This window comes from Benincasa hispida, chromosome 1, assembly GCF_027475165.1.
Source record: "Benincasa hispida cultivar pf3 chromosome 1, pf3_genome.v1.1, whole genome shotgun sequence".
Taxonomy (NCBI): domain Eukaryota; kingdom Viridiplantae; phylum Streptophyta; class Magnoliopsida; order Cucurbitales; family Cucurbitaceae; genus Benincasa; species Benincasa hispida.
The window spans coordinates 63,156,032-63,228,120 of record NC_143478.1 but is presented as its reverse complement, the minus strand read 5'-3'; the positions used below and the strand labels follow the sequence as shown (position 1 = coordinate 63,228,120).

General features: G+C 32.9%; 1 protein-coding gene and 1 pseudogene across 1 annotated transcript; both read right to left on the bottom strand.

Moving 5' to 3' along the window:
- Positions 1 to 12,552: 12,552 nt before the first annotated feature.
- Positions 12,553 to 22,255, bottom strand: LOC150038614 (uncharacterized; annotated as a pseudogene).
- Positions 22,256 to 35,643: 13,388 nt separating this feature from the next.
- LOC120069179 (GATA transcription factor 5-like) lies at positions 35,644 to 37,316 on the bottom strand. The gene is made up of 3 exons (XM_039020854.2): positions 37,102 to 37,316; positions 36,731 to 37,004; positions 35,644 to 36,615 (listed from the first exon to the last, which is right to left on the bottom strand). Exons 1-3 carry the CDS (start codon positions 37,245 to 37,247, stop codon positions 35,941 to 35,943), a joined length of 1,095 nt encoding a protein of 364 aa, XP_038876782.1. The 5' UTR covers positions 37,248 to 37,316; the 3' UTR covers positions 35,644 to 35,940.
- Between the last annotated feature and the right edge of the window lie 34,773 nt (positions 37,317 to 72,089).

The window sequence follows — 72,089 nt, the reverse complement described above, 5'->3', positions numbered from 1 at the left end:
CCTATCAGGTTGATCTACAAGATCTCACACTGAGTTGAAGTACATCGACTCCATCTTGAGATCCATGGCTTTGATCCATTCGTCCTGGTCAACATCCTTCTAATAAGACAACAGATCCTCAACGTCGCCATCGGCTACCATTGTTGGGATTGGTGTCCTAATTCTCCCGGAGTCTCGTTCTTTGTACTTATACACATTGTTTTATGAATAAATAACTGTTATTTCATTCTGACATTTACTCATATCCAATAAACAAAACTCCATGGTTATCTTATGTAAACTTAAGCATGTATATGTGATATACAAGTGGATCATGCCTTAAGTGATAACCTAAATAGGTCTGTAGTATAAGGATTAAGGTGGGATACCTGATCTTGGTGACATTATGGATACGGCCCACTTTGTAGAGGTTTGTAAGTGCTGTAAACTATTACAGATGGTAGATCCTGACCATTCATATGGAGACATGCGCACGGGGGTGTCCTATACAAAGAGTTTGTATAAGACCGGACCACGAGATGACTAGACTCTATATATAACACCGTTGATACTGGAGACTTACATCTCACCTAAACGACCATAGGTGACACGACCTCAATCCTGAGTGTTTTGGTAACTCCTACCTTTGAGGGCGATCCTTTGATTAGTATGGGTGAGAGTGGCCAGATTTCCAACTCAACATGCCTACCTTTTTGTGGACTTGTCTGATTTGGGAGCTGGGAGCTCAATACACAAGATGAAATTCACTCCTTCCCCAAAGCAGGGTAAGTAGATAGATTGATCCCTTAAGGGCTGATTCCAGGGCTTGAACATAGTGGCCATAGCTTCTCTTTAGAAGAGAGAACTCAGTTATAGTAGGACTATGACTTATGTTCATTAGAGGGATCAATGGTACTTAAGAAGTTAGATGTAACTATAGGAGCATAACGGTTATTGACAGAGTTGTACTTACGAGCGATCTGTGAAGGGTTGTCGCACTGTTGATTGGTTAAGATGGACACATAATATATCTGTAGTAAGGAGAGTTCAGTTATCGGTCTTTAGTGGAGTGTCTGGTAGTTAATGGATGGTGGATCCCGTGACTAAAGAGTTTAGTCAGTTATTCATGTACGGTTAGAGATTCGAGCTATAGGTCCATAAGGTCCCCTTGGTAGCTCAATGGATTCCTGAAGATCAATTCTTGGTGTTGATTTGAAATGTTCAAATTGACAAGAGGTAATTCGATTATATATGATATGATCGGTATGATGTAGGAGATACATCAAGTGGAGGATTAATGTAAATTAGATTTACATAAATTGCCATGGAATAGAAAAAGAGCTATGATTTATATGTTTCATGAGATGAAATATTAAAACTATAGGTATAAATATATTATGGTAACTTAGTTATCATTTATATTAATTATTGAATAATTATCTCTTTTTCTCTAATAACCAATTGAGTGGGATGTTATTGGTGGTTTCATGATAACCATGAGATAAAAGGAAAAAAAATTCCTAATTTTAGTAAGAAAAGGATTTGCGTAATGTTGATTTTGAGTTTTCCACTCTCGAAAAATTCTCACGGAGAAGTTGTCAAGTAAATCAGATTTACTAAACGACAGCTTTGAGTTAGTTAAATGATCGTGGAGTGTTCTTACACGTTAGACACTCAGCTAGATAATGAGCTAAACGATCGCATAGCTTTTGCTATACGATCGAATAGCTCTTCCTAAACAATTGAGCATTGACCTATACGATAGGTTGTTTCATCTCCCACTTGCCCAATCATTTACACAATTGTGGTTCCTCCAATTTTTGCCTCTAACCAAGTCCACACAGAGCCCACCCTCTGGATTCTCACACCGAGAATATCAAGGTAACCTTCTTGGTGGTGTCAAACTCAACTCGAAACTATCGAGGTTCTGTGGAGGTCGTTCGTGGTGTTCAAAGTGTTCGTGACCTTAGCGATTGCTTAGTTCGAGTGCGCAGTAATCTTGCAGTGAAGTGGTCGTGTTAGACGAGCGTTCTTTTGTTGTTGTGTTGCTGTGATTGAGCGTTCGTGATCAAGGAACTTGAAGATCAGTCTGCAAAGGTTTGTTGATTCTTCCCTTGATTTGTAGGAAACCATGCTGTAATTTCTATTTTATGCATAACTGTTTGTTTCCGTTTGTGATTGTAATTGTAAAGTTCATATACAATTGAAATTTGGAAAGATCTTTCCACTACTCATGGAAATCCTCGTTTTCAATTTCCTTCAACCATAGCCAAGATTTCTGTGAAACCCATATAGCGAACAGGTGGGTTCGTAATCGTCCACCAAATTGTCTACCCACGAACGGACTTCTCACGAACTCGGCAGCAAGGAAGACACCACCACTTGGAACTCTCAATATTCTCATAGTGAGAATCCAGGAGGTGTGGGCTCTATTGGATTTGGTAGAGGGAAGGTGGAAAAGACGATCGTTTACCACGACCAAGCAAGTGGGAGATATCGGGTGTCTATCATATAGACGATGCTTGATGGTTTAGGTAAAGGTACACAATCGTGTAGTAAAAGGGGCGAGATCGTATAGACGATTGTTTAGTAGACGCTCAGGCGCGCGATAATGTAGGAAAAAGCTAGACGATCGTTTAGTATAACCTATGCAATCATTTAATAAACTGCGCGCGGGTATACAATCGTTTAGTAACGTTGAGCTGTCGTGTATGCTCTCGGTTTGCTATGCGATAGGCAATATACACTCGGTGAGCGAATCTCTAATTCTTTGCAAAATGAAAAATCAAATCATTTTATCCTTCAGTTACGAAAACTGAATGCAACCTCCCACTAACTCATACGGTTATGGAGAAAAAGCCACCAAAATTATCCCATAATTGTGAAATTAAAAAAATAAATATAATCATACTATATTTATAACCTATAGTTTAATATCACATCAAATGCAACATATAAACCATAGTCTTTTTCTCCTCTACTAGATATAAATCATATTTACATCATTTTCCTCTAATTAATGTAACTCATACATGATGTCAACTATATCATATATAATTGACCAGTTTAATCATATCATATATAATTGAACTACCTCTAGTCAATTTGAACACTTCAAACTGACCCAAAAATTGATTATCAACTTGAACCCATTGAGCTACCAAGGGGACCTTATGGACCTATGGATCGAAGTTGCAATGGTACGTGAATAGTTGATTAAACTCTTTAGCCACGAGATCCACCATCCGTTAACTGCCAGACATTCCATTAAAGACCGACAGCTGAACTCTTCTCACTACAGATATATTTTTGTGGCCATCAGATATAACCAGTCAACAGTATGATAACCCTTCACAGATTCTCATAAGTACAGTTGTGCCAATTTACCGTTTGTCCCTGTAGTTACATCTAACTTCTTAAGTACCACTGATCCCTCTAATGAACAATACAACATAGTCCTACTATGTGTGGACACCTCTTGGAAAATGAGAAGGTGTGTGGCGCCACCTCGTTCAAGCCCCGGAATCAGCCCTTTAGGGAGCGATCTATCTACTTACCCATGCTTCGGGGAAGGAATGAATTCCATCTTATGTAGCTTAGTTCCCAACTCCCAAATCAGACGAAACCCCAAAGTGGTAGGTTTGAGTTGGCGATCTGGTCACTCGCACCCATCCAAATCAAAGGTTCGCCCTCAAAGGCAAGAGTTCCTAACTCACTCAGGATTGAGGTTGTGTTACCTGTGGTCATCCTAGTGAAGTGAAGTCTCTACCATGAATGGCGTTATATAACGAGACTATAACACTTCGTGGTCCGGTCTTATACAAGCTCCTTTGTATAGGACGCCCCCGCTCACATGTCTCCACATGAATGATCAGGATCAGACCATCTGTAGCAAGTCACAACACTTGTAACCATTCTACAACGCGGGCCGCATCCGTAGCATTGCTAGGATAAGGTTTCCATCCTATATCCATATACTACAAACCATTTTGGTTATCACTTAAGACATGATCCACCTGTATGTCTCCACATACATGGTTAAGTTATAAACGACAACTAGGGATCTTAGTTTATTGGTTTGTAGTAAAACAAATAATACATCCAATGTTCCATAGACAAAAATGGAGAAAAATATTATATATTCTTACATCACAAGCGTTTGTTCAAAACTGTGTTTACAAACTACAGGACCCAACGAGAGTTTAGGGCATCATCCCCAACAAGGTTCACCATGGATAGTTATTTTCATTTGTGCTTGAAATAGCAATTGAAGTCCTTCTAAGAAGGAGACAACTTTTCAATCACATCAGCAACTTGAAATGACTTACTGATGTCCAATCCTTCACTTTGTAAAGACTTATAATTATTTGCAATTCTTCCATTTGATTGACTACCAACTTGGTATCAATCATCTTGTAATCTAAGAATCTTCCCATGAGAAATTTCTTAGTACCAACATCTTCCAGTTTGTATTTCTTGTCTAATTCTTCCCACAATACTTTTGATGTATTGTAGGCATTGTAATAGATATATACAAAGTGTCCACAAAACCACTAAGTATGTAATTACGGCACAGGAAGTCTAAATGCATCTATGCTTATTTCGCAGCTTCCGTTTCAAGAATTACAGCTTCTGGTAAGGTAATTGGATAATATTCCTTCATATGAGTAAGACACAATGTGGTGAGGTAGAAGATAATTTTCTGTTGTCATCTCTTGAAGTTGTCTCATTTTAACTTCTCTGGTTTTTTAGCATGGGGTTTGACAATGGGCAATCCCATCATGCATGGCAGAAGTGGAAACATTGGTGGAGGAGTTTTCAGCCATTAGTTCAGATACATAATTATATTCAGATTGTTAGGGAAAATGGTATATGAGAACTGAATACACTAGCAAACTGATTAGACCCCAACTAGAAATGGTAGACTCAATATATAATATTCAAACTCAAACGTAAACCGGATGGTGTAACAAGGCTTATATATGGAAGTAACCAAAGACTTTAAAAAACCACAAAATCTTTAGAGATTCAATACATAGTCGAGGCACACTTCTAATAAGTGTTGTTCTGAAGACAATAATTTAGCACAGGTCGACAAGTAGACTACAATGACTAACTCCAGTAGAACTGCAACCTTGAACTACTCAGATCTAGCAGAACTCTTGGATACTTGCTTTCAATCTAAATCAAGATGTAACGAGAAAAAGAAATTAGAGAACTCTTCAATTTAAAATGGCATACCACAAATACAAGTTACTATTTAAAAGCTAATAACTTAGTAACTCTCCAAAATATAAAATCAAATCAAATAAATACAAAACTTGAAACATTTTTCAAATTTAACTCAATTGAGTTGTTTCTTGATCAAAATCAATTGAAGAAACTACAAATTTTAACTTTCATAATGTTAAATTTATACATGAAACATCATCTTAATTTGAAGTTTCAATCAAATTTGAAAGTTTCTAAAATGAATTTAATCTATACAATTAAATTCATTTTTATGTTTCAAATATTCACCAAAGTTTCACTTTCTTTCACTATAAATATTCAACATTATATACTATTTAATTTGCTAGTAGTTGAAACTATGTGCATTGCATGTATTTCATAATGTTAAAAAATAAAATATACATATATAAGTTGAAATAAAAGTATTCTACTTAATAATCATTTTTTCTTTAAATTTTAAATAAAATTCATATCACGCAACATATTTGAATTAATATATATATATATATATATTAGTTTTCAAATTGAATTTTTTTATCCCTTGGTTCAAATCTTTGATAATAAGAGAAAAATAAACAAATAATATTTGTATTTATAATAAGAAAACTTTTAAATAAAAGTTCATCACTTTTATTAGAAATAAAAATGTGTTTCTATATTTCAAAATTATACATAGATGAATTGTTGTATATTTACAACAAATTTGAAAACAGAAAAAAAAAAAAAAAAAAAAAAAAAGTACAAAAGTATGTAAAACTAATAAATTATTTTAAAGCCACTCATTAGTGTGCATTTACAAAAATGAAAAAAATGAAAAAAGAAACTATAAAAGTATAAAATAATCAATAACTCTCTTTTTGGTCACTTTACCATACCCTAAATTGTTTGAACTTTAACAAATTTCATGAACCTCAAAAGTAAGGTCTTTTTTTCCACCTCTTCGATATGTGAGGAAGAATATGTGAATATGTGTGCATAGAATAAAAAAAGCTACAAAAGTTCAATAATTATAATAATAATAAATCATCATTGAAGAAGATAACATATGCAAAAAAAAAAAAAAAAAAAAAAAAAAAAGGACATCTCCATCTGGACCTAGAAGAAAAATACTTTTTTGTAGACAAATGACATACAAACCAAAAGACCAACTACTCCCTACAAGGGTCATTTACAACGGTCATTAACAATGAGAGGAGCAAACTATCTGAAAAAATATCTTTCCAAATCAAAGAGCACCCAAAAAAAAAAAAAAAATCAAATATGCAATAGCATGGGCGACTTTATTATAGAAGAGAAGTTCTTGAAGTAAAAAATCTTGAGATAATGTATACTTCTAAAAAAAAAGCTTAAAGAAGAACAAAATTGTTGGAAAAGATGTTGCTATTAACGAAATTTGAAGAGAAAAAAACACCACAATGCTACAATTAAATTCCTACAAAAATCAAAGAAAAATAATTAAAGAGAGCGAGTCCAAAAAATTAAATTAAAAAAGAAAAGAAGAAAATTGAGAGAAGTTATTTGATCGAAAGAGGTTTGCTTTAGCCATTTTCCTAAAATCATAATTAGATTTTATATTCATTCAAACAAATATTTAACAAATTATAAACTATTGGAAACGATTTTTTTTTTTAGATAAAATGATATCAAATTTTTTTTAGAAAAAAATTCTTTAACGTCAATTATTATTATTATTAGAAAACATAAGATTATAGATGAAATCTAAACCTAAATTTTTTATTAAAAAAATATTTTTTAATGTGAATTATTCTTAGATAAAATCAATTTCTTTTTTTAAAAAAAAAACTATTATCACTTCAACATGAATGAAAAAAAAAAGAGAGAAAATTTTATTTAATGATTTAATGTGAAATTACTCCCGATGCGAGATATATATATATATATATATATATGCATAGTTTCTTTTGGATTTTAGATTAGATTTAGGTGGTAAATATATTTTTTATTTTTTTAGAGTGACTTATGTTATTTTTTTTCCTTTTAAGGTGATTTGGAATTTTATTATGTTTTTTTAAATTTTTTCCATATCCCCTTAGATTAGATGTAAATGGTATAGAGATCTTTTTCTGTTTTATTTATTTTATTGAAAATTTCTTTAATGTGTATTTTTATCATTATTAGATACAATGAGATTTTCTTCCCTAATTTTTTATTAAAAAGTTATTTTAACGTGATTTTTCATAGTATATAGATGGATACTTTTTTCATTGTCCTTTTTAGAAATTTAGAAGATTAGATTTAGATAGTAAATAAATTTTTTATTTTATTTTTTTTAACGTCATTGATGTGGGTTTTTTTTTTCTTTCTTTTAACATGATTTAGAGTTTTATTGTATTTTTGATAAATTTTTTATATCCTTTCTCAGATTTTAGATTTAGATAATATATAGATTTTTATTTTTTTATGTTTATTTTCTTAAAATGATTTTTGTGATATTTTTAGTTTTTTTTTTCCTTTTTAACCTGATTTAAATTTTTTCTTAATTTTTTACCCTTTAACGTAATTTAGAGTTTTATCATATTTAAAAAAAAAAAAAAATCATATCCTCTTTTATATTTTAGGTTTAGAAATTATGTAGATTTTTTTTTTTTTTGAAAACTTATTTAACGTAAATTATTATTATTTTTAGATAAAATGAGATTTTTATTCATGATTTTTTAGACATCATGAGATTTTAGATAAAATATAAATTTATATTTTTATAAATAAATAAATATATATAATATAAATAAATATATTTATATATATAATATAAATAAATATATTTATATTTATATTTATATTTATATTTATATATATATATATTAAATATAAATTATGAAAAAAAAATGTATGCAAATTTTTATAGAAGCCTACGTAGTCATTTTTGTTAATCACAAGCATTTCATATTATTTACCAAAACGCTATAACCTATTTTTTGCAAGGTTAAAGCTGAAATTTATCAAATATTATTTTATTTTATTTTATAATTTATTTTTTTAAAAGCACAATTATCACCAATTATTTTAAAAACTACAACAACCCTCTAACTAAGCTTTAGTGTACTAAGCTTGAAGTATTTTAAACTGGGATGATTTAGACCAAAGCTATAAAGTACTCTATTAGGTTTGAATAGTTGGTAATATTTGTTTAAGTTGTGATGTGGTGCTACTACTATAGATGTTAAACAAAATATCTTAACACTTATGGTTTCTGACAGACTATTGCTTTCTGTTGTAAATGGAAACTCTCTGATGATGAATAGGACAGCAGCGACCAGCCAGGAATCGACAGTCGGACAAAGAACGAAACCTGCAAAACAAAAGCTCGTTACAGGCTGAGTCGCAAATCTCACTCTCTTTAAGATGTTTCGCGGCTCTGCCCAAGTGTGTATGCAGATCAAAAATACTATCACGTCGTCCCCGAGATAAAACAGTCCAAAAAAGAAAACTCGATCGGAGATGCACCATTACCGACCGAAACACACACCTTCAAACTAAATTGCTCGGAAAACAGAAAAAGCAGAAGAGAGAGAGTGATTGAAAACGGGATTAAGAGCGTTGGGAGAATGAAAAAAAATTATCTAATCTTAAATGCTTAAAAGGTTGCACCTTTTATAAGGCTCGAAACCCAACTGCCAAAGAGGGAAGTGTGGCTAGTCACCGAATGTGCACGTGGAATGACGCGACAATAGATGAAGACCAACTCTATTTGAGAATGTTTGATAAATAACTATTATAAAAATAAAAATATATTTTTTTATTAAAACCATACACATGCGTGTGCCCGTCCATTCGGTAGCGAACGTGTGGGATTTCCAATGCACCCACATTGGTCTATCTCCTCACTCCCTCTAAAACATGGGTACCCTTTAAGGCATAAACCCAAGTTCCAACTTAGGAGTATAAAAAGGAGAATGCATTCCTCAACTTAACCGATGTGGGATTCTCAAATGCCAATTTTCTTTTAAAACATAACTTCACCAACAATCTCCCACTTGAAAATTTAAAACCATAAGAAAAAAAAAACATTTTCCATCAAGCAGTTTCAGTCTATACAATATTGTGCGTAGGTAAAAGTGTCTTACGACTTGAACCGTTACGTCATGTAGATTATTCAGAACATACTAGAGTAACCCTTGGTTTTAAACTCTATCTCTAACAACATCTCACGCACAGTGTCATTAGGGTGTACCTTGAAAGGCCGTGCTTTAAGATCTAGCACGTGTATCCTGGTTTAGTGAACGCTCTAGAGAGTTTGCCTAAAATAAAACTCCATAGGAAGCGGCTCTCACTTCCACATTCACATAGGTGAATCTATCTAGAGTACTTCTGTAGCTAGGTGCCCCACTTGACATCAAGTATAGATTTCATTAAGAATTGAGTTCAACCTTTCTTATGCTTCAGGATATCATGCTCTGACTCTTAGTCATAGGAATGGAACTCTGTGAGTGTTTTAGCATGATTCACTATATATCACTTGTGATCTGTTATTATCCATTAAACCTGTTTCTTGGGATCTTCGGTCTACAAGTTAGGTTTTTCTCACAGTGATTCATTTTTCTATAGGCATGAGTCCCATCCTTTCTGAGGATCTGAAAACCTTCTCTCTGACCAGTATTTTCATCAAAGGATCTGCTAAGTTTTTATCAATTCGTATATGATCCACTCTAACTGCACCAATAGTGAGAAACTCCCTAATGATACTATGCTTACAACATATTTTTCATCTCTTTCCGTTGTAATAACAATTCTGTACTTTTGTAATTGCTGCATTAATATCACAATGGATCAATATGGCTAGTATCAGATTTTCCCTTAGGGGAATCTCTGATAGCAAACTTCTAAGCTAGTTTGCTTCTTCACTAACTGTCGCTAGTGCTATCATTTCTAACTCCATCGTAGATTGGGCTAAAATAGTTTGTACTTGGACTTCCAAGAGACAGCTCCGCATGCTATATTAAAGATATAGCCACTTGTAGCCTTTGAATCATCCGAGAGAGAGTTCCAGTCAGCATCCCTAAACCCTTCTAGGACAGCGAGAAACTTCTGATAATGTAATCCTAGGTTTTGGGTTTTCTTCAAGTACCTCATAATTCTTTCTATAGCATTCCAATGTGCTTTACTAGGTTTGCTTGTAAACTTACAAAGTAATCCTATAGCATAAGCTATATCAGGTCTAGTGCAGTCAGCAACGTATCTAAGACTGTCTAAGATGCTCGCATACTCAGATTGATTAACACTTTCACCAGTGTTCTTGAACAACTTAACACTAGGGTCATATGGAGTACAAGTTGGTTTACATTCAAAGCAATTGTATTTCTTTAGAATCTTTTCTACATAGTGAGATTGATCCAAAGAAATTCCCTTTTCAGTCCTAGTCACTTTTATGCCTAAGATTACACTAGCTTCTCTTAATTCTTTCATGTCGAAGTTTGCACTCAATATAGATTTCACATCATTTGTGAAGTGCAAGTTCGACTCAAAAAATTAACAAATCATCTACATATAGACACAGGATAGTGCAAAGATTATTTTCAACCTTATGGTAGATGAATTTGTCACTTTCATTAACCTTTGAGCCTTCAGATAGGATTAGGTTATCAAACTTTTCATGTCATTTCTTTGGAACTTGTTTCAGACCATAGAGAGATTTGTCTAGTATACAAACATTATTTTCTTGACCATGGACTTTAAAACCCTCAGATTATTCTATGTAAATCTCATCTTTAAGTTCACAGTTTAGAAAGGGGGTCTTTACGTCCATCTGATGTACTACGAGGTTATAAAGGGCAACAAGAGAGAACAAGACACGAATTGAGGTAATTCTAGTGACAGTGGAGAAGGTATCAAAAAAGTCTATGTTTTCTCTTTATCTAAAGTCCTTTGCTACTAACTTGGCTTTAAACTTGTCAATTGTTCCATCAAGTCTAAGTTTCTTCGTTAAGATCCATTTGCATCCTATTGCCTTGCAATCTGGGGGTAGATCTACTAAGTGCCAAGTCCTATTTGACTCAAGAGAGTCCATCTCATCATTTATGGCTTCTTGCCATAAGTTGGCATCTACTGAGGACAAGACACCTTTTAGATCTTTGGGATCTTCTTCTACATTATAGGTCTTGAAGTCATCCTCAAAATCCTCCGCAGTTCTAGCTCTTTTTCTTCTTCTAGGTTCTAGATCAATTTCCTCTGTAGATGTAGGATTTCTAACTAGGGTTAGACTACTGGATCCCGAGCCCCCACTATTTCTCGATTTAAAAGTAAATCTATCCTCAAAGAAGTCGGAATCATTTGACTCAATGATAACTTAATTTACTAGATCATAGAACCTGTAGGCTTTACTATTTGTGGCATAAACTATAAAGACGCACTCATAGGCTCTACTAGCTAGCTTTCTTCTTTTAGGGTCTAGAATTCTTACATAGGCTTGACAACCCCATGTTCTAAAATATGAAAGGTTTGGATTTTTTATTCTTGAGGATTTCGTATGGTGAAGTTGTGTTTTTAGACTTTGGGATTCTATTTAGAACATAACACACGGTAAGGATGATTTCACCCCACCAATAAGACGTAGCTCCTGAACTAAGTAAAATAGCAACAGCTAGCTCAGTTAAAGTTTTATTTTTCCTTTCGACCTTTCTGTTCATTTCAGGAAAGTAGGGTGCAGTTCTTTCATGTATTATTCCATGTGAGTTAAAGAACTCACTAAAGTTAGCTGAGACGCACTTAGTTCTCCTATTACTTTGATGTCTTTTAACCTTTCTATTAAATTGATTCTCTACTTCAGATACAAACATTTTGAAGGCTTCAAGCACATCACTTTTGTTTTTCAGCAAATATACAAAACTAAATCAGAGCAGTCATCAATAAAAGTAATAAAATATCTTTTACTGTTCCTAGTCAATATGTCATCAAATTCACATAAATCAGAATGAATTAAATTTAGAGGCTCAGAAATCCTAAGTACAGATTTATGCGGAGTTTTAGTAATTTTAGCCTGACTACAATACTCGCATTTATCAAATTCATTCATGGATAACTTAAGTATCATTTCTAGCCTAATCATGTTACTAATTAATTTTTTATTAACATGACAGAGTCTAGCATGCCAAACATTCATAAAACACAACATATATACAGAAGATTTCATTTGATTAAGGAACAAATTTAATTTGACATTCCCTCAGTTGCATATCTCTTCCCTACGAATACATTATTTTTGGTAAGGGTATATAAATATGCCCTATGGTTTGAGTAAATCCGACTTTTTTGAGGAGATAACCCGAGACCAAATTCTTTCTTATCTCCGGAGTGTGCAGGAAGTTCTTCAACGTGAAGGTCTTTCTAGAGGTAAACTTTAGCTTCACTTCGCCAGTTCCAGCAACTTTCGTAGAGTGGATCCCCCAACAGAATATTATTATCCTTAGTTTCAGTATAGGTTTTAAAGAGATTAAGGCCATGACAGACATGGCGCGTAGTGCCAGCGTCTGTCCACCACCCTTCAGAACCACCGATCACATTTACTTTTGTGATAATGGCAACTAACGGTTCTTCTGTCAGGTTCGCTTGATCAGTAAGACGACACTTATTCGTATAGTTTCTAGCCATATGTCCAGATTTATTACAATTAAAGCAAAGAAAATACCCTTCAGAACCACCGATCACATTTACTTTTGTGATAATGGAAACTAACGATTCTTCTATCAGGTTCGCTTGATCAACAAGACGACACTTATTCATATAGTTTCTAGCCATATGTCCAGGTTTATTACAATTAAAGCAAAGGAACTGTATTGTTTCTCTTGAAGGGGGTTTCGGCTTTTTTCGTTGGTACTGGTTGCTGAAACCATAGTTCTGGCCTTTTCTCTTTGTCCTCTTTGAATTTTTATCAGGTTTTATCACGGTAAAGGCAGACTCTCAAGTATGGTGTTCACCTCTTCCCTTTGATCCTGCTTTCGGGCTTCCTCCTCAATCCTTAGTTGAGTGATAAGACTCTCCAAGGAAAACTCATTGGTCTTATACCTCAACTTGTTCTTAAAGTCCTTCCACAAAGGGGGCAATTTATCAATAATTACAGCAACTTGAAATTGTTCGTCTAGAGACATACCTTCAGTAATTAACTCAGGGGCTATCTTCTGCAGTTCATGGGATTGCCTCCATAGATTTATCATTCGTCATCTAGAACTTAAGGTAACAGTTGACAACATATTTCTTTGACCTAACCTTCTCAGTGTCGTACTTCTTTTACAGGGTGTCTTGGACTTCCTTTCTAGTCTTCATTGTATTGTAGTAGTCAACAGATCATCAGTCAAACCATTTAGTATAAAATTCTTACATAAAAAATCTCTCTCCTCTCAGTCAGCAGCTTCTTTTATCTGTTGTTCAGTTGGATCTTCTATCGGGACAATTAGCTTATCCATGGTACAAGCGTTGGTAACCTTTTTTACAGTAAGAAAAAATAACATCTTCTACTTCCACCGTTTGAAGTTTTCTCCTACAAACTGGAATGGACAGTTGAGGTCTAACATAATGTCATTGTTGCTTGTGAGGGCCATTACAGAATTGGCAGATGGGTAACATTTTAAAATTGTTGTAAACAGGAACCCTCAGGCAATGAACATGACATCAGCAAACGGTCAAGAATGGGTGGTTAGTCAAAGAATGGAACCTGCAAAACAAAAGCTCATTACAGGTTGAGTCACGGATCTCACTCTCTTTAAGACGTTTCACGACTATGCCCAAGTGTGCACGCAGACCAAAAATACTGCCACGTCGTCCCTAGGATAAAACAACTCAAAAAAGAGAAGTCGATCGAAAATGCACCATTACTGACCAGTACACACACCTTCAGACTGGATTGCTCGAAAAATGGAAAAATCAGAAGAGAGGGAGTGATTGAGAGTGTTGTGGTTTGATCTGAAATGTTTAGAGGGTTGCGCCTTTTATAAGGCTCAAAACCCAAATGGCGAAGAGGGAAGTGCGACCAGCCACCAAACGTACGCGCAGAACAATGCAGGCGATGCGACAACGGTAGGAGACCAACTCCACCATACCCATATTAGTCTATCTTCTCACTCCCTCTAAAACATGGATACCTCTTGGGATCCAAACCCAAGGTCTAATTTGGAAGTATAAAAAGGAGTGTGCATTCCCCAACTTAACCAATGTGGGATTCTCAAAAGCCAACTTTCTTTTAAAACATAGTTTTCACCAATATTTGCTCAAGATGTGGTTCCTGTAGATCCATTTATTTCCTTAAAGGGAAGATTTGACATTCCTTCTCCGAATGTATTTTCTCCCTTTTCATATATGTTCTATGATGTATTTAAGGATTGTAACCTAGATTGCTAAGGCTGGCAATTTTGTGAAAGTGATTTATGTTTGTTGGCAATCGTGTGTAAATCTCGGAGAGATAGTTTCTTCTATGTTCTTCAAGGAGAAGGTTGTGTGTCTATTGCCTGAATGTTCTCATATAAAGAATAAAGTTCAAGCAAATAGTGAAGTTGCAAGAGGTCACCAAATCTAGGGGAAACCTAGGTTCATCTAGTAATGTGATCTTCACTTAAAAACAAGAAAGATAAACAATACGTTGAGAATGAGTCTCTCACTTAGAGAGAGCCTAAGTGTCTGTCCACTAATGTACCAGTTCTTAGAAGGAGCCTAAGTAATATAGAGAGAAAGTAATATAGAGAGGATATCTCATGCTTAGGAAGAGCCTAAGTGTTAGTTTGAGAGTAGAACTAGATGTGTGCCACTGTTATTGTTAGAATCAACAAATAAGTACAACATTGTAATTGCTTTATTGTACACTAATGAATAATCTTTCTTTGGCACATTGTCCCCAGATGTAGGTGGTATGCACCGAACTGGGTTAACAATTCTTGTGTTCGATATGTTTGTATTATTCTTTTTTTACTATGGTATATTAATAAGTGTTGCAATATTTTATTTTATATCTTCATCATGCATAGAATTACCTTTGTGTCTTCTTTCATATTCCTCTTAGAATGCTTGAATTTAAGCTCACCACTTCATTGAATCGTTTTAATGTGAGATCGATACTTTTTAACTGTTTCAAAACCACTCTTAAACGTATTAGTATATTGAGCTTGTTCACACGAGGTTTCCGGAGAAACGTGTTTCGTGGAGTTGAACTTAAGTTGGTGTTGATGTTAGAGTTGATTTGATGCAATGTGGTTCGATCTCTAATATTTGATCCTTTGATTCTCTCTCAGTTGGGTGAATATGCTTGACTTGGAGAAGAAAAGCATCGAACGTTCTTGAAGTAGAAGTCTTGGAAACTTGGAGTAGAAGTCTTGGAAGAGTATTTGTGTCTTCAAAAGTCTTCTGCCTTATAAGAGTGCAGCTTCAGAAGTCTTGAAAGCTTGAAGTAGAAGTCTTGGAAGAGTATTTGTGTTTTCAAAGGTCTTCTGCCTTATAGGAATGCAGCTTCAGGAGTCTTGAAAGCTTGAAGTAGAAGTCTTGGAAGAGTATTTGTGCATTCAAAGGTCTCCTACCTTATAGGAGTGCAGCTTTAGGAGTCTTGGAAGCTTCAGGAGTCTTCAGGAGTCCTCTGCTTGTTAGTGAATTCTCTCTGGGTCTTCTGAGTGTAGAAAATGTTGCCCTTACAAATGAAGAGAACTTCTCTATTTATAGAGTTCTTAGGTGGGCTTCGTGGGCTTGGTTGGTCCATGGGCCTGACCTTTGGGCCTAATTAGTTGGTTTTGGGCTTGATCTGGAATTCGAGTCCAATTCAACTTTTTTGTAGTTTAGACTTTAAGCCTAAATAATAATATCAAATTGAATTTGATCTCATCTGATTCATCCGCGTGATGTCATCGAAACTTGTCTTCAATTTAATTCGGGACATGTGTCAACTTCTAATTGGACCCAAAGTCAATTATTTAGAAATTCGTCGTTAATTTAACAAACGACGTGGTGACTTGTGATTGGTCCAAAATTTCCCATTCAACAAATGCCCAATTTTCGAGATTTATGCACGTATATGGGTGAAAAAATCTCGAAAAAATGTAATTTGAGATCAAAGTATGATTTTTGAATCTTTTAATTTGGTGCATCATTATGATCAAAATATGAGAATTTAGCTCAAATTTTGATTTGAAATCTTGTTCGTTTAACACACTTTCGCTAAGTAAACTTTAATTTGAACTAAAGTAGGATTTATGATCCACTTTAATTGCAAAATTAATTTAACTTAATTTGAATTCGGAATAGAATTTGAGGTGAAATTGAATCTTGAACAATTTTGGTTTGAGATAAAAATTTGGGATATGCTCAATTTTACTTGGAATTGAGTATAGAAACTAAGGTTGATTTAATTTTGAGATAAAATTTGGAATATAGCCAAATTTTGACTCAGCATTTTATTCATAACTCAATATCAAGGTTAACCATTCGAATATTGATAAAATTTGGGATATGGCCAAATTTTAATTTGGGACGGATTTGACATTTATCTTACCCGATTTGGATGGCTTGAATTTAGAATAAAAATTTGGATTAGAAGCTTTAGACTGAGATTTAGAATAACAGTTGATTTTAATTCCAATTTGAATGGAATATGAATTTGAAATTAAATGGAAGAGATTTTGGAGAGCCAACGTATTGGAAGACAGGCCTACTAGTGAGATCAGGCCATTACCAGCAATACCAAGCCATTATCAGCGAGATCAGGCCATTATCAGTGATACCAAGCCATTATCAACGATATCAGGCCATTGCCAGTGATACCAAACCATTACCAACGAGATCAGGCCATTACCAGCGATACCAAGCCATTATTAGCGAGATCAGGCCATTACTAGTGATACCAAGCCATTACTAGCGAGATCAACGAGAGCATTTCGAGCGAGATTGTGGGAGAGAGCGACACCAGTGAGAGCGAGATTTTGGAGAGAGCGAGATCATGGGAGAGAGCGAGAGTGGAGAGAGCGAGATTGTGAGCGAGAAAGTGGGAGAGAGCGAGAGTGGAGCGAGCGAGATTTTGGAGAGCGACACTGGAGAGAGCGAGATCGTGGGAGAGAGCGAGATCAGCGAGAGCATTTCGAGCGAGATTGTGGGAGAGAGCGATAACTGCGAAAGGATTTCGAGCGAAATTCTCCCTTTTTATTATTATTAATTTTTTTATTAATAATTTTTTTCTTTTTTTTTATCTCAGGCAACCGTCTATTTTGTGGCTAGCGATACCAGCCTTAGCAAGATTTCCTTCTCCATACTGTTGGCTTATGCCAGATTCTCTCAAGTCTTAAGCTCAAAACTCCTCACCGTTGAATCTGGGGATTCAAAACTCCACTATGACCCCTAATTCAGGCAGTCTCCAATCGAGCATGATCTTTTTTTGTTGACTCTTAACTAATTTTAGAAAGAATCGGAGTTCCACAACAAAATAAACAGTATTCAGTTCAAGTAACCCGTGATTTTATCAGATTTCAACTGAGTAGTAGAAAAAAATCCCATCGAACTTAGCTATATAAATATTGGCAGGACGCATACTCTTCTTCATCTTGTAGTGTGATCTCTTTCATTCTTACGTCTTTTGCAGTTTGAATTGTGATTCTCTTTCGATCTTATGTTATTTACATCCTTTGTCAATCGAACTCGGATTGCAAATCAGTCTTGAATTGCAGTAGGAAGCTGTAAATGAGGAGAATGGAGAAAGAAGATGGGGAATTGGGGCTTCCCTTCCTTTTTTGTTTTCATATATATATTTTTTCTTTTTTTTCTTTTTTTTTTTTTTTTTGCTCTTTTTTTTTTTTTATTATTATTATTTTTTTTTTTTTACTAATTTGTCCCCCTACTATTTTTTTTTGTAGGAGTTATGGTGCAACCAAAGGAGCACAACAAAATAATTTTTTTTTTTTTAATCTCATCAACCCGTCTTTGGTGCGTTCATGTATCCTGATCGTCATGGGAGGGGCACCGCAAAGGCTTACAACTCTCCCATTCGATCACCCTAGGTGGATCCCTACTTTATAGCACAGTTCGTACATTCTGATCATCATGGGAGGGGCCCCGCAAAGGCTTACAACTCTCCCATTCGATCACCCTAGGGAGAATCATGGAAAGGTCTATCTTGTAGCGCCGCTCGTGTATCTTGATTGTCATGGGAGGGGCCCCACAAAGGCTTACAACTCTCCCATTCGATCAACCTTAGGAGGATCTCGGAAAGGTCTACCTTGTAGCGCTGCACTGTATCCTGATCGTCATGGGAAGGGTCCCACAAAGGCATACAACTCTCCCATTCGATCACCCTAGGAAGGATCCTCGAAAGGTTTACCTTGTTATGTTACTCCTTGATCAAAATTTGAAGATAAGGGAAATATTCCATTGAGTATTTGAAGATGCGGCGGATATGCCATCAAACCTTGAAGATGAGAAGAATGTGCCATGATTTTGAACGGAGTCAGGTTGGCTAGAGTCGATCTCGCGTACAAGGCGGAGCCAGACGGACTAGAGTTTTCCTCGCATATGAGGTAGAGCTAGGTAAACCAAACTTGATCTCGTATATGAGGTGGAACCACACCCACATTTTTGGAGAGGAAGCGAAGCTACACCAATTTTGGAGAAGGGGTGAAGTTGTACCAATATTTTGGAGAGGAAACGAAACCACACCACGACTTTGAAGATGGAATGAAGCCGCGTCATCCAGTTTGGAGATGAAGTGAAAACGTGTCATCAGTTCGGAGATGAAACGAAGCCACGCCACGACTTTGGAGATGAAGCGAAGTCGCGCCAACATTTTGGAGAGAAAATGAAACCGCACCACAAAACTTTGGAGATAAAGCGAAACTACGTCATGATTTTGTAGACCGAGTCATTGAAGATGGAGCCGAGCCATACACACCAACCTTAAACTTGAAGATGGAGAAGCATCGACGGGACCTTCATATTTGAGTTTGACAAAGCATCGGAAAATCCTCTGCATTTGAGTTAGATGAAGCATCGATGAATCTTCACATTGAGCTCGACTTCGCGACTTTGAGCGTGAAGATGGAGCATCGATGGAACCTCTAAACTTGAAGTTGGAGGAGCATATAAGTTTACTTTTAAAGAGGAAGCGAAGCGCATTCCACGTGTGTGTCTTTTATTTACTGTACTGGCTTCTTACAAGGGATGAACATCTTCAACCCATTGTGTTACCCCCAATAAGGATGAACATCTTCAATCTGAAGTGTCATTCTTTGACGGGGATGATCAGCATCAATCTTGTAATATTATACTTAGGTGGTTGTGGTACCTCTTCTGATGGACTAAACTTAAATTTCTTTAAGTTTTTTTCGTACCTTTAAAGAAAGGGATCGAATCATGACGTAGTTCAAGTTGTTTTTTTAATTGGATTGAACTTAAAGTTTTTTTCAAGCTGCCTACATACCCTTCTTAATGATAGGGATCAAGTCATAATATAGTTCGAAGAGAATTTTTTTTCTTTTTATGCGCGACTGAACTTAAATTTCTTTAAGTTGCATACATACCTTTTATAATGAAAGGGATCAAGTCGTAACGTAATTCATACAATTTTTTTTTTTGGTGCCGTTCACATTTTAAGCTCATGCGGGTTAGAAGCATCATGCAATTTAGGCTCTTGCGGTGAGGAGCTTCTTCATTTAAACTTTAGAAGCTCTTATTTCATCATGGTTTTGATTATCCTCTTCATTTTTAGGATTCGTCAAGATGATGAGTTTTAACTTCACTATCAAGGAACCTTCTGTACTTATGTCAACAGAAAATTTCCTCTTCATGCGTGAAGGGACACGACTGTGAATCTTTTCGTCGTTGTTTTCTTCATGGAATGACGTTGGATTCAAGATTTTCTTCCTTCCTTTACGTTGATCGCTTGTTGTCTTGAGACGATCAAAAGAAGATAATGAAGGTTGATCTTTCTTTGATTTGGATATACTTAGCCTTTTGAAGGATGAAGTTCGAGCAAAAGTAGTCATTGGACATTGGTTTTCTTCTCCTATCATGGCCATACTCAATCTTTGAAAGATTGAAGATCGAGCACTTGAAGGCTTAATACGATCGAAGACAGAAGTTCTTTGCTTCATTTCCTCTGAGTCGTTGACTTCTTCGAGAGTTATATGATTGTTGTCAACTTCCACTATACCGATAGTATGACATGCAATAACTTCTAATACTTTCTCTGGATGATTATTGAGAAAGCTTATTGGGAGAAATTCTGCCGAAGTTGCCGACCGTCAGAATTGAGGAAAGTTCTTATCTTCTTTCTTAGTAGACTTAGGCTTCCGTGTCATCTTTTTGTCTTTCTTTTTATGAGTCTTGTTTCTTCTTCTATAGCTTCGATAGGAATGCAAGTCTTTTTGGGTGGAGTTTGGTTGTCTTTTCACTACTATCCACCCTTCGTTGTCATCTTTAACAAGCTCATCTTTCTTTTCGAAATTTGCTGTTTGAATCTCTTGCTGGAACCAAACGACTATAGGCTCGAAGGCTCCAAATTTGATCAGTCTTTGTCTTTGAGCATTGGACACAGACAATATTGGGACACTTGAAGTTGTTGCTACGGTAGCGTGATTTGTCTGAGCTATTTCATCCAAATCTAACTCAATCTTCTTTTCATGAGCATACTTCAGAATTCGTTCCTTCAACACGAAGCACCTTTCAACTGGGTGACTAACGATCCGATGATACTTGCAGTAGTTAGGATCATCTATTTTTCCTGCTTGTTCTGGCCACTTGCATTCCGACAGTTGAATAAGTTGCTTCTCTAGCAGTTGCTCCAACATATCTGCCACATCAGAGTTAGGAAATGGATAAACTTTCTCTTGTCGTTCTTTAAGAGTTAGACGACGCTTCTCGCCCTCATTGTGCCTTCTTTCAAATTTTTTTTGTTTTCCTTTGGAGAAAAATTTTAACGGGGTCACATGAACGACCATAGATTCTTTTGTGGCACTACCCACGATCTTTTCAGTGCCCTTGGCATCATTTTTGTATTTTCTCCCTTCAGAGACTAGGAAATCTTTAGTTCCCTTATTGGCAATGCTCAGCTCCATATCATGAGCGCGTGTTGCCAGTTCCTCAAACATACGAGGTTTTATCCCTTGTAGGATGTAGAGAAGCTCCCAGTGCATGCCTTGAGTGCACATCTCCACTGCAGATAATTCAGTAAGTCTATCTTTGCAATCCAGACTTAAAGCTCTCCATCGGTTGATGTAATCGATGACTATCTCTCCTTTCCACTGTTTGGTATTTGTCAGCTCCATCATGCTAACAATACGCCTTGTACTGTAGAAGCGGTTCAGGAACTCCCTTTCTAGTTGTTCCCAACTGTCAATCACTTCTGGCTCCAAATCAGTATACCAATCGAAAGCATTTCCTTTCAAGGTACGAACGAACTGCTTGACTAGCTGGTCTCCTCTGGTTCCTACATTTTCACAGGTTTCAATGAAGTGTGCAACATGTTGTTTTGGATTGCCCTTTCCATTGAACTATTGGAACTTTGGAGGTTGATACCCAGCTGACATTCTAAGGTTGTCGATTCTCTTGGTGATGGCTTGTAGTACATAAAGGAGCTTTGCAACAGTCCTTCGTACTGAGCTCTTATGGAGTTTGTGATCATATCCTGGAGCTGTTGAATTGACAGGGAGGCAACAGAGGTGGATTGTGGTGGCTAACTTTCCTGCAAGACAGTCTTTCCTTTGTTATTGGCTTTTGTAGCTGGGGATTGACTTGAATCAGCAGTATCTCGAGCTTGTAACTGATCTCTTAAAGCAACGATTTTATGATCTCGCTCCTCTACAGCCTTCATTAGGAGATTTATCTTTACCTCCATCTCTTCCATGGTCGAATCAGTCGTTACGTCAGTCATCATGATAGACACTACATCAAAATGTGATTCTTTCTCTGATAGATCAGTAACAGAAGTATAGTTTTCAAACAAGGGATTTTCTCTTATGACGATTCCACCTTTAGGAAATTCCATCAGCTGGCCCCAGATTTCCTCCGTGATGACAGAGCTTATGTAAGTGTTGCTTGCGATGGTAGCTTTGGATGCAACTTTCTTTGGTGCCATTTGTAGGTTTATTGACTTGGATGACGAGAGAGAGATGAGAGGTAGAGATGTCCTACTGGGCATGCCAATTTGTTCACACGAGGTTTCCAGAGAAACGTGTTTCGTGGAGTTGAACTTAAGTTGGTGTTGATGTTGGAGTTGATTTGATGCGATGTGGTTCGATCTCTAATATTTGATCATCTGATTCACTCTCAGTTGGGTGAATATGCTTGACTTGGAGAAGGAAAGCACCAAACGTTCTTGAAGTAAAAGTCTTGGAAGCTTGGAGTAGAAGTCTTGGAAGAGTATTTATGTCTTCAAAGGTCTTCTGCCTTATAGGAGTACAGCTTCAGGAGTCTTGGAAGCTTGAAGTAGAAGTCTTGGATGAGTATTTATGTCTTTAAAGGTCTCCTGCCTTATAGGAGTGCAGCTTCAGGAGTCTTGGAAGCTTCAGGAGTCCTCTGCTTGTTAGCTAATTCTCTCTGAGTCTTCTGAGTGTAGAAAATGTTGCCCTTACAAATGAAGAGAACTTCTCTATTTATAGAGTTCTCAAGTGGACTTCGTGGGCTTGGTTGGTCCATGGGCCTGACCCTTGGGCCCAATTAGTTGGTTTTGGGTCTGATCTGGAATTCGGGTCCAATTCAACTTTTTTGTAGTTTGGCCTTTAAGCCTAAATAATAATATCAAATTGAATTTGATCTCATCTGATTCATCCGCGTGACGTCATCGAAACTTGTCTTCAATTCAATTCGAGACATGTTCAACTTCTAATTGGGCCCAAAGTCAATAATTTAGAAATTCGTCGTTAATTTAGCAAACGACGTGGTGACTTGTGATTGGTCTAAAATTTCTCATTCAACAGAGCTATTAAGTGCTACAAAATCTAATTTATAGAATTTTTGGAAGTCAACCATTGGAAACTTGCCATCTGTAAATTCAAGATTGTTACTCGAGTTTAAAGTATAGGGGAAGTTAGATATGAAGCAATAAGAAAGGCAAAATAGTGGATGAAAAAACAAAAGAATACATATAGTAGCAACTAATTTGTCAAAAGAAAACTCATGATATATATGGGATATGGGCGAAGGATGAAACTATGGTTGAATCAAATAAATTGTTTTTCTACATTAAAAATCGATTCCCGAGATCTCTTCTTTTTTACGCAAAGATGGCACAATTCAACCACTAAAATTTTGTACTTATCATGATCTTTTTGGAATACTTTCTGGTTTGAGCATGTCTTTTTCAAAAAAAAAAATGAAAAAATTTTTATATCTTACAATTTTAAAAAAAGAATTATCATAAATAAAAATTGGTTGGGTTGCACAGTGTTTAAAAGTGATTATATTAATTAAGAATATTTTTTTCATTACATATCTTTGTAGATTTTCAATTAATCGAGTCATGACTTTCTTTTAAAATAGCTTTTATTTTAATCCGATGTTTTTTATGTGCTTTTTATTTATTAAAATGGTTTGTTAGTTGTTAGGATAGAAACAAAATGGACAAGTAAGAAAAGCGTAAATAGTAAAAAATGACACAAAAATTTATATAACAGAGTAAATAGAATATATATAAATGGAATTCACTAGCAAATTAATTACATCTCAACCAGAAACAATACATTCAATGTCACTAAAAAAAAAAAAAAAATCTCCCAATTTCTAAAACAACCATTGGGAGATATATCACTTTGAGAGAGAATCTCTCTCGACTATGTAACGGTAGCATCGGGAGTTATTGATAACTCTCAATGCCATATATAAGTTGTCAGAAGTTGTTACGAACTCCCGACGGGTACAAAGTATGCATCGGGAGTTGACCAAATCATAGTTCCCACCAACCAAAATCCCAACGTCTTCATTATTGCATCGGGAGATTGGTCCAAACTCCCGACTGATAGACAATAGGCGTCAGGAGTTCGAGAGATGGGTAGGAAAGCAGAAGCCAACACTAACCAAACTCCCAACGATTTAAATAATCTATCGGGAGTTTGGTCGGAACTTCTGACGGCTCACAATAGCCATTGTTCATCGTCCATTCCATTTGTTTGTTCGTCCATCCATCACGTCCCTTGAGAGGTAGATTCTCTTTTTGCTCTTTCTTTTTCTTTTTCTTTTTTTCTTTTGAAAATTTTTCATGGTTTTGTGTTAAATTAGGGAAGAATTTACATTTGCATCAATCGATTCCACATTTTCCAACCGATTTTTCTCTTTCTCATTCTTTTTCTTTTCTTTTCTTTTCTTTTCTTTTTTTTTTTTTTTTTTTTTTTTTGAAATTTCTCATCGCTTTATGTTGAATTAGGGACGAATTTGTGAAGGCCACTTAAGATTATTAGAAAAGGTGAAATAATTATTGACTTTTATTTTGGATTTTCTCATCGTTTTTTTTTTTACTGTGGCTTCCTTGTGAATGACTAGTTTTTAAGATTTCTCTTATATTAGGTATAGCCAAATTGAGTATGTGTCGTATAATTTGTCAATAAAGGGTATAAATTAAGGAAACAAGTTGTTGCACATTGAAGGAATAATGTCCAAAAGGAATTAATTCTTTTTGTGGTTGTTAACATACACTACATCTTAATTTTGGCACATTTTACAACTTGTGTTCCAAATTATTGTTCAATGTTGTGTGGGGTTCAATTTTTCTGTTAGTTTTCTATTGTTTGACCGTGATTTCCTATTATTGTGTTGTTTGAGAGTGACTTATTCTTTATAAGATTGAAGCTGGCTATTTTTATACATAGTGAATGTTAGATCTTTAGATTATAATGCAAAGATAAAATTTAGGTACTTAAAGAATCAACAAAGTCTATGGAATTTTAGTCCTGAAATTACGTGGGTTATTCATTAATCCAAATTGGTACCATGTTCTCTTGTTGCATTGGTTGACTTCAAGTCTTTTTCAGCATAATTTTAGCTTTATCATTCACACATCGGGATATATTAGACATGAATCCAATCGAATTATACTAATGTTCCAAATGAATTTGTAGAATTGGCTAAGAGTCAATTGTTGGTAAGTTTATAAGTTTGTTCTTTTAGATTGTCATAAACATTATAGGTAAATTATTCTTTAGTTCTTTTGTAGTCTTATTTCGTGCTTAATTTTGTCAAACCAAGCACTTAATAATTTTATTGAACATCAAATGCAAAACTTGTTCAAAGAATTCGGAACAAATTTACGCAGACATTATAGGAGTTCTAATAACCCTTAGCAAGCACGTGCCAACCCGCCTAACCGACATAAAAATAGATTAGAAGATTGGCATTTTTTGTGTAACTATTTTCAGAGTGAAGAATTTCATTAATTGAAGACGTCTATCATTTACGTGATTTACTATTATGGAATATCTTCTTCTTTTTTTCTTTTTTTTTTATTTGAATGTAGGAAATTTCGAAGACGAATAAGAGGAATTAAGAGAAATTACTATTCGACCACGTAGGCAGGTTGAAGTCCTTCCTACAAATTCAATCTAAGCTACAGGAAAAACAAGGTCGAGAAGTGGGATGTATTGACCTATTTAGTGAAATACACTTTAAAAGTTGCAAGTTTGTGAATCAGGCAGCTGAGGATGCACATATAATCAATTTGTTTTATTTTTGTTTTGTTTTTAATTTGTAAGTTCAATCACTCGTACTTACGCAACTTAATTAATATGTGCCGAAACAAATGTTAGAATTACAATTCAACCCCACTCTAGAAGGTTTCCAACCACTAACAGTGGATGAAATTTATGAGACGGTTTTAGGTAGATGACCTGATCACATAAAAGGCCTACGTTATGGTCTTAAACTTTAGTCAATGAGGGGTAGCAACTCATCGAGTTCATCATCTACTCAATAAATGCATGATAGGAAGGTAAGGGAACTAAAAACCAATGTTGAACAGTCTCAATCGAAGACTAAGGAACTTGAGGACATTCAAACACAAATGAGTGAGGATCATGTAAGATAGATGGAATAAATGAAAAAATTGATTGAAGATATGATAAGATCACAGAGAGAAAGGCCATCGAATTAGGTATGGTTACTTCATTATCTAACTGGCTAATATGTTGCTATCCTGCAGTTATGGTAACAAAGTAGTAATGTTTTACTAGTAGTTTTATGATAATTAATTGTTGGCTATTTTACAGTTATGGTAGCCAAACAACTGGATTTTCATGTGTTCTTTTGTGGAGTTTTTGTATGTTTGTGGAGTTTTTGTGTGTGTTTGTGGAGGTTTAAAGTTGAGAACATGTAGTCTTGGAAGTTTGTTGCTATCTTACAGTTATGGCAGCAAAGTAGTTATGTCGTAGCTATATGATAATGACTTATTGTCTATCTTGTAGTTATGATAGCCAAACAACTGGATTTTCATGTGTTGTTTTGTGGAGTTTTTGTGTGTTTGTGGAGTTTTTGTATGTTTGTGGAGTTTTTGTGTATGTTTGTGGAGGTTTATGAAGTTTGAATATTATATAGAGTGGGTTGAGATTAGTTATCTTTCTTTTGGTATTCAACTTGTGGTTTTTGGGTGTTTGTGGAGGTTTAAGGTTGAAAACATGTAGCATTGGAAGTGTGTTGACTAACTTTGTTTTGTAGGATTATAGGATTCATCTTATGATTTTTGTTTGTTTGTTGAAACTTATAAATTATGAATGTTGTGTGGAGTGGTAAAAGATTAGTTTTCAAATGAGGGTTTAAGTGTTCTTTGTATATTTAATCTTGATATATATAATAATGTCCTTTAATTAATATAATTGTAGGTAAATTAATGCTTTGGAGATGTTGTTTGTAGATGTTGGAGATGCCGTTTGGACATGTCATCACACTTTCTTCTATATATTAGTCAAGACATATTTATTTTGTAGACCATTTTGTCAACTTTTCTCTCTTTTGTGTAATAAAAAATACTGTTGACTTTGTTTGTGTTTTATTCCTTATGTGAATATCTTTGATTTACTTAATAATATTCTAAATTTTAAGTTATTTAGATCGAAATTAAAAAATTAAAAATGAAAAAAAAATAAACAGCATGCTAGTGCACTATCTCCCAATGCAGCCATCTGGAATTCTTCAATATCTCAATGGTTGGTAAGCCATCAGGAGTTCGATTTAGAGACTCAATTTCTGAATCAAACTTCCGACGACTGGTATATTGAAGAACTCTCGACGACAGGTAAATGTTTCTGAATCAAACTCCTAACAGCTTACCTACCATCGAGAGTTCCATGAACTCTCCATGATGTTTATACATCCATCGGGAGTTCGTAACTACCAATGTGGTATATGAATCGTCAATAGATATACTAACTCTTGATGGTATATGTTTTCTGCGTTGGGAGATGTTTTCCCAACGGGTATATTCCGACCAAACTCCCGATGATTCTTTTGGTGTCGGGAATTGATCTCCCGATGCATTTTTTTTTTTTTACCATTTTTCACAATTTCAAATGTCAATAAATGAGTGTTTTTTTGTAGTGTATATAGTATTCAAACTCGAACTAAAGTCAGATAATGTAACAAGGCTTAAATATGAAAATAATGAAAGACTTAAAAGAACTTCAAAATCTTCGGAGACTTAAAATGTAGTCGAGGCACGCTTCTGGTAAGCGGTATCCTAAAGATAATTATTTGCTCTCCACGGGCTACAAGCAGACAACAATGATCGTCTCAACAGAGTACAATACCTAATTTCAATAGGACTGCAACTTCAAACTACTTGGATCTGGCAAAACTCTTGGATACTTGCTCTCAACTCAATTCAAGAACAAAAGAAGGAAAGAAAGAAATAAGAGAACTCTTCAATTTGGAATGGGATATTATAAATGAAGAATCAAGTTGTTATTTATAGGTTGGAAACTTAGTAGTTCTCTAAAGTACAAAATAAAATCAAATAAAAACAAAAATTGAAACATTTGTCAATTTTAACTAAATTGAGTTCTTACTTGTCAAAAATCAAACGTAATTCATTTAAACTGAAGAAACTATAAAATTAACTTTCATAGATGTTAATTTTATACATAAAACAACATTTTAATTTGAAGTTTCAATCCAATTTGAAAGTTTCTAAAAAATGAATTTAATCTACACAATTAAATCCAATTTTATGTTTCATATTCAATTTTTCACTTTTTTTTCACTATATATGTATCCAACATTATATGTTCACTATCAATGTGTTAGTTACATTCACGGGTAGAAGGAGATAACAATTTTATTATTTGAGAAGAATACAAGAAAACACAAATACTGAAGTGTCAATGGAATTAGAGGGTTTATATATGACATCCTTCTAAAACCTTGCCCAACATTGTAAATTACATATAATCTGTGTACAATTTAGGTGCCAAGCGAGAGTGCTCATTCAAAGCTCTCCATATAATAGATTTAAGGCATTCCAATATTAGTAATAAAAAACACTTATGATAGTCTAAAATCATTTAAGAATCTATACTAAACACATTTTAAATTATTAATTTATCCAATGTGTTTATAGAAAAATTGATTTCCTTTAAAAAAAATTATATTTTTTAGTACAATAAAAGTAAGAGATAGACTTGAACTATAGACCACTTGATTGTTAATCCGTATTATATGTTAATTGAGTTATGTTCATTTTTTACTCAATATTTGTTGAATATGGACGCTATGCATTTGCAGATGTTGAGTGTCCATAAGGAGAGTTTCCTTTTGAAAAGAAGAGAGGGGAAAATTTCCTAGAGGGTAAGAATAGTGGGTTGTGACAATGATAACTTGATAAGTATAAGTATATGCTTGAATTCAGGTAAAAAGACACCCCCAAAATTTTGCCCTCTTTTTTTTGGGCTGAATTCAATTTGGAAAATGAAAATAAAAAATTATACAATTTTTTGCCATCATTATTCTCCATTTCCCACCTCCACTACACCCATAATTGTTACATGTGATATATTTTTTTTCCTTTTTTGAATAAAAAATTGTTTGAAATAGGGTGATTAAAAAGACCAACCCATGATTGCCACGTCATAATTTGCTAAAGCCACTCAAGGGCATTTTGGTCTTTTAATGTTTGATATTTCCCACCGTCCTTACATGCCTCCGCCCTTTGATTTGGATATCTATAAGGTCATTCCAATTTTGGTCGGCTGTTGATTTCTCCCACGTCTAACGAAACCACGTGCCCCTACTTTGCTTCTCTAATTTTATTTCTATCGTCTAAATTGAAGTCAAAATTTCAACATTGATGCAATACAACAATTTTATATTTATTATATACGATGTTACAACCATTTTAAGAATATCAATGATAAACACAAAAAAAACAAAAATTCAGAATAGAATACAAGATTTGATCATTCAATTTGATGCAATACAATCTATGTCTGGAGGGTATTGTGCTTGTGGAAAGATATTTTCACTAATATAAAGTCAAGCTACTTATTTGTAAATAAGTGATCATTACACTGGAACTCGAATAGCCTAACTTAGAGAACGATCACTTAAGTTCCCCTTAAGTATGAGATTCTCTCTCAATAAAGCTTAGGCTCCCCTAAGCGTGAGATCCTCTCACCTTCAATGTACTTGGCCTCCCTTTAAATATAAGAATTATTAGTGAATGATCATTTAGACTCCCCTTAAACGTGAGACTCCTTCTTAATGAACCTTAGGCTCCCTCTAAGTATGAGAGACTCTCTCATCAAGATTTTTATCTTTCCACCTTCAAATGAAGACCACTCCACTTGATGAACTTAGGTTCCCCCTAAATTTGAGAATCTCTTCTCAATTTGTAGTAGAATGATTCAACAATGTTTAGAGTATCACACTTCCACAATCCAAGGATTGACACAATCGTGACTTACGGCATACACACAAAACTAACGACTCAATAATTCTTCAAAACGGCTACATTAATATGAGAACCATATATATCCTCTTAAATATGCACAACGGAAAGAAGGAAACAACTCTAAAACAAAATCTGCACATTCCGAAAAAAGGAAATAAACTTGTGGGAATAAACACAAGAATTTTCCAAATAAGAAAAAAATATTCTACATAATCAACCATATATGGAACAATAGGTTGTACGAAAAATGCAAGGACATCCTGAAGGACAATCCAAGGTACAAGATGAAAAATGTTATAGGGTACAACTACCACAACATTCTTAAAAAAATTGCCAACACTAAAATTCTAACGGACGATATAATAAGATTTTGAAAAAAGGCATATTGTTAGTTTTGGTATTCAATATTTTGATCTTTGAATTTTCAAACTCGATATTTTAACCTGTAAAGATTAGAATAATTTTATTTTTACTCTATCATTAACATATTTTTAAGGACTATTTGACCCACCAACTTTTCAAATTGGTGTAAACAACTCAAATTCAATGATAAACACGATTAAAGTTCGTACATTCATCAAGTAATTTCATCTTTATATTTTTTATGCTTTCACATTTACCGAGTTGCTCAATCTTTACCTCTATCCATATTTTTCACATTTATCAAGTAACTTTATTTCTCTGATTTAATTTACTTTTCATAATTAATCTAACAACTTCATCTTACAACTTTACACCCCAAACACAAATTTACTAACTCCAACATATCAACTCTATATCTATTCATTCTCTCTAGTGGCCCAACACAACTCTCGTCAAGTTCCTTAGTTATTCTTTTTGTTTTGTTACATAGAGCTAAACTGAAAATTTTTTAAATGGAGTTAGTAGTTGGGTTTATAATCGCCAACTGTTAGCGGCAGTAGAAACACTTGGGTCATTGAAAAAGAGAAAACATGTTAATGTTGTCATTGATTATGGAGGAGGCCGATTGTCCTCACCGGAGAAGGCGACATCACTTGGCGGAAGAAGGAAGCGAGAGGGTTTGGAGAGATGGGAAGAAGAGAGGAGAGAGAGGGAAAAGAACGAAGAGAAATAATAGTTATAATAATTTTTACTTTTTTTTCACACTTTAAAAATACAAAATTAGTAATTGTAGCCATGTAAACTTAAAAATAACAACAATAATAAATATAATTGTTTAATTAGCCTATATCACAGAAAGTTAACCATGCCAATGTCAAAATCACTATAGGTTAACACTTTTGTATTTATTCTTCCTTTCCAGTATTATTAATATCTTTCTTTTTAGTATTTTTTTTTTTAGTATTATTGAATCAAACAATTTGGTACTTTCAATATTCTCATCTGCATACTAATAATCTAACATGTTTTCAGAAGAGTTTTAGTAAAGTGATTGTTGGAATATTATGGAAAATAAGACTATATACACATGTTTAGATAATTTTGGACCAAAAGATTATAATCAACCTCAAGCAATAATAGAAGCAATAAAGTCAAGAAGATAGCAAGTTTCACGCCAAAAAGGACAACTTATAACTAAAATGGGCCTAGAAGAGGGAGTTGGAAGGCTACGTGCTCAACCACGTCCAATGTCGAGCCTGAACCTAACAAAATACCTAATGAGACATGCTTCGCATATGCCCCGGCCCAAAATATCAAACAAGGCACGCCTCTCACACGTCCCAACCAAGCAAGTTAAAGGATAACCCGAACGTAACCCTAAAATTCTCTTGCTAAGGACCTAGGCCAATTATAACTATCAATACATTATTGATGGTTTCAAGGCGAAGTAAATAAATTCTATTACTCAAACTCTCTACTTGTTATACATATGAACTTTCTGACTTAAGCATCAAAGCTTATGTGCCAAGCGCCACATTGGTGTGCAGATCTTTTTATTTTATAAGTCATATTTTTCTTTGAATTACAAATTTACAGTTATTGTCACGTGAATGTTAGGTACAGTTATTGTCACATAAATGTTAGGTACATTTTTTTTTGTCCAATTTTTGACATCAATATATACACACACATACATGATAAGTTGTTTCATGAAAGGAAAGGGTTGGTTTTCTGAAGTTGTAAAGTTAAAAATAATATGGTTCACGCAAATTAGTTAAATTAGCATAAACACGACAATAATGGACATATATTCTATATATTTCAACTAGTTGATGAATAATATTTAACAGTTAAACTCAAATATCCCATTCTTTTTCAAAAGGAAAAATATAAAATAAAAGGAAATTCTACCCCTAATCCTAGTTTGGACAAAAAGAAAAAAATGGTTGATCTACTTGCCAATAGATTTTAAAATATGGTTTTTCTTAATACCTTGTTTGGTAACTTTTTTTTTTGTTTTATTTTTTAAAATTAATCTTTGTTATCTACTTTTTACTAATGGTTTAAAAAAATCAAATCAATTTTTGAGAAATTAAAAAAAAAAAAAAAAAGTAGCTTTCAAAAAGTTGTTTCTGTTTTTTGAATTTGGCTTAGAATTAAACCATTGTACTTAAGAAAGATGCAAATCATTGTAAGAAATGTTGATGAAATAGGCTTAATTTTCAAAAACAAAGATAAAAATCAAATGGTTACTAAACAAGACCTAAATTAATTATTAAAATTTTTTAGAAGAGAATCAATTTATACCCCTAAATTTTGAATTATAAGTATCAATTACTATTTTTTGCAAAAAGAAATATAATAATAAATGTATAGATTTAAATTCTAGATTTTTGTAAGTTAGTAGATATTTTAAGAGTTGTCCCAAGCAAGGTATAAAGCCCATGGACGATCCCAAGTTGAAGGAAACTGGAAAGTGGCATGGAGAAACGTGCATCCAAAAAGGAAAAAGTCAAAACCTCGGGTTTTAAATTGATCGGTCGAGCAGGTGAATATATATTAATCGGGAAATAATCAAGTCGTCATCGATCTAGTTGTTGGGTTATATGTCCTAAAACTCGCAGTTTGTCATGTTAACATATTCTATTATCAATAAAGATATCATTGACGTTTATTCAATAAAACTATTATTAAATATGTGAATTACACTTGTAAAACCTAAATCCACTAAACTAAAAATCTCTGGCTATTATATGAATACATGAACTTTATGTGGAGACATAAGAGTGGATCAAGTTCAGTAAATCGCCAAAATGGTCTATAGTATACGAATAAGGTTGGGTACCTTATTCTGGTAATACTATCGGATGCGGTTCACTCTGTAGTTGTTACAATTTGTTTAAAGTGCTATATAAACGAAGTGATCCTGATTCGTTCATGTATTGACATGATGAGTGAGAGAATAGTCGGGAAGACTCTCGTGGTGGTCTACGAACCGTTCGTGAGGAGATTGAAGCTGATTTGGAGAAGATTCAAAGACTACAAAGGTTGTATTCTTTTCCCCTTTTACTTATTTTGTTGCATGTCTACTTATCTTTGTAATTGACCAAATTAGAGTACTTTAGATCCATTTTTCTTCCGTTACGCATGTGTTCGTTCCATCACTAGTACCTTGCAGCCTCGATGTCGCAAACTACTCTGACATTGACAGAGTTACACATAACCACAAGCATGTGTGAGAGGAAGAGGATTATAAATAGACTCATCTGACGACCCTACAGGGAAGAGTTAGTACTCTCCAAAGGAGAGCTCGATCTTACTTTTGTGTGCTTGACAGGACTATACATTTTTTGTACTAACTTAGGCATCAAAGTGTGATAGGCTCAGCTCCATAGTAGTACAAGAAATTTTCATGCAAATCAACTCATAAAGTGGGACCATACCAAGAGAACGGGCTGGCATACAAGCCATAAGAGGCACGCGACGACTATGATAGCATGCAACTTCCCACGCCAACAAATTTCATTTAATGTGAGCTTAAAATAATCTAAATAAAGTTATTCTTCCATCATCAAAGTGAGTATAACTCAATTGACATAAAATTTGTACTATCAACCTCAAGATTAGAATTTTGATTCTCCCCTTCTACGTGTTATAATAATAATAATAATATTCTTCAATCAAATTCTATGGAGGTAGCAAGAAAAGTTATCAAATAATCTTTTCTAAGTAAATAGAGAAAGAAAATGGAAGACAAGAAAATGAAGAACCCTCCAATTAAATTAAATTTTTGAGAAACTCTAAGACACAAAACTTATACTAGCTATCATTTACCATGCATGTATATATTACATAATTATACGTAAAATAACCAAAATGTTCTTTTAGCTGTGGGTGTATCAAGTACATAAAGAAAAAATAGGGAACAATGGTAAATATAGCAATCAGATTTAAAGTACTAGTAGATATAACATAACGTAAAAATATTACAAATATGATAAAATTTACATAATCTATTGGTGATAAATCATATCGTTGGTAGGAATTTATTATTGATAAATCATATCAATGGTAAGAATCAATCACTGATAGACTTTATTATATTTACATTTTTTTAAATATTCTAATACACTTTATTATTATCTCTAAAAATACTATTTAGTGCCATTACCCAAAAAATAAGGTAACAAAATTGAGAAAATTTAAAGTAAAAACTAAAAACCACGGAGAGGTTTAACTAACTGTAACCCCACGGGAGAACAAATTTGTTGGATGAAGACATTCTCGTTGGAAGGTTAGCATCTTCTTTCTTCTTTTATTTCTTACGAAATTTAAATGAGTTGTTCATCCCATCTACCTTGAGATCTCTTACCCTTAATATAGGGATCTTAGTCTTGATTTAAAGATATAAATTTAGAGAAATTACACTTAGATGTGTTTATAATACATTTTCAAGTATTTAATTTAAAAAATAAATTATATTGAAAAAAAAAATAGAATGTGTGACAAACACTCAAAATAGCTTTTGAAGTTTATTTTCAACATTTTTTGTTAAATATGTTTAAATAAAAATGAATTTTTAAAAAAATATTTTTTCCACAAGTTAATCCAAATATACACATTTTTAAATATATTTATGTAATACTAAGGGTATAAATGTAAATGTGATGAACTCTACTCACATCCCACTTCTCTCCTAACCTAGGAATCTAAACCATGTCTTGTTTTAAAATAATAATAATGTATTATTTTTTCTCTTAAAATCTTACGTTATTTTTGCAAAATCATTATCAATTTAGTTATTTTTTATTACTATATTTTCTAGTCTATAACATATAACATCACAATTTTCCAAAAATTCATAATGAGGAGACGTTTGATGAAACCAAACGGCCCAAAAGTTTCAATCTGAGATGAAAATCACGTCACAATGAAGAATTTTGATTTTGGAAAAATGTCACAATAAGGATTTTTGTTCATGAAAAAAACGTCATAAATAATAAGGAAGTTAATTTATACGTTACATTGTACATGTCTCCCCGCCTCCTCCTTCATAATGTTTTCGCTTTGCAACGGCCACCAACGCCGTTTCAAACTCACCCAAAACCCTCTAATTATTTTATTTTAAATAACGCTCCAATTAAATATTGTATTATTATTGTGTTACGTCTATTATTCTTCTACAATAAAATAAGTTACGTTATAAAATAGAAATACCATTTACAAACCCAAAACTCTTTAAAATATACTGCCGTTAATGTCATTTAATCTAAAATCTTAATTAATCAAAGAAATTAAAATTTAGAAATACATAATAATCTTTTCTCTAGACAGTTACGTACGTACGTACATCGCTACAAACCTACGGCGAACAGAGGGGGCAAAAAATGTACACTAACTCGGGTTAATTGAACCGGCTCGACAAATCCGGTTCTTTGCCTAAACTTTACTCTTCTCTTCCTCCTCTATTCATCGCCCGCCTCAAACTACGGCAACCTTTTCTTTTTCTTTTCTTTTTTTCCCTCTGGGGTATGCTAACTCTCTCCTACGGTCAAAAACTCGGCCGGGGCGGCGACTTCTTTTTTCCGGCGCATTTCGAGAACTTTCCGGTGGTGGTTGGAGTGCAATTCGCTGGAGAAAGTTGGACTGCAGGCGGGCCGGTATTCGGGTAAAAGTCGACCCGATTTGAACCGGACGCCACAAGCGTTGCAGAGAGTTTTTGCTCCGAGGGGGCCGGTTCTCCACTGGGGAGTTTTCTGGACTCCGCAATGGCTGCACCGCCGAGGCTGCTGGACTCCGGTGGTGGTTCTGGACTTTTCCGACGGAGACTTTTTCCTTCGTTTCTTCGAGACTGGAATTTCTGGTTCGAAACGGTCGGGAATGATGAACCAAGGACTCGCCGGCGAGGACGAGGAGGACGACGTTGTGGAACAGGAGGATGATTCGGTCAACGACGGTGAACCAAGGCACCAAACTCGACCGCTGGGTCTCGTCCGTTTGCTTCTAGCCTTAACCGGAATTGGGGTCTTGAAACAGGGCTCCGGCGGCGAAACGGAACAATCGGTCTCCAGTTGTTCCTCTACGACGGCGGCTTCCTTAGACGATTTCATCAGGGAAGAAACTCCAGGAGAGGGAAACGGAGCGGAAAATCCAGAGAAAGAATCCTCAACAAAATGGGACAGCCATTCGAGGTCCGCTAAATCATCCGCCTGTTAAAATTAGTACAACCTCCATCAATGGAACAAAAAACCAAAAAAGAAAAAAACCCACATCTCTGTCTCTTCAAAAAAAAAAAAAAAAAAGAAAAAGAAAAAGAAAAAGTACCGGAACGGTAAGTTCGCTGGATGGTAAAGAAGGAAGATCGGAAACACTGGAGTGGTGATGAATTTCTTGAGGAGAAACAAAATTGGAAAGGGAAACAGAGGGCTTATCATGGTCGTGGTGATCAGGGGTTTGGTCTTGAAGAAATTCATCATGATCAGACAAATCCAAGAGTTGATCAACGAAAAAATCATCGGAGGAGACAACATTCTGGGGATTAAAACAGGCATTATCATGAAAACAGAGTTGGGGGCTTAATTCAACACATTCCATGGTCCTGTGGAGAGAGAAAACAGAAGAAAATGAAATGAGAAATTGGCATTAAAAGAAGAAGAAGAATGGAGAAAAAAAATGGCATATCCCAAGAAATGTACCTGAAAACTGGGGGGGAAGGGGAAGGGAAAAAGGATAAGAGAGAGTAGTTGTTGCAGAGAAGAGGATGAAAAAGAGAGAGAGAAGGAAGTAAAAAAGAAAGGGTTTGTTTGGGGAACAAAAATGGATGGTGAGTTCGGTAAAGCATTGAATGAGGCCTCAAAGCGTCCGTGTCCCCATACTAAAACTCCTTCCCTCTCTCTCCCTATATTTACTTCTAACTTTTACGTTTCAACCTCTCATTCTATTCTACATTTTTCTAACTTTACTAATATTTTCTTTGTGTTTTTTGCACTTTTACTCCCTTTTAAGTCCTTTTTTTTTTTTTTACTTGTTTTTAAATTTATTACTCAAATATTTGAATATTCTCGTCTTTTGGAGAGACGAGGTCCGTCAAATTTATTTTTTAAAAATAAAATTACACATTCAAGATGAGGAATGCAAAACTAAACATAAATTAACCATGTGCCAGGGTTGGGTGGTTGTCAACACTCCTGAAAAAGAGGAATGCTTGTTAATCTCAACTAGAATTTACTACTATGATTAATGTCTGAATTTTATGAAATTGTTAGAGATATGGATGAAATGTTGATGTTGATGGTTATTTATGAAAATAAAATTATAAAAAAATGAAATTAAAGTACAAATAAACATTTTACCATTTTTAAATGAGACAAAATGTTTATTATTTACATTATATTTATATTCGTAACATTTTGTTGATTCTTTTTATGTTTTATTAATATTTTTATACTATATCGAAGAATATCAATTCAACGCTTAAATTGGTGTTGAATTTATGAATATGTGAAAATGTATAAATCTTAGTATAGTTAAGAAGTAACTTATGTTCATCTTAAAACTCCAACGTTGGAATTTTTACTTCAACAAAAAAATGGCTAGTCTTTATCCTTCGTATTAGTAGGACCTTGTTGTATAAGAGAAAGACGGAGGGACAAGTTTTTCTATAAGTTTTTTTTTTTCTTTTTCTGGTTGAGTTCAATATGAAATGGGAGGATTCGAACTTTTGATATTGAAGTTGATAACTATACAAGTAGAGTTATGCTAACTTTGGTTTATAATTCCATCTCTACGTTTGATTTTGTATACTTATAAACTAAAAATAAAATAACGCATAATAATAACCATTATATATTTGGAAACTAATATACAATCTTATAGGTTACTTCTTGCCTTTTTAGTGAAACAAATGTGATCATGGAAATTTAAACGTCTAACACTTTTGTTGATTTTTTTCATGTAGGTTTGTATTCTTTTTTCTTTCTTTTTTTTCTTTTTCTTTAATTCAACACTGTGTGGGGTGGAATAATTTGAATCTTTGATCACTTGATCAATTCTATATGTTTAAACTAGTTGAATTATGCTCTAATTAGAAGCTTTAGCTCCATGTAGATATCAATTGATCAAATAAATGAACAAATGATAGATTTTCAATAAATAGTTTAATAAAAAAAATTGTAATAATTTAATATTTCGAATATTTAAAAGTTTAGATTTAAGATATAAATGATTTGTTTTAAATACTATTTTGGTCATTGTATTTTTGGCTATTTTGATCATTATACTTTTAATTTTGGTTTATTTTGGTTCATAAAATTTCAAAATGTCAATTTTGGTCTTTATAAAAAGTAACCAATTGGTCCATTCATTTTTAAAAGAAGAAAATGATCACTTTTTAAAATCATATAGGTCAAAGTTTCAATTTGAGAGTATACAAAGACCAAAATAAATTCCAAAAATTATAGGAAACAAAATAAACATTCTAAAAGCACAAACATCAAAATAATAATAATAATAAAAAAAAAGAATTTGAATCGAATTATTTTAATAAAAAGTTATTCACATATGATACAATTTCAACAACTAAAATAATTATAAAAAAATTAAATTATAACAAACTTAATAATTGACATACATATATGTTAATAACTATCATATTTGTGGTTCGAATTCTTATACTTGTAATCGTATTTTAAAAAAATTATTATTATTATTATCATGAGAGAGCATGGAATTTATAAATTTAAAAAAAAAGTGTAGAAAATTTTAAAAGAGTGAGGACACGTCAGCAAAAACTTTATGACAAAATAAGAAAAGCAAGGTCACGTGCATGGCGATGAGTCGCGACCCGTTTAGAGGAATATTTTCCCGCTCATCGTACTCTAATTTCTAATTTTAAATCGCATGATTAACCAACCCGCCTCCAAAAACAGCGACTAATTACGGCTTACAATAAAGTCAATAAATAATTATCATCTCCTAACTTTCACTTTTTTTCCCTTTCCCTTTCCCTTTTTCTTTTTTCTTTTTTTGTTTTTCTTTTTTTCCCACATATAGGTTGTTGAGTTGATTAGAATGCCAAAAAGTTGTATGGAACATTGAAAAAAAAAAAAAACCCAATTTCTACCATTTGAAAAATTAGGTAATCTTGATGTTAAATTACAAATTTGATTTACATTTTTTTTAAATTTTTATTAGGTATTGTTTAAGAAAAATTTTATTAGATATTTGAACCATTTAATTCATGAATTCTAAAAAGTATCAAATAAATTTGTTGATATATGTCTTAGCATATTCACTTCGAAGCTATAGATGTGTAGACGTGCTGACTTACAAAAGAACTCACACTAGAATAGTATCAAGTTAACACACACTCAAATACGTAAGTTAGAAAATGAAGTATTTGGTACGATTAAATACTTATTATTGCAAATGCTTTGAGGTGATGTCACTTGTTTATTTATAAGACCCATCGTCTGACACCTACATAGGGCTTGGGCATCACTAGTAGTGTCAACATGGAGGAATGTCAAGGTGGTAGTACGTTGGTGACAATCAGCTTAGCTTGTTCAATACCCCTTCCATGAAAGAGGTATAGCTCAGTTCAGCTGTCTCAACAATCAAATATCTATCTTTCCTCTTCCAACAATACGTGGACTCTTAGGGTCTCTTAAGTTTGAGTCTTCTCTATTGGGTTTGGACCCAATAGTGGTTTCGTAAAATTTTTAAAAATAGTTATAAATAGTCTTTTAAGTTAATTATTTGATTGTTGGTTGACTCACAAAACATTAGGTGGCATGATGATGTGACAAATTTTAAATAAGGTGAAGAATTTAATTAATTTTATATTATAATTTTAGATTATATGGATTTCCTATTTTTCTTTTTCATTCTATCTAATCCCTTCCACAATCTCTTTCCCTCCCCTTCTCTCTCCCCTCCCTCCTTTTTCTTCTTCCCCATTCTCTTCTCTCCCTCTCATCTTCTACCATGTTTCTTTTTTCTTTTTTCTTATTTCTTTTTTTTTAAAAAAAAAGAAATAATAATAAAGTGCCAAAAACTAAACAATACAATGTCAACTAAACAATAAAATGTCTAAACTAGCCCCTAATGTCTAATATTATCAAAAGTGACAAAATTAATATTGTTTGGTCATAAAAATATTGATGGTTAAGAAAAAAAATAGAAAAAGGGAAAAATATAATGAACTCAGGAAGGAAATTATGTATATATCCATTGTTAAGTTTAATGCTCAATCTGATTAAATTGAAACTTAAAGTTAAAAATAACAAAAATTGAGGGGAGTAAATATGTAAAAAGTAAAATGTGAAAAGAGATTAAACACCAAATTAATTTTTTTAAAAATATTTATGATCTAACTTGTATGGAAGGTGCAATAAATGGATGTGTTGGGTAATTTTGTTGAGTGGGGCACGTGAAGGAAGGGCATTGGTGAGGTGATTGAAGAAGAAGACTAACAACAACTAGATTGAAGAGGAATTTCCAAAAATATCCTTTTGTTTATAACCTTTTTTTTTTTTTAGAAAAATATCAATTTATCTCTTACCATATATAATAAAAGGTATGAAGAGGGAGAATTCTTAGGTTTCCATTTTTCTCTTAAATTTTTTTAATTGCCTATTTTGTTCTCACATATCTCTAGATGGTATTTTGTACATACTTTTCATGGTTTTTATTTCTCTTTTTTCTCACTTTAATTTGATATCCTTTTTATCATTAGATTTTGAAACAAGTTCCATTTTATTCACACATCCTTTCATCTTTTTTTTTTTTTTTTTTTTTACCTCTCCTACTTTCTTTTTTCTTTCTTCTTTATGGTGCCTGATATTTGTTTCTTTTCTTTTTTTTTCTTTTTTACATTTTTTATTAATAAATGACTAGTTAATTGAAATTTAAAATCATACATAAGCATCATACACATAAATTCTTTAGCATAATAACAATAACTACACTCATTTTTTTTTAAGAAAAATTACTTGTGTAGTCCACAAGTTTTCTAAAATATGTGTATTTGGTTCCTAAAATTTAAAAATGATTATTTTAGTCTGTAAATTTTTTATGATAAGTTTAAAACATGCATGCACCTGAAAAAGTTGTTAAAACAAACAGATTGTACACATAAGTTTTTTTGTTTGTTTGTTTTTTTTTTTTTAACTCTTTGATGTAGCTTGATTGTACTCATAAGGTCTTAAACCTTATTTACACTTTTTATTTTCTAAAAAGCAAAAGAAAATAAGAAAAAACAAAAACAAAACTGAGCCCTAACAAACATCAACTAGACGTTCATCTTCGTTTTGAGTAGGGGTGTTAAAAAATTTCAATGACTAAAAAAACTGATCAACTCAACCCAACTCGTGCGGTTTGAGTTGGGTTATCAATTCATTTGAATTGGATTGTGTTCAAATAAATGAAAATTTTATGGGTTGGGATGGTTCATGGGTTCATCTAAAATAACCCAAACCAACCTGAACCAACCCAACTTATTATTAACTTTAGGGCTAGTTGCATAAATAAAATTTAAGCCCAAAATAATAGAATATGTAGTACAAGGATAAAATAATTGCATATATAGATCAAAAAATGGTAAAAGACTAAAAAACCCATGCCTAGCCACCATTTTTTTCGCTTCTTCCCGATTTTCTCAAATTAAAAGCTATCACTGATAGCAACTATCAGTGATGATCACTAATAGTTGCTATCAGCTGCTATCATTGATAGCTTCTATCAATTGCTATCGATGATAGTTGCTATCAGCGATAGCTTTCAATTTTAGAAAAATTAATACAATCTTGAAATATTAACTTTTAAATTATTATTAGCTACCATTGATTCACTTTCATGAATTGGAATCAACATTGAAATATTACTACTTAAGGTTATCAGTGGCTATCAATGATAGATTTATAAATAGTCATCAACTTTGAAAGAAGACAAACAACTTTGATTACCATAGTAGTTATCACTAATAATCTTTTATCATGGCTATCACTGATAGCAGCTATCAGTCATTATCACTGATAGACTTTCATCAATTAGAATCACCTTGAAATATTAACACTTAAGGCTATTAATGATAGATTTCTATAACTGGTTATCACCTTTGAAAGAAACTCGATATATAGATATCACTTAAGTTTTATCACCGATATCACTAACATCACTCATATTGTGGTAATCAGTGATAACTTCTTTCACTATAACATCACTAATAATATGTTATCAACGATCTCATTGATATTATGCTATCAGTGATAGTTCTCTATCACTGATAACGTGCAATCAGTGGTAGCTTCTATCACCGATAATGTATTATCGGATAACTTCTATCATCGATAACATACTATTAATATTAGCTCCTATCATTGGTAACATGCTATTAGTAGTAGCTTCTATCAATCATAACCACTGAACACCTTTTTGTCCATTTCTTGTCCTTCTCAAACATTTATAAGTCTCTTTTCTTTTCGATGATAGCTTCTATCACTGATAAACATTCTATTAGTGATAACTTCTAGGCATTCCACTTACATTTTAGTTCGAGATTCAACTTTATTAATTAAATTCACTAAGTTGGCTATCAATGATAGATTTTTATAAGTGGCTATTAACTATGAAAATATAATCAAAGATTAAGCTATCAATGATAGAAAATATTAGTGGCTATCACTAATAAACTTTCATTTGCTATTTATATTTATTATTTGTTATAATAATCAAACTTGATGATTGGCTTGTTGGTGTTAAGTCACTTATGAATGAATACTTTCAAGTCATGCGTATGGAACTCAGCCTCATACTTCCTGTTAAAAAAGGGGAAGAAGAAAAAATTCAAATAAAGGAAAGAAAAATTTTAAAAATAAGAGAAAGAGAAGAAGCAAAAATTGAAGAAAAAGAAAGAACATTAAATAGAAAAAAGGAAGCAAAAACTGGAAAAATGAAAGAAAAACTAAAAAAGAAAGAGAAAGAGAAAGAGAAGAAGCAAAAAATCGGAGAAAGACAAGAAAATAAAATAATAAAAAAAAGATAAGGGAAGAAGCAAAAATCGGAGAAATGGAAGAAAATAAAAATTAAAAAAAGGAATAAGTAAGAGCTGAAGAAAGAAAATAAAAAAGGGAAATAATAAAAAACTGAAGAAAGAAAAGAAAGTTAAAAAAAGGAAAAAAAGAAAGGAAAAAAAGAAGGAAATGAAAGGAAATAAAAAAAATAAAGAAAGAAACAAAAATCGGATAAAGGAAAGAATAAAATAAAAAAAAAAAAAAGGAGAAGAAGCAAAAACTAAGAAAGAAAATAAAATGAAAAAATGAAAATAGGGAGGGAAGAAGCAAAAATCAAAGAAGAGAAATAAAATAAAAAGACTAAAAAAAAGTTGCACAACAAAATAAGACAAGGGAGGATAAAATTGGAAATTAAAAAAAATTCAAAGATTGACTAGTCAACTCATCCATATTTGCAAATATTTTTAAAATGTAATATATTTTTAGATTTTTTCTCTTATTCTACTATGCATTACAAATATCCTTAACTTTAAACTCTATATTTTCTTAATTTGCGATACAATTATATATACATATATTTATTTTAGTTTATTTAATTTAATTATATTTTGGGATAATTTATTCTCCACAAACTCCTAAAAATAGTTTTTTTAACACTTGCAAAGAAATTCTCATTATATAAATTGACATTTAGTTATTAATTTTAATTCAATATATAAAAATAATTAAATAAATTTTTTATGTAACATTTTACTTTTTTTCCAAAATAAAAATTTAAATAAATGACTTGATTAACCCAACCCAACCAAACCTAAATGTTTTATGGTTAGTTGGGTTGTTTAATAAGTTATTTGGAATTTTATAACTTGAACAATTGGGTTGGATTTAAAAGTTTTCAATCTAACCCAACCTAACCCACAAACATCCTTAGTTTTGGGTAAAACAAAAGTCGTCTTGTCACCATTTACGCATATTGTTAGGGCTCAATTTTTTTTTTTTAAATTTCTTTTTCTTGTTTTTTTTAGAAAAGAATTTTAATTAAAATTGAAATCCAATTACCAAGCTACATAAACATACTCAACAAGTCACATCGGTTTGTTTTAAGTTTTTAACCATTATGTTAGTGGAGGGGAACCTATTAAACACATTCTCATAAACTTAGGGACTAAAATGACCAATTTGAAAAATAAGAGACTAAAACACACCTAGTTTAAAAACTTGGGACTAAAAAGGTTGTTTTCCCTTTTTCTTTCATCCTTTCACATAAAAAAACATAGTTGTCAAATGTATATAATTTTACAATGTTTTTAAAAAAATACAACATGGTTTCAAATAAAAAAAATCATGTGTATATCATTATTAAAGTTATTAATAATCTATGTTTACTCACGTTCATTTAAAATTACAAAAAAAAAAAAAAATATCTTACTTCATTTTAAATTTCACGTCCAATATTTAGCAAATAATTGTATTCACTTAACGATTTATAATTCACTATATGAAATTATGTTTCAAACACTTTTAATTGTATTCAACACATTCCACATATTCATTATAATAACCAAATAAAACATATATATAATTTTAGTCATTATCTGTTTCATTATTTTTAAATTTCATGTTAAATATTTACTATCGAAATTTAATTAGACGTATATTTATCTAAAAAGTTGTATTCTAGAGATTTTTAACCACGTGCAATGTCCTCTAACCTGTACTTCTAAATTTTGGATTATAACAATTAACACTCTAAACTAGTATTTGAATCTATTTAAACTTTGAACTTTCGTAAATATATCAATTTACACCATCTTTCAAATCTCATTAAAAAAAAAATATCATGTGAAACATATAATTTGTATCAATTTAATTTTTAAAATTTTCGTAAGCAGAACAACATAGACTATTAATTATGATTACCCTTTGAAAATCATTCATGCATCAATTCCAAACACGTGTGAAGATTCTTCGTATATTATTTTAACAAAATAGACGATTAAAATTGAAGCATAAACAAATCTATAGAAAAATACTAACTAAGGTTCTAAATAAATTCACTTATAAAAGTTTAGGAGTGTGATCGATATAATTATAAATCTCACGCCAATATTTAAGAAAGAAAAAGAAATAGAGAGTAAACTAATATATTTAATAAAAAAATCATAATTTGAATTGATATAATTTGTTAGAAGAAAGTTAATTGATATATATATATTTTTTGAAGAAGCATTGTAATTAAAATGTGGGGTAAGAGAATCAAACCTTAAACTACGAGATTGATAGTATGACCATTATATCAATGGAGCTACACTCTGGTTGACAATATAAATTGATATTTCCTAGATGGAAGAAAGTGTTATTAAAGAGTTGAGGGACAAGACATGGCTTAGAAGCAAAGTGAATAAAAAGGTGGTAGAAAGACAAATGACAATGGGCCAGCTTTTGTCGCCGACCCACCCAACTCAAATGATTCCCCTCTTCCTTATGGGACAAAACATTCATTACTCTCATACCCCCGAGGGCAAATTAGTAAACTACACCTCCCAAAACACACTCTTTTGAAATATGTCTAATTTTTGTTAATGTATTTCTAGTAAATCTTGAATTTACTCTATCCACTCATTTATTAATGATTTTTCTATTTTTTCTATTATCTATTAACATTTTCATTATAAATTCTAAAAATATATTCACATTGACTAAAATTAATTTTGAGGGACTAAATTTATGATTTATTAAAAGTATAAAAACTAAAATTGAATCTTTGAAAGTAAAATTGAACTAGTCACAAAGTATTAGAACCAAAAGAGTTGTTTTCAAATATAGGAAAATATGTCAACTTATTTACAAATATAACATATCATATGTCTATCAATGTAGACAGTGATAACATTTTGTTATATTTATAAATATTTCTAACAATTTTGCCATTAAAAACAATTATTCGAACCAAAACGATATTTTTAACCATTTTTTTTCAATTTCTACTTTTTAGTTTTGTCTTCCTCTTTTTATCTCAGATTACTCAATAATTTTCCACAAACACAAATTCCTATTTTTATTGGCACACAAATCCTTTCACAAAAGAATCCACCATTTTAGGTTTATTGGTTTTGTAACGAATGTATAAGGTTTTTGTTACTTTTCCAACTATCTCACCCTTAGGTAGAGTTTTATTGGCCTAAGCACTTTATTTGTTGAGGAGTAATTAATCCAATTTAGAGTTGTTGATGTTTATATCGAACAACCATCGAAAAAATTTTCTTATTAAATAACTAAATCTATTAAACACAAAATTAAAAGTATGTTTAGCACATAGAGTTAGGTTGAGTTGAACTGGTAATAATTGTTTGTGTTTGAAGTGTAGAGTTGAGTTGAGTTGGTACTAATTATTTGTGTTTGGGGTGCAGAGTAGAGTTGAGTTGGTTTAAGAAGTCTAAATTTGGAGGGTAGAGTTGAGCTAGGTTGAGTTATGAGTATCTGGTTTATTTTTTTTAACATAAAAAAGTATGTATTTTTATAGTCTTTTTATTATTATTATTATTATTATGCTTAAATTTTTGATCCACCGTTCAACTACACAAATATTTTATCAATTTTTACCACTTATTTGAGATGTGAACTCAATAAATAAAAATATATTTTACAATTCTATACATTAATTATTACGTTTGATGTAACAAAATACCGTCTACTGGTCTCGGGTTTCAGATGAGCCAGAATCGTAGGTAGATCACTCTCTCTCCGAATAGATCGATCAAGCTTCCCTCTTCTAATATCGCTCCAAACGTTAATATTCGAGCCATCCCCGATGATGGATCACTACTTTGATACGGTCGGTTCCATTGGTCATTCTTCAAGAGAAGTCCCGAAACGGAACTAGTCAATTGAGAGGATCATTGCTAACCCACCAACAACGGCCCCTTCTCTTTACCTTTCTATCAACTACCTCACAACATATTTTAACGGTCGTGGAATGTATCAGTTGAACATGCACAAAAAAGGATTGTCATCAGTGGTCTATTTACATGTTTACAAAATAAATAAATAAATAAGCATGGCCAACAATGGGTCGATTTCATAAGTACAAAACAATATTATTAATTAAGATAGACAAGCTAGTTAGTCATACCAAGTAGACGCAAACAATATACCTCTTCCTAGACTGTGATGGGACTGCTACGAAGCAGTCATTTATCTAAATGTCTATGATAAGTGAAGGTTTGTGGAAACCCTAGATGAAACTGAGATCATTTCCCAATTTCAAATTTACACAAAAAAATAAAATTCACCCTATTATGCATTCCACGAAGATAAATTACAACATGCACGAGAATATAACAGAGAGGAAGAGAATAATAGGGTTTAACGTACTAACTTTTGAAGACAAGATCTTCACAAGTTCCTCTCCTATTGTTCACGAACCCTTCATATCTCCCTAGATTACGAACAGAAACAACAACACCAAAAATGACCACCACCACAAAAAAACCTTCTGTATTCTCCTTAGAGGTTGAGAATTACAAAGAGAGTTGCGTGCTTCTCTGATAAACTTTTTTGGGAGAGGAAAATTTTAGAAGAGAGGAAGTTTTTCATTGGGAAAGACCTTCACTGGAATATCATAGATCCTGTGTGTATCTCTTGGAAAGTAGATGAAAAAAAACCTTAACTTCCATCTTTTCCATAATAGATATATAGAGATAAAATAGGGAGAGAGTTATTTTCATAACTCCCTCATTTAATTTTACTTCATAAAATAAAATAAAATAAAATAATATTTAATATACATATATGATAACCAACTTATCATATATTATACATTAAATTATATGTTATATTGAATATAACACATAACCTATATTTTTTATATTGTATCAAATAAAATATAACCTATAGTTAGAATTCTCTCAATAATATAAAAAATTTAATATAAAACAAATTTATATTAAATATATGAATCCAGTTGATATAATTAATATTTGAATCATATTCAAATATTTATATCCTCTCAAATAAACTTTATTTTACAATGTATCAAATACATTATGTTAATTATATAATATATAACTAATTTAAATTAATTATATCATATATAATTCATCCCTCAATTAATTTGAACAATTCAAATTAATCCAAAAATAATTTTCAATAATCCTTGTTGAGTTACAGAGGGAACCTTATGAACATATAGATTAAAGCTCCAATGGTACTTAGATAATTAATTAAACTTCTTTAATTAAATTACATAACTTCCATTAACTGTCGGTCACTCCACTAAAGATCGACAGTTGCACTTTTCGCATTATAGATATATTTTTATTTCATTTGATATAACTAGTCAACAGTGTGATGACCCTTCACAAATTGCTCATGAGTACAGTTGGGCCAAAATTATCGTTTTGCCCCTATAGTTACATCTAACTCCTTAAATACCACTATCCCTTTAATGAACAATAAGTCATAGTTCAACTATGACTAAACCCATCTTGAGCCAAGAGAGGGTGTGGCGCAACATTGTTCAAGCCCTAAAATCAGCCCTAAGGGAACAATTTATCTACTTACCCCAACATTAGGGAAGAAGTGAATTCCATTTTGTGTAGTTGTGTTCCCAGCTCCCCAATCAGACGAATCTCTAAAATGGTAAGCATATTAAGTCGGGGAACTGGCCACTCTCACCCATGTAAATCAAAGGACCGCCTTCATAGGTAGGAGTTCATAACTCACTTAGGATTCGAGTCATGTCACCTATGGTCATCCTGGAGAAATGTAAATCTCTACTATTAATGGTGTTATCTAATGAGACTATTCATTTCGTGGTCCGATATTATAAAAATCCTTTTTATAGAACACCCCCGCTCATATGTCTCTACATAAATGGGCATAATCAGATCATTTGTAGAACTTTACAACAATTGTAAAGTCTACAAAACGGGTCGAATTCATAGTGTCACTAGGATAAGGTACCTAGTCTTATCTATCTACTACAGATCCTTTAGGTTATCACTTAAACACAATCTACATGTATGTCTCTACATACATGTTTAAGCTTCAGAAGATAACCTTAGATGTTTATTTATTGGTCTTGTGGGTTAATGCTACTAAATGTCAAATAAAATACCTCAGATTTTATTAAATAAATAAACCGTTTATATATTACAATTACAAACTACAGAACCCACGAGATTAAGGGCATCAACTCCAAAAATCTTCTACTTATCCTAAAGCTAGTAGGGTGCACATCATAAAAGTTATACTAATATAAAAGTACACAAAACAAGAAACTAGACATAATACACACCCAGTACAAAATCTCTCACTTGCCATAGACTAGATGTGGCATATCCCGTAGACCCATACTTTGCAGGTGACTCTCAAACACCTTAGTCAGTCTTCGTAAATGAATCAACAATGTTGTATGCCAAAGCTTTCTGCACGACGGTCACGTTCCCTTGATGCACAATCTCTCGAATGAGATGATACTTCCACTCTATGTGATTGTTGCATTTGTGACTCCTAGGCTCCCAGGTATTAACCACTGCACCACTAGTATCACAATAAAAAGTGATAAGTTTTGACATGTCTAGACCCACTTCCAGATTAGTCAGGAATTTCCTGAGCCGTACAGCTTCCTTGGCAGCTTTACAAGCTGTTACATACTCATTCTCCATAGTGGAGTCAGCAATGCACCCCTGCTTGGTGCTCCTCTAGACTACGACCCCTTCGTTAAGAGTGAACATTGATCTTGAAGTGGATTTCCTAGAATTCTTATCAGTCTGAAAATTAGAGTCCATATATCTTGTAAGGATCAAATCCTTAGAACCACGAGCGTGTAGTCCGTCATTTTCCAAAGATACTTGAGGATGTTCTTAATGGCAACCCAGTGATCAAATCCTGGATTAGACTGATATCTACTTACTATCCTTACTACATAGCAGATGTCAGATTTAGTACATAACATCACATACATCAAGTTACCAACAGTCGATATATAGGGGATTCGTATAATTTTTTCAATCTCTTGAGATGTCTTAGGATATTGTTCCTTAGACAAAATAACTCCATGCCTGAAAAGGAGCAAACATCTCTTGAAGTTCTGCATCGAAAACTTGATAAGCATCTTGTCAATGTATGATACCTGAGATAGGGCCAACATTTTGTTCTTTCGATTCCTAAAGATCTGAATGTTCAGAAAAAATTGTACCTCTCTCAAATCTTTCATTTGGAATTGGGTTGCTAAAGATCTGAATGTACATAACATCACATATATCGTCTCCTCAAGATTGTCATTTAGAAAAGTAGTCTTGACGTCCATTTGCCAAATCTCATAGTCATAATATAAGGCAAAGGACAGGAGTATTTAGATAGGCTTCAACATGGCAATAGATGAGAAAGTCTCCTCATAGTTGACTCCCTTAACTTGGGTATAACCCTTTACCATAAGTCTAGCCTTGAAGATTGTACCTTCCCATCAGCACCCCATTTTCTCTTGAGATCAATTTGCAACCTATAGATTTAACCCCATTAGGTTTATATATAAAATCCCAAACTGAATTAAAGTACATAGACTCTATTTTAAGATCCATAGCTTTGATCCACTCATCTTTGTCAACATCCTCCATTACCTTCTTGTAAGACAATGGATCCTCAACATCACCGTTAGCTACGATAGCTAAAAAGGAAAGAAAATATAAAATAAAAATTAAAAGAAAATTTTCACTTGGCTGCCTCCAAGAAGTGCAAATTTTTAACGTCGTTTGTTTGATGTGACCTGTCCCCTGTCAAGGTACAAAGAAATTCTCGTATTTCCCTCGTCCTTTCTTGGATGAGTCGATATGGCCTGGTAAAGCATAAGGGTTCCCATCTATTGAAAAGAACCAGACAGGTCAAATTTGAAAATTTTAATTTTTTTCAAAAAAGGGAAAAAGAAAGAATCAAAAGACTCAAGGACCGACTCTTCAGAAAATAAAGACTCTGACTCAACTGACTTGCAAGGTAAAGATGGACAATATTAAAAAAATAAAAGAAATACTAGGAGAAAGAACAGATCGAGGCTTAGAAGCCTCTAACTCTTTTACTTGAGACCCCTCGAAGTAAAGCTTATACTCATACTTAACTTCACCAACCTGTTTTTGACACGGCAGGAGATAAACATCGTCATCGTCATCGATCCAAGGGAATTCCTCAATAAGGTCAGCCTCGGTGCCATAGACGATAGGAAGCTCTGAATGATTCTCCAAGGTTAGCACGAAATGTGAAAGATGAAGGACCGAAGAAACCTCAATTATCACGAGGGCTTGAGTCTCCAAGTGAAACTCAATAGACTCTTGCTTACACTCAAGAAAACCATTAACAAGTTCACACATTAAGGAATCCAACATCCTACCTTGATTAAAAATTCGAGGAACTAATTTCTCTACGGGATCATTGATGTGAGCCTCTCCACTGCTTAACTCAGCACTTTCAGAAGATGGTTATTCCCAAGACTCTTCAAGTCTCATAACTGATTCAATAATTTGAGCGACGAGGTTACATAGATTCTGAAACTCAGTTCTAGCTTCGTGTCCGAAGTAGAAACTATCCTGTTGGAAACTCGAGAATTCTTGATAACTGTAGGGACGTTCCTGCACAAACTCACTAGAGCATTTAGAAAGTTCCCTAACCAAATCTTCTAAAGAAATACCTCTATTGGCAAAAAAAGATTGCATCGATAATGGAAATTGGATAGGCATCTCCCAAGGAGGATAATATTTGCGCTCAGGACCACGCGAAACCAGAATCTGTTTAGTAGCCAAAACTTGAACAATAGAGGTTAGTTTGGATATTTGACTTTTAAGCTCATTAAACTCACTTACCTCTTATGCTCTATGCTAGGCCGCATATTTCGCTTGGGGTACATTATATATGTTCAAATCGTCTGCCATGAGAAAAACAAGTAGACACAAGAAAAAAAATATTTTTGGATTTTTAAAGTTAACAGTCAATTTCAATTAAAAGAGATTAATTGGCGTGTCTCCCCGGCAACGACGCCATTTTGATAGGTCCTGAAACTTACGTCATTAATAAGCTCCAAACTTGGTCAAAAGAAAATTTATACTACCGTACTACTTCTATCACTAGAAAGATGTAGCAATAGTGGTAAGTATGGGACTGAACCACAGAGAGGCACAAAATTAATTCTCTCTTAAGTTAAATTTGACTATTGAAAAATAGTAAAAATGGGGTTTTGGGTTTTGATTAATTTGAAAACATGCACAAAATTGAAATGCAACGGATAAATGTAAACAGGGATCGGTTCACCTAGTCCTCAGATCAAGATAAGCATTCAATGTAATTTCAATCATCGTTTTCTGTCAATTGACTATGTGTTCGAATTATACATGCATAACTACTGAGTTGATGTGATTTAACTAGCCTCTACAAAGATCGAAAACTAACTAAATCAAAATCAATCAAGCATCCTAATTAATAATTAAGCTTGGAAAGACCATACTCTAACTAATGTACATGCTCCTAAATTCTATTAGGTTCTCAGCGACCATAAAGAACTAGAAACATATGCATTAAGATTTAGGATTCAACTATGTTGATTAACCGTCAGGACAACCATGTTCAATTAACCAAATTATTCTTTAAACATAGCAATTAGACATTCTAAGTATAGCCATCAAATGCCTCATTATTATTGCTACTTAAGATCTTAGTAAGACTAAGAATAATTAGCATGCACGAAAAAGCGTGAAAGTCAACATCAATAATCATGTTTGGGAATTTAAACATATTCAAAGAAAAACATAATTCAGAATTGCAACATCAATGAAAACAGAAAACTCATTGATTATATTCTTAGTGAAGTAACTCTTAAACAAGAGAACCAATGAGCAGAAGTAGATCGTTCCAAATCACATTGTGAAAGAACATACACATTTACAATCAAACAACAACAATTATGCATAAACTTTAAATTACAGCATGCTTCATAAAATTAACACTAAAGATCGAGTGAACATACCCTTGAAGAACTTTTCTTCTTGTACTTCCTGGATCCAATAGTACGAACGTTCAACAACACGAACGCTCAACAACACGAATGCAATGCCTCTGGAATAACCTAGAACACAATTGAGTAACACTCGACCCTCAACCCTCGAACAACAAGTAGACACTACCACGAGGCTACCTTGGTATTCTCAGTGTGAGAATCCAAAAGTTGTGAGCTTTGTATAGATTTGGTAGAGGGAAGGAGGAATTGAATGGTCGTGTAGACGATCGAGTAAGTGGGAGAAGAAAGGAGTCTATCGTGTAGACTTGAGTACTCGATCGTTTAGCAGCGAGCGACTATCATATAGAAAAACTCGATGCACAATCGTTTACTCTCTCAAGGCTATCGTATAGTTTTTTCTTTATGTGTGTTCGATTATGAAAAAATGAAAATAATTTTTATTTTATCCATCAGTTACCATAACTGATTACAATTTCCCACTAGGTTGGTTATTGGGAGAAAAAACTGAAACCAATTATCTCATAATTGATTTAATTATAAATAAATATTATATTCATAACTTATAGTTTTAATATCACATCTCATGCAATATACAAACCATAGTTCTTTTTCTCCTTTATGGCATTTAACATTAATTCTTCCCATTCATGTATCTAATACATCAAATAAATTATATCACATATAATTGAATCAGTTATATCATATATAATCAAATTCCCTCTTGTTAATTTGAACACTTCAAATTAACCTAAAAAATGATTCTCAACATGAATCTATTGAGCTACCAAGGGGACCTTATGAACCTGTAGCTTGAAGCTCCAACGATATATGAATAACTGACTAAACTCTTAAATCATGATATCCACCATCCGTTAGCTGTCGGAAACTCCACTAAAGACTGACAACTGCACTCTTCACACTACAGATATATTTATGTATCCATTGGATATAACTAATCAACAGTACAATGACCCTTCACAAATCGCTCGTAAGTACAATTAGGCCAATTTACGATTTTGCCCCTATAGTTACATCTAACTTCTTAAGTACTACTGATTTCTCTAATGAACAATACATCATAGTCCTACTATGAGTAAACACTTCTCCGGCCAAGAGAAAGTGTGTCACCACATTGTTCAGGCTCCGGAATCAGCTCTTAAGGGAGCAATTTATCTACTTACCCATGCTTCAGGGAAGAAGTGAATTCCGTCTTACGTAGCTGAGTTCCCAGCTCCCCAATAAGAAGAATCCCCAAAGTGGTAGGTTTGAGTCGACGATCTAGCCACTCGCACCCATGCAAATCAAAGGACCGCCCTCATAGGCAGGAGTTCCCAACTCACTTTGGATTAAGGCCATGTTACCTATGGTCATACTAGTGAAATAAAACTCTCTGTCATGAACGATATTATATAACAAGACTAAACATTTCGTGGTCTGGTCTTATACAAACTCTTTTGTATAGAGCCTCCCCGCTCATATATCTAATACATGAATGGTCAGGATCAAACCATTTGTAGCACTTTACAACACTCGTAACATTTACAACGCGGGTCAAACTTGTAGTGTCACAAGGATAAGGTTTCCCTCCTTTACCCATATACTATAGACCAATTAGGTTAACAATTAAAGCATGATCCACTTGTATGTCTCCACATACATGCTTAAGTTACAACGATAACCAAGGATCTTAGTTTATTGGTTTGTGGTTAATGCAACTAAAATATCTCATATTTCATAAACAGTAGTGAATTAAATATCACATATTATTACATTACAAATGTTTGTTCATATATGTGTTTACAAGCTACAAGACCCTACGAGATTTAGGGAATCAACCTCAACACTTAGATCATATTCCTTTCTTCTCTATTCATGCTAGTTCACTTCAAATGACAAAGTCAGACCTTATTCTCATTGATCCTATTGATATTAATAATGAAGTAGCTTCACCTTTAATTTCAATTGCTTCTACTGATAACACAATAGAATCTGACACGTTGGTAATTGAAACGTCTAATTCTCACCCTCCTCTTTTTATGGCCACTCAATCACCTCTTGAAGTTGTAGATGATCCTCCACTTTTTCAATCCACTCGTGTTCGAAAGCCTACTAAACTACCAGACTTTGTTTAATACTCTTATTTTAATTCCTTTACCTCGTTTATTACTTCTATTCATCATCTCTCTGAACCTTTGTCCTTTAGAGAAGCTGTTTGTGATCCTTTATGTCAGGATGCTATCTTTAAGGAACTTACTGTTCTACATCAGACTCATATATGAGATTTGGTATCATTGCCATATGGCAAAACCCTATTGGCTCTCGCTAGGATCACAAGATTAAAACTAAATTTGATGGATCTATTGAATGATAGAAGGCTGGAGTTGTTACTAAAGGCTACTCTCAGGAGTATGGTATGAGATTACAAAGAAACCTTTGCTTCTATTGAAAAAAATAACAACTGTCCACATTATTATTGTAGTGACTTAAGTTTGTCAATGGAAAATATCTTAGATGGATGTCAAGAACGCCGTCTTGAATGGTGATTTGCATGAGGAAGTTTATGTGACACCTCTGAAGGGATTGAATCCCGAATGAAAGTTATTGATAGCCTTGCGGTTAACTTTGATTTAGAAACACAGAAACATACAGAGAATAAAAAATAACAAATTTAAGCATGCTTTTTACGAAGAAGAACTACAAGGAAAAGGGATTCCTTTGCATATTTTTTCTTCAAACTTCTCCAAGTCTTGAATTGATTTTGTCATGACCAAAACCTCCTACTGGATCTCAAATCGAACACCACTACAAAGTCTTTCCTACTATATCTCTTGATAAGGAATGGTTAATGGGAACCTTTTTGGGATTAGGGAATTGTTAACAGAAGAATAGCTTTCTTTTTATGTAAGTATGGAGAAATTTTTTTGAGTGAGAGATCAGTTTACATGAGTTTTACCAATCACCAAAAAATTGCAGACACTCTATAATATTAAGAAGAGAGGGATTAACTCCTCATTTTCCCACTGACGCACTCCCTTCAATGCAGGGGAGTTATTTTATTTTATTTTATTTAAATTAAAATTAATTTAAATAAATAATTATAACCAATTAATTTAATTTAACTAAGTATCATATATTTGATTAAAAACCATATTTGAATCATATTCAAATAAATATCTCTCATATAACCTATAATATTAATATGAATCTCATTCACATTAATTAGAAGCTATAGTTTTAATATGAATCTCATCCATATTATTTATTATTTATTCTTATTCAAATATATTATCTCTCTCATAATATGTAGATGAACTTTATATCTCATTCAAAATTAACTTTATATAGTAATATATCTATATACATTATATCAATTGTATCTTATACAATTAATGTCCTTATTTAATTTGAACTATTCGAATTATTCCAAAACTCTTTGATTCTTGTTCTACTCAATAGTGAGCTAGCATGCGAACCTAATGAACCTACAGATTAGAAGCTCTAATGATTCAAGATTAATTAATTAAACTCTTTAATTACATTTATCAACATTCATTAACTTTGAGTCACTCTACTAAAAACCCATAACTGCACTCTTCACACTGTAGAATATTCTTATGTCCATGGATATAACCATTACAAGTAAGTCGATCCTTCACAAGTTATTCATAATTATAGCTAGGTCAAATTACCGTTTTATCTTATAAAGTCCCACTAATCCTCTAATGAACAATCTGTTTATGGTTCTACCATAAAAAAAATTCCCCTCAGTCCAATGAGAGGGAGAGATCCCTTTGTTCAAGACCTAGAATTAGTACTTGATAGCTCATGAAAAGGGCTGTCTTTCCTGATTTTATTCAGGCTTGTTTTATGATTTTATCGGGTTATTCCTTTTTTGTATGTTTTGAGCATTAAGGAGGTAGAATGGACCATCAAAGTTAATTCAGAGCTAAAACATGCCCAAAAAGAGCTCCAAAAGTATCAACCAAATGAAGAAGCAAAAATGACGAAATTACCCCTGAGGAACATCGTTACCTTGTGCTTTATGCCATGTTTTATGTAAGAAGATAACAGCTATTGTTTTATTGAATGTCGTAACCCCGTGTTTTACACCTTACTCTACGCTATCAACCCAAAAGTTCATATTCATGGAGCTTCACGACGTTGTAGGGGAGCGTTGCAATGCTACGATTTTTTATAAAAATCTCACCTTCATGCGCATGCTTGATTAGATGGATGGTGTAGCATTGGGCGTCGCTACGCCTGAGGTCCTACGCTATGAAAAAAGGTCCAGAGCGTAGCTACAATCCATCCCACCATCGCTACGCTCTGGCCATTCTTATAAATTCTGCATAATTTTTTAGGTCAGAGGAGAGCATGATTTCCAACCTCCATGATCGATCATCTGCAACTCTTTTCCCTTATCTTCCCTCCCCAATCATCTTTTATTTATTTTTTCTTGTAATTTCTCTTGGTCTCATTGAAGATTCTTGATGATAATGTGTGGCTAAGATAACGATTCGAATTTGCATCAAGTTTTCTTGAGAACTTGTGTTTATCTTTGTTTGAGATTGTTGTAAACTCTCTTGAGTTTTGATCATATTTTACATTGAAGCATTTAGATACATTTGACAAATCTTGATGAATGTTTTGTTGTTTTCAATGTTATATGACGCTTAGCATTAATGATGAACTTAGTAGCATGATTAGGAATTGGGTGATTAATTAGGGGGCTAATCCTTTTATTTAGTATTCATGAACTAATTAACACAAGTGAATAATCGAATCCTAGGCTAGGCTATTCATTCTCTCATTCGCCACAATTACTATCCCACCATACTTAATGCAAATTCGAATCGTTATCTAGACCGCTGAGGTTCAAAATAATGTTGAAGAATTTAGTTCAAATTAGATTCTATCATGTTTAATACTTAGGAACATTTAGTGATTAGTTTCATTAAGTGATTGTGTGTTTATCTGCAATTAACTATGATTTCTAGTGTTTAATGATAGAATACAAGCTGAATCCGTTCTTATCCTTAGGTATTCTTCTTTTATTGAAATAATTAAGAAAATATACAGTGCTCATTTAATTCTTTTGCAATTTATTTTATGCATTGTATTAATTCTTGCATGATCACCCAAAAAACCCCCTTATTACCGTTGAATTTAATAATTGCACTAAATAGGTCATAGATTCCTTGTGCTTCGACCCCAGTCTTGCCACTTTTGTTGCACCTTGTGGTAATAGTAGCCTTGATTGACATTTATAAATTTTATTTGATTGTCTGAGTGAGGTTAACAATGACTGTTCTTAGAAAAGATCAAATTAGCACCGTTGCCGAGGAATCTAGACAACTTGTTTAATCAATTATTGAATTCTTTAAGAGAAAAACACAAAAGTTAGAATAAATATGTATGCCTTAATTTCCTTTGGTTTATGACCTGCTCTTTTGGGAGTATTGGACTCTAATTCTTTGCAGGTATCAATTCAGAAGAGAGGCAAACCAAAGAGGAAAGGAGAACCATAAACACAATTGAGGAGACCGTGCTGTTAGAGGTGGAGGAAAACCAATATCAACCAAAGGACGACCAAGTTAAAGAAGAAGATCAATTTGTCGTGATGGGAGAACCACAAAAGAGAACTTTGAGGCAGATGGCTGAGCTAGACATGACACAACCACCGTTGTATATTGTTTATCCCGACACGACGATACCATTTGAGTTGAAGTCAGGGCCTATTCACTTGTTGTCTCAATTCAAAGGGAGTCTGGGCAAAAACCCTCACAAACATCTTAGGATTTTCACTTTGTTTGTGATCGTATGAGGCTATATGGGATAACTGAAAAGCAGTTGAACCTTTGAGCATTTCAGAGTATATAGTTGATCTATTTGACCCTACTTGTCTCACTAATAATAAGACCATGGATACTCCTCTTGAGACCAATGCTCGATACACTCCATCAAACGAACTTCTTTTGTCGGATCCTAGTCTGTATATCATACTATTGCTTGGAGCTTCATTTATTTTACTGTGACTCATTCAGATATTGTGCATGTTGTTCCACTGCTTCTACCATAGTTCATTGGGTTGTTGTCCTTCGTATTCTCAGGTATCTTCGAAGCACTCATTTTTAGAGTCTCTTGTTTCCTTCTACATCATATTTAGAATTGCGTGCTTACTCTACTGCTTATTGGGCTGGTGATCTTACAAACCGCAAGTCAACCACTGGATTTTGTATTTTTCTTGATGATTTTCATATTTCGTGGAAGAGTAAGAAACCAAGTATTATCTTGATCTTTTATAGAAGTCGAGTAACATGCCATGACCTTGACTACTTGTGAAATTATTTGGCTAAGTTGATTGCTAGCAGATATGGGTGTTTATCTTTATCATCCTACTTCATTATATTGTGATAGCTAGAGTGCTATGTAGATAGCACGTAATTCAGTTTTTCATGAGAGCATAGAGCATATTGAGATTGATTGTCATGTCACTCGTTATCATCTTTAACTTAGCACCATTTCATTGTTGTTTATTCCCCTTCTTTGTAGATTACTGATATGTTTACTAAGGCACACTCCACTTCATGCTTTCATTTTTTGTTTGACAAACTTTCAATGCTTATTATTGCAGCATCGTGAGTTTGTAGGGGATGTTAACGTGTATTATTATTTATTAGGGTAGATTAGTCCGTTTACTATCTTTTGTTTGCCCTAACTATGTAAACCTCGTTAATGTGTATGTCATAGTTAACTTTTTGGTAAAATAAGAAAGCCCTAGTTTTTCCTTTATTTTCACAAAAATAACCAATTCAACTCTACCAACATTCAAAGTTGGTGGGCCAGATATTGAGTTAGTAAGTTTTTTTTTCCAACTAAATCCACCTCATGTTGGTCAGCCAAACAACCTCTAAAAATTTAAAGATCTATTAGATACAATAGTGAGAGTCCATAGATTTATAAGATTCAAAGTTCAAGAATTCAAATTTATATGATATTTAGTTAAGGTCTCACTTTAATGTTGTTCCGTCTTTTCTAGGATGTATTTTTTTCATAAATAATAGTTGAAATGAAGTATTTAGCTGCTGAAAATAGTATAGTGATATGGAAGAAATTGAAGACCAACTTGGGCCAATGAAAGTATGAAAGTAAAAGAAAACAATAATTGTCCTATATTAAAAAGATGATGAAGTTGGGAGTACTTTTATATATAGATGATAATAGACATCTTTGTAGTGGGTGGTTCGGTTAGATAATAAAGTAAAGGGCTTCTTTTATACGCATTGGGTAGGGTATGCAGATCATAGAATGATATTAAAGTTCCTTGTGCAAGTGCATGAAGTAGAGATATGTATGATTGGGAAAATTATGAAGGTAAAAAATGGTCTCTAATCTCTTTGTCGAAGATATGTCAACTATTTGAGTAATGTTTACGTTGATATTTATGATCGAAGAAAAATAATATATGAATTGAGAAGGAAAAATTAAATACATAGCGTCTAATACTGAAATTGAGATTAATTAAAATAAGAAGTATGCAAAATACTTGTACAATTGAGAAATTAATATTAATGCAAAATGGAAGAAGCCACCAATAAGTAGGCTGCTGGTCTCTAGGCTCCCAAAGCTCTTATTTACTTGACTAATAAAATTGGTGCACTCTAAAATCTACCTATGCATGCAAGATGCTACCCTAATTAAACATAGAAGAAAATTCAATAATATTTTACAAAGAAATAAGAACACGGAACAATTAAATGAAATGTAGAAAGATAGATTTAGTCTGAGATCTACCTAAATATTTTTCTTGAAATAAAAAATGTCATCAAGCATGACGATTTTTAATAGTGAAAATTGTGGTTTTTCCTTTTTAATTTTATTTACTTATTGATTTTTTTAGTACAATCGAAGAAGAGAGAGATTCAAATCACAAATCTCGTGATTTAATTAACACACTTGTATGTAAGTTGAGTTATGCTGAGTTTGGTTATTTATTTATGAAAAAAACTTGGATGCTCCTTTAAATGCGTCTATCTTAGTACATCTCAAGTATTATCTAATAAAATAATGTTATGTGACATTTTTATTTTATTTTATATTTTTTCTAATTCTATTTTTACGTGGTTAATAAGTGGGGAGATTGCAGCTAATCATTGCTATTTATTTATTGTGGAGTGGAGATAGACAAGACATTATGACAGTTAAATAGGTAACAATTATTAAAGCGAGTATGTGGTTCGAATCCCAATGGTTCTATATTCGTTCACCAATTCAACCGTCGAGGTTTTTTCAAATTCAACGTTATTCAATCCAAACACAAACTTAAGGCTAATATTTTCTTACCCAAACAACTTTTTATAGTTACCCAAACTAAATTGGAGGTGAGTTTTCTTTCCATCATCTTAAAAAATTTTCTTTTCATTTTAAATTCAAACTTGAAAAATCTGTTATTATTATTATTATTTTTTGTGGATTTATTCATTCAATTTGTTTCTTCTCTCTAATTAATGGTGTACATTTTCTTAACTGTATGTTTCAACTATAGACTTGGAGATGTTTATAGTATTTGGTAAATAAATACTAATTATTTTGTTTTACCATAATAACTAAAATAGAATTATTATTAAAATTTGTATTTTTGATAATTTATAACTTTTTAAAATGTAATATTTTGTTGCTCTAAATTAATAAGTATTAAAGAAAATAACTTTGAGTTAAAAAAATCAATATGGTATGATTTTAAAAAAATTGATCACATTCAACAAAAATTAGGAGATAGATAATATATAAAAAAATCTTAATTGTGATAGATAAAATTGAAAATTTATTTAAAAGTGAAATATGATTGAACGAGAATTTAAAAGTGGGAAGGAATGATTTTAAAAACGACCTAAAATGAATGTGGGCGTTTAGGGTGATTTTAATGAATTTAATCATAATTTGATTAAAAAGAAAAATAGTTAATGACTTATTTGGTAGAGAATTTGAAAAATAAAAATTTGAAAATAAGAAATATGTATTTGGTAGTAAATTCAAAAAATTGGGATCTAATTTAAACAGTTGTTTAAATTTGTTTGATACTATTTATAAATCATAAAACTAATTATAGTTACCCACTGAATATTAGTTGACAATACACTATTATTAATTTACTTATAAATATGTTGTTTGTTAAAACATTATGTATAATTATTAGTTTGTAATATTGTATAATTTATAATACATTACATAATACATAATTCAATTTTGAAAAAAAAAAGAGTTGACTTTATCACATGACATATAGTATTTTTAAATGTTATTATCTTTATTTAATATATTTTTTATTTTAAAATTTAATGTGCAAAATATGAATAAAAGAAAATATAAAAATATTGTTTTTAAAATTTACATTATTTGATCACAAAATTCAAAACAGTGTTTAGAAATAGAATCTAGGTTAACTGCAAAACATATGTTCATTGAAAACTTAAACCGTAAAAAAAAAAATCTAGATAGCCAACGAAATAAGTCTTAAAATTCGTTGAAAATAAATTTTAACAGACCTTTAATATTAGTATTGTTGTTTTCAAAACTTATTAGAGAAATATTGTTGTTTTAAAACTTATTAGAGAAATATTGTTGTTTTAAAACTTATTAGAGAAATATTGTTGTTTTGGGAGTTTGAGGCTAGAGGTCGAACGTTGAGAACTCGACTAATGTGGAGGTCGGACGTTGAGAACTCGACGAACAAAGAAAAACTTGGAAACAATACATAAGCCGAAACTTCAACCCTCGACAAGGGAAATCTTGTGAATCTCGCTTAGGTTGTCGAAGGTTGAAGTTTCGACACACATCCACCCTTGAGATTGCAGGTTTATTACTTTTCTTTTTCCCTCATAGAGGAATAAAGTAATGAGATGATACACTATATATATCTAGGTACTCGAGCTGCTTCTAACAACCTATGCATTTTGTTATCATTTCGAATTAGACGGAGGCTTGTGGGATTGACGTGAGGGGGATGGCTATATTTCTGGGAGCGAACTCCAGGCGAATATGAAGCGCATGGATACAAGTTATGCCTTGGAATGAAAGACAATTCCGAATTAGCTTTGTCTACGAACAAAATTTTGTATATTAGGTTATCGAAGGTTACACACATGTCGAAACTTCAAAGTGATTAAGGAGATAAGTGGGCTAAAGCAGATTAAGGAGAGAACGAGATTCAAAGCGAGATAGTAGGAGAGAGCGAGATGTTGAACGAGATTTTAAGAGAGAGCGAGATTCAAAGCGAGAATGTTGGAGAGTGCGAGATTTAGTTTATATTGACTAATCTGACTAACATTGAACTTGGTAAAATGAAATGGTTGAATAATTGAAAAATGAGATTATTCAGGAATACATATTGAATGCTAAGATTACACATTGAGTTTCTGGTAGTAGATCCATAATAAAAAAAGTGTTTGTGATTATTCCAGAAGAAATGAAAGTTAGTAGTCATTAATGGAAAAATAACAACAATAGCAGAGAGAGTGAGATATTGAGAGAGAGCGAGAGTGAGAGAGAGAGTGAGAGAGCGAGATCTTAGGAGAGAGCGAGAGCGAGAGCGAGAGGGTGAGATCTTAGGAGAGAGCGAGATCTTAGGAGAGAGTGAGAGTCTTCACTTTATTTGAAATTTCCAAAGAAATATATATAAAAAAAGAGAAAAAAGAGCTAATAATCATACTATAATTGAATAATCATCAGACTATAATTGAATATATTAGATTATTATACTATATTAAATAATCATTAGACAATAAATTGAATATATTAGATTATTATACTATAATTGAATAATCATTAGACAACAAATTGAATATATTAGATTATTATACTATAATTGAATAATCATTAGACAATAAATTGAATAAATTAAATATATTAGATTATTATACTATAAATTGAATATATTAGATTATTATAATGTAAAACTTTATTGATTACAAAATTTTTTTTGAATATATAGTAGATTATTATAAAAAAAATTGAATATACAATAAATTATAATAAAAAAATTGAATATACAATAAATTATAATTAAAAAATTGAATATACAATAAAATGGATATATAATAAAAAAAATTATTTATTATTCAATCTCTAATTATCTGGAGCCCATCTTAGTAACGAAGGACACTTCCTTCGATTATGTCCTAACTGGTTACAAAATCCACATCGTTGTCGAGTGGCTGGTTCTGTCCAATCCATCTCGTTGTGATAATGTGAACTTTTCGGTCTACCAGGTCTTCTCAACAACGATGGATCAGGATGTAAGACAGGCATATTAGAGTGCGTGATCCAGTAATCTTCATGCTGTACAGGTTGAAATTGAGGAGAGTAACATTCAGCATACGTTGACAATTTATAGTAGTCTTCAATAAAATCTTCGTTTTTCATGTTAAAATGTGAGCAAACGGCCATAAATGCGAGCATGGAATGCCGAATGCTTGCCACTTGTTACATGAACAGTACCACTTGGTATGATGGCTTGTTCGAGATCATTAAGTATGAGACACCTGAGAGAAATTGTAACACACGAAGAGGTGTGTTTAATTCAGATCAACATGTTGGTATAATTGCAGCAGTGAACAACCTAGCAAATGGTTGGACGAGACCGAAATGTCACCATCGTTTCTACTTACGACATATCATCAGCAACTTCAATAAACAGTATAAATTTAATTCATTGAAAAATTATGTTTATCGTGTCGGGTGTCAGTTTCAAATTCAAAAGTTCAACAAAGCAATTGAAGATATCAAAGGAATAAATCGGAGCTGTCTAAGTTTTTTTGACAACATTAGTTTAGAGCAATGGACTCAAGCACATGATGGGGGATTCAAATATGGGTGGATGACGACAAATCTATCCGAGTGCATAAATGGAGTCCTCAAAGGAGCTCGAATGTTGCCTATAAATGCTCTTGCTCAGATAACATTCTTCAAATGTGTGAACTATTTCGAGAAAAGAAGAGCAGAAATAAGGGATGTATTAGAGCGTCAAGATAAACCCAGGACCTGTTGATCCCGATGTTTTGTACGACCAGTCCATTCATCGATCATATGTTGTATGGCGAGATCGTACTACTGGAGAAATATCTTGCAGACGTCGAGAGGCAGGATTTATTCAGTTGGACTGACATTTGATCATAGCCTTGGTCGAGAGATGGAGGCCCGAAACGCATACATTCCATATGTCTGTTGGAAAGTGCACTATCACTCTACAAGATATAGAAGTGTTGTTGGGGTTACCTGTTGACGGTGAGCCGGTCACCGGAGTGATGTACGATGATTGGTTAGAAGTTTTTCAAGTGTACCTCGGTGCGACCCCACCTGCCGACAAGATTAAAGGATCGAGGTTAAGTTTAATATGGTTAGGAACACAATTTCGTGAGCTCACAGATGATGCAGACGAGGAAACTGTCATAAGATATGCGCGAGCATATATACTACAAATGATGGGTAGAAGTCTGTTTTCAGATAAATCAAGTCATTTTGTTCATTTGATGTTCCTGCCACTGTTAACTAACCTCCATGATGTGGGGCGGTATTCGTGGGGTGGAGCATGCTTGGCATGGTTGTATAGACAACTATGCAAAGCAATAAGACCTGAGGTTCGAGAGATAGCTGGGCCTCTCATACTTTTGCAACTATGGGCTTGGGAGCGATTTCCAGCAATGGCTCCACAGCTACATCATGTTAATGACGCTCAGTTAGTTGGACGAGCCTACGGTTCTCGGTATGTTGTTTTAATTCAATTTAATTTTTATATCACTGATCTAGTTAATTTAAATTCTAAATTATCAATTTAAAAGTTCGATGTACAAGTGAAAGGAAGGTCGAGGGTTCAAAATTCGACCTATCTAGGTCGAATTTTCAACCATCGACTTATTTATAAAAAAAAAAAAACAACAATATTTTTACAAATAGTTTGAAAACAACAATATTTTCCTAAATAGTTTCTAAAAGGACAATATCCTTTTAATTTTCCCAATTTTAACTCAACTCTAAAGTTTGAGGCGGGCTCTTTTGTGGATGAAGTTTTGGATATTGCTTCCTCTGTAGACGTTATTAAGTTTCTTTTTACTCCTAGAGGGGAGAACAAAACAGCTCATTCTTTGGATGATTTGGCATCCGTGTGGTAATTCTTTTATTTGGAATGATATCTTTTCAAATTGTATTGTCTCTTTCATTGACAAAGAAAGACTTGTTGGTGGGGTTGTTGGCCCTCTTTTAGTTAAAAAAGAAAATCTATTTATGCCTGTACTTAAAAGAAAAGAAAAAACAAACTGTTTATGCTTATTTTTCTTATAGTACGTCTTTATATTTTGAATTTTTAAAAGCATTGTTATCTAATCCAATTAACCATACTTTTCAGATTATTTTGGATGATTACCAATCTATCATTTAAAAAAAGGAGAACTATCTATTTTATTTCCCCATATTTTGTCATTTCTTTTCTTTTAAAACTTCTTCTTTAAAATTAGATATGCTTATTATTAGAAAATTTGTATGATGGCCCCTATTCAGGGATTCACCTGAAATTTGGCCCCACTTTAAAAAATGCTCAAAATTTGACATTCTGCTTATGCTAGCTGCGTGTGAAAATACCGTTTTAACCAAAACGCGCACTAGGCCAAACGTAACCCAGATTTCTCACTCTTTCCTCGTTACTTCATTTCGTTTCTCTCGCTCCTCATCTTATTCCCCAATTCACATTGCTCTCCTTCATTTTTTCCTTGATTTTTTCCCCTTCATTTGAATTCTTCCTCTCACTTCTTCCTCTTGCTTCTTTCTCTTGCTTCTTCCTCTTGTTTCTTCCTCTAGCTTTTTTCTCAACAAGTTCTTTAGGTTTTTTCCTTCATTGAATTCTCACTTTCGCTTCTTCCTCTTGTTTCTTGGTCTCATTCTCGCTTCTCTCTCGTTCTAATTCAAACTCCAACTTACATCTTTGATTTGAGAAGAAGAAGAAAACGTCGACATAAATAGAAGAAATCACCAAAAGAGAATGACAACTGAAGAAATGGGGGTGTGAAGGAAATCTCGCTGGAATAACAGAAAAAAAAGAGAGTGACATAAACATAAACTGTCAAAAAAGAAAAAAAGAAAAAACGCTGGAAAAGCAAAGGACACCATAAATAGAAGAAATCACCAAAAAAGAAAAAGAAAAGAAGAAGAAGAAGAAAGGTAGGACAACGAAAAAAAGAAAAAATTATGCAAAAGAGAGAAGGAAGAAAAAAGAATAAAAAAATGGTTAAAGTGATAAATTTATAAGATGATGACATTAGAAGAAGGCAATTGAAAAGTGAAGCCGAATTTCAAGATGGCCCATGGATACCAAATTTCCCTTATTTTCCTTATACTACATCTTTATATTTTGATTTTTAAAAGATAACATTGTTATCTATCCAATCACTCCATAATATGTAAACTTTACTATACTTTTCAGTGTTAGCATTCATTGTAATTTTGTATGAATCAATTGTTTATATACATATATATATATATAAAATAAATAGTTTCATACGAATAAAATGTGGTATTTTATATATATGGTCAAAACAATCTGAAAAGTATTAGGGAAAACGGTAATAAAGTGAAGAAAAATGCAAACACCATATATTAGGATATGCAAAAAAAAAAATTCCTTTTTAGTACTCTTTCTAATATTTCTTTTAATGACAATAATAGAAGGTTATCATAGTAATTGACATATTATACACAGAATTGTGAATATTCAAAACTTTTAATATTTGTGTAATATCGAGTCCTGTTTTGGTTCATTAACAGTGAAATCCCAATAAAGAGCTGCCATTTTATTGGGTCATTAGCTTCTCATTTTTACTGGAGGCCCAAGTTGAAGGCCTGTAGATCACTAATAAATGGAAATGGAGGCCTCCTACCCATTTGGACCATTTTCTCGGTTCAATTTTTCTAACAATATAAATAACAAATTTTAAAGTTTCGTTTCAAAAATAGTAAAAGGTTTTCAAAATCGTAAAAGTAACAAAATGATTTTTTAAATAAACAATACTAATGAGTAAATGTCCAAACCATCACGTGACAATCTATAACAAATCAAAAAAGAGCTAAATCAATGCAAATACACTGTAATTTTTACATGTCACTAATTACACACAAATACAGTTACACAAAAAGGAATAAAAAGTAGATTAGAAAGAGATTTAGGACACCATTCCCAATAGCCCTCACTCGTGTCTCCATGTCAATTATTTTGAGATCACATCATTTGTATCAAATACAAAGCGGGTCACATCCATAGTATCCCTAGGATAAGATACCCAACCCTATCCTTATACTTATAGACCGTTTTGGTTATGTACTCAAACCTGATCCTCTTTTATGTCTCTACATAAAGTTCAAGTATTCATGTTATAACTAGGGGTTTCATTAGTTTATTGGATTTAGGCTTTATAAGTACAATTTACATATTCAATTTATATGTTTAAAGATTACAAACTGCGAGTTTTATGACAAACAACCCAACAAAAGTTTAATGAGAGAGATAAATATTTGAATATAATTCAAATATTTATTATATGGATGAGATTCATACAAAAATTATGTATTAAAATTAATATGAATATGATTTATATTAAAACTATATGTTATATGAGAGGAAAATAAACTATAAATTATATTATATATAATATAATATAAATTACAAGTACTATATATATATTATGTGAGACAAATATAATTAAATCATGAAATAACTCTCAGGGAGTTATTTCACATTAGGAAGGGAGTTATTTGATAACTCTCTTTACGTCTCTCATATGGACAGAACAGAAGGTTGAGAAGTGGTAAGTTGAATACGTGAAACTGAGAAGAGAAAAGTTTTTTCTCTGCAAAAATTTGGTTTTATCTTCTCCTCTGTACAATTCTCTCACAAGATATCTCCCTTCTTCTCTTCACCAAAATGAACCAGCAACCCACAAAACTCTACTTAATTCTCACTTTGGGAATAACAAGGTAGCTTTTGTGGTAGTGTCCAAGGAGCATTGTGTTGGCTGTGTTCGTGGAAAATTTTTTTTGGGGAATTTTTCGTGAGGAAGAGGAAATTGGCTATTCGTGATCTTGCTGGAAAGGAAAACGAGAAGAAAAATTCTTCAAGGGTAAGTCCATCTCATTTTCCTTTCCTTTCTGTGCATTACATAGAAAAACATGCTCAAGGGTGATTATTGTTTATCCTCATAGTTCTCTTTATTTCTCTGTTTTAACAAGTTCCAAAACAAATTCATTGACACAAGCAATCACTCGCTTCTGCTGTGAGAATTCGATTCCCTTCAACTGACCCATAATGGTGTCTTCTACACTTTGGACGAGGTTAAACATGTTCTCTTAATGATGAAAGTTTGATATCTTTTAGTGTGCTCTCCATAATAAGGGTTACAGTTTCAAAGATAAAGGTGGAGCATTGTATGTCTATGATAATTCTAAAAAAGAGCTAGTTTTCTATCCTTAATTCCATCTAATCTGTACAATTCTTATGCATAAAATATTTGTTTTTATAGGAAAATCATCTCGATGACCAAATGAGTCACTTAGAAGAAAAATACTCCAAATTGGTTCAAAATGAAGCCTAAAAGCATCAAAATTAAAGAAGTCATCAAAATTACCAAAATGCCACTCAAATAAGGCATCTAGTAGTAGGAGCAGCGTCATTGTTGGAAATGTCCTAAAACTTGCAGTTTGTAAACATTAAATATATTCTATTCACAATAAAGATGTTATTGAATTTCATTCATTCCTAAATCCAATAAACTAACGCATGGTTATAACATGAAATCCTAAAGATTATGTAAAGACATAAAAGAAGATCAAGTATTAGTATATAGCCAAAAAGGTCTATAAGTATATGGATAAGGTTGAGTACCTTATCCTGGGGACACTATGGATGTGGCCCGCTTTGTATATTGATACAAATGATGTGATCCCAAAGTCATTCATGTGGAGACATGCGAGTGGAGGCATCCTATGCAAAAGAATTTTGCATAAGACCAGACCACGAAATAGTTACTTTTTCTTTATAACGATTGTTTACTGTTAAAATTGACTATTTCAATTCGATGACCTAAGGTAACTCGATTTTAATCTTGAGCTAACTGTAAACTCCTTTTATTCGAGATTATCCTTTAATTTACAAAGGTGGGAGTGATTTAACATCGTCGCTCAATAAGCCTCCCATTTAAGGGTAAGACTAGAAAGATAGTTGAAGACATAGTACTACAAGATGGAATTCACTCCTACCCATCTTAGAATTAGTAGATAGGTTGTTCCTTTAAGTACTGATTCTTGGTCTTGAACAAAGGGGTCTCGTTCGCTCGTGGCAGAGAGGGATTCAGTTTATTGGTAGGACCATAAACCAATTGTTCGTTAGAGGATCAATGAAGATTTAAGGAGCAAGATGTATTACGGGGTAAAATGGTAATTTTGACCTAGCTGTAAATACGAACGACTTGTGAAAGATTGACTTACTGATTATCGTTAAATCAAGTAGACAGAAATACATCTACAGTGAAGAGAGTGCAATTACTGAGCTGTAGTGGTGTGTCTCGGTAGTTAATGAATATTGATTAATTCGGTCTAAAGAGTTTAGCCAATTAATCTCAAATCGTTGGAGCTCGTGATCTGTAGGTCCATTAGGTCTATCTACTAGCTCATAAAAGAATTACACCTTAGAATAGCATGTTGAGAGAATTTGAAATGTTCAAACTTGGTTTAATTATCGAATTAAACGTTACGCTTTTAGAGAGTTGCCAATATTTAAATATGATTTAAATATTTTAATGAGGTGTTATATTGATTTAATATTGGATATTAAATTTATTAATTAAATTAGTTTAATTAATTATTCAAATAAGTTTATTAAATTTTGAAATTTTGAAATTAGTTTAATTGATTTTGAATTTAAGTATTTCAAATTTATAACTTTGGTTTTAGTATCAATTAACCCAACTTCACATTTAAAATTGGATTAAATGGAAAGTGAGATAATCCCACATTTTCCATTTTAAACACCTCATGCCACTTAATTCTTAGGAAAATTAAGTGGCATCATCTCATTTAATCTTATTTGCATGGTTAACAATTATAAATTGAGGTTTTGAGTTCAAATTTGGGAATCATGCAACCTGAAATCAGAAAAAGAAAAATTAGTTTTTCCTGTCTACCTCAACTCTTAAAGACCACATCAATTCTTCTCAATTTGAGTTCCACCAGCCAATCTAAGACCTGAGATTAGTAGAGGACTTTTGTGGTTGTCTACTATAGAGATTGAAGAAGAAACTTGTGGTGAATTCAAGCAATTTGGAGGAATCATCAAAGGTATTCACTAGAAACCCTAAAATATTGACAACTATGAACACGCATGCTAATTAACTAAAATTCATGTAGTTAGACTGCTTAGATCCTTAATTGCTTCCGTTTATTATATACTAACGCCATTAGTCATAACCCTAGCCCAATGCTCCAATGCGACACTTGAAGGCAGTACCTTCAACACAGGGTAGTGTTGCAATGCTACCCTCTAGCATCACAACGCTATGAAGCTTCATGAAAAAATTCAAGTTTTCGCACGCGCGCCTCACCGCAAGCCAACATCGCACCACCGTTGTAGCCCTGCCCC

Coding starts and splice junctions, on each gene's coding strand:
- LOC120069179 (XM_039020854.2), bottom strand. CDS start 37,247: ATGCTTTACCGAACTCACCATCCATTTTTGTTCCCCAAACAAACCCTT. Junction 37,005..37,101: donor CCTTCCCCCCCAGTTTTCAG/GTACATTTCTTG, acceptor CTCTCTCCACAG/GACCATGGAATGTGTTGAAT. Junction 36,616..36,730: donor CCAGCGAACTTACCGTTCCG/GTACTTTTTCTT, acceptor TAATTTTAACAG/GCGGATGATTTAGCGGACCT.